This window comes from Daphnia pulex, chromosome 3 (genome assembly GCF_021134715.1).
Source record: "Daphnia pulex isolate KAP4 chromosome 3, ASM2113471v1".
NCBI classification, from domain to species: Eukaryota; Metazoa; Arthropoda; class Branchiopoda; order Diplostraca; family Daphniidae; genus Daphnia; species Daphnia pulex.
The window spans coordinates 4,975,335-5,046,398 of record NC_060019.1 but is presented as its reverse complement, the minus strand read 5'-3'; the positions used below and the strand labels follow the sequence as shown (position 1 = coordinate 5,046,398).

At 37.8% G+C, this 71,064-nt stretch overlaps 5 protein-coding genes across 12 annotated transcripts in view; 1 reads left to right on the top strand and 4 right to left on the bottom strand.

Annotated features, from left to right (window-relative positions):
- The window catches only part of LOC124190297 (secreted RxLR effector protein 161-like), a 732-nt gene extending 320 nt beyond the window's left edge, over window positions 1-412 (bottom strand). The window contains exon 1 of the mRNA XM_046582922.1: window positions 1-412. This exon is cut by the window's left edge and continues 320 nt beyond it. Within this exon, the coding sequence (XP_046438878.1) occupies window positions 1-412 (412 nt within the window).
- A 43,242-nt stretch (window positions 413-43,654) lies between these two features.
- LOC124191579 (ribosomal protein S6 kinase 2 beta-like) lies at window positions 43,655-49,434 on the bottom strand. 2 transcript variants are annotated; one of them, XM_046584879.1, is made up of 16 exons: window positions 49,283-49,434; window positions 48,806-48,909; window positions 48,392-48,427; window positions 48,007-48,138; window positions 47,079-47,160; window positions 46,783-46,943; window positions 46,594-46,700; window positions 46,334-46,511; window positions 46,089-46,254; window positions 45,854-46,003; window positions 45,642-45,796; window positions 45,394-45,522; window positions 45,241-45,330; window positions 44,909-45,183; window positions 44,617-44,825; window positions 43,655-44,488 (listed from the first exon to the last, which is right to left on the bottom strand). In XM_046584879.1, exons 2-16 carry the CDS (start codon window positions 48,863-48,865, stop codon window positions 44,190-44,192), a joined length of 2,229 nt encoding a protein of 742 aa, XP_046440835.1. In that variant the 5' UTR covers window positions 48,866-48,909; window positions 49,283-49,434; the 3' UTR covers window positions 43,655-44,189. The 2 variants fall into 2 exon arrangements, with proteins under 2 accessions (XP_046440835.1, XP_046440836.1); XM_046584880.1 differs by having other exon boundaries at window positions 48,806-48,927; window positions 49,283-49,420.
- Window positions 49,435-50,555: 1,121 nt separating this feature from the next.
- On the top strand, window positions 50,556-55,074 carry LOC124191580 (SH3 domain-containing kinase-binding protein 1-like). Of its 3 annotated transcripts, XM_046584881.1 has the most exons (9): window positions 50,556-50,705; window positions 50,779-50,891; window positions 51,030-51,196; window positions 51,734-51,785; window positions 52,241-52,377; window positions 52,457-52,729; window positions 52,852-53,128; window positions 53,204-53,319; window positions 53,397-55,074. In XM_046584881.1, the coding sequence occupies exons 2-9, from the start codon at window positions 50,888-50,890 to the stop codon at window positions 54,309-54,311; spliced, it is 1,941 nt and encodes a 646-aa protein (XP_046440837.1). In that variant the 5' UTR covers window positions 50,556-50,705; window positions 50,779-50,887; the 3' UTR covers window positions 54,312-55,074. The 3 variants fall into 3 exon arrangements, with proteins under 3 accessions (XP_046440837.1, XP_046440838.1, XP_046440839.1); XM_046584882.1 differs by having other exon boundaries at window positions 50,556-50,891; window positions 53,207-53,319; XM_046584883.1 differs by lacking the exon at window positions 50,779-50,891 and having other exon boundaries at window positions 50,558-50,705.
- A 244-nt stretch (window positions 55,075-55,318) lies between these two features.
- Window positions 55,319-69,499, bottom strand: LOC124191578 (nuclear factor NF-kappa-B p105 subunit-like). Of its 5 annotated transcripts, none has more exons than XM_046584875.1 (19): window positions 69,326-69,499; window positions 69,109-69,267; window positions 68,862-69,037; window positions 66,614-66,789; window positions 66,428-66,542; window positions 66,292-66,333; window positions 62,211-62,307; window positions 61,160-61,264; window positions 60,981-61,092; window positions 58,326-58,450; window positions 57,302-57,528; window positions 57,089-57,214; window positions 56,986-57,011; window positions 56,593-56,927; window positions 56,350-56,519; window positions 55,984-56,235; window positions 55,738-55,912; window positions 55,511-55,668; window positions 55,319-55,438 (listed from the first exon to the last, which is right to left on the bottom strand). In XM_046584875.1, the coding sequence occupies exons 2-19, from the start codon at window positions 69,236-69,238 to the stop codon at window positions 55,343-55,345; spliced, it is 2,643 nt and encodes an 880-aa protein (XP_046440831.1). In that variant the 5' UTR covers window positions 69,239-69,267; window positions 69,326-69,499; the 3' UTR covers window positions 55,319-55,342. The 5 variants fall into 5 exon arrangements, with proteins under 5 accessions (XP_046440831.1, XP_046440833.1, XP_046440830.1 ...); XM_046584877.1 differs by having other exon boundaries at window positions 69,113-69,267; XM_046584874.1 differs by having other exon boundaries at window positions 69,109-69,239.
- On the bottom strand, window positions 58,993-59,907 carry LOC124191582. Its single transcript, XM_046584884.1, has 3 exons — window positions 59,706-59,907; window positions 59,556-59,642; window positions 58,993-59,484 (listed from the first exon to the last, which is right to left on the bottom strand). The coding sequence occupies exons 1-3, from the start codon at window positions 59,767-59,769 to the stop codon at window positions 59,039-59,041; spliced, it is 597 nt and encodes a 198-aa protein (XP_046440840.1). The 5' UTR covers window positions 59,770-59,907; the 3' UTR covers window positions 58,993-59,038.
- Window positions 69,500-71,064: the final 1,565 nt, after the last annotated feature.

The following is a 71,064-nucleotide window of genomic DNA, read 5'->3' as shown; positions in this document are numbered from 1 at the left end:
CGTTGAGTGATACGTATTCAGCCTCTGTTGTTGATTGGGCAATGCAGGTCTGGCGTGTGCTCCCCCATGAGATTGGTCCGTTATTAGCCATGAAGACTAGTCCTGACGTTGAGCGTCTTGTGTCTACCTCCCCTGCGTAATCTGAGTCGCAAAATCCTAAGAGGGTGTTTCTTTCGCCATTTCCGTCGGAAAAACATATTCCGTGATTTTTGGTTCCCGCTAGATATGACAAGATGTGCTTGACTGCTGACCAGTGGGGTCTGCCTGGGATCTCACAGAATCTAGACACTCGTCCTACTGCGTATGATATGTCTGGGCGAACAGTGATGGCTGCATAAATTAGGCATCCAACAGCCTCTCGGTACGGCTTCTTCTTCATTTCTTCCTTCTCCTGGTCTTCGGTTGAACACATTTTAATCGATAGTTGTGTGTGAGGGTCAGCGGGTGTAACCTTGTGACTGCAGCTGGCCATGTTGAATTTTTGTGAGTTTGAGTTTTTTCGATGTAGTTTGGAATGGAGACAAAAGTTTAGATGCTGCCATTGTAAGATGAGACTCGTAAGATAGAACAAACTCGTATTTCAAAGTTGGACTGACTGACGTTCGCGGTAGACTAATAAAATGGAGTTGCCGGATTTCTCTTATTCTATATTTATTTTTTATAAATTTGGCAACATTGTTAGTTTACTTATATTTTTCCCATTTATTGTATTATTATTATTATTTTGGATGGTCAGGGTTTTTTTTATTTATTCCATTTATTTATTATTTATTCCATCACACATATTACATACATTCGCTGTATTTGTATTTTCAATCTGGACGTTCAGGCCCAGGGCCTGAAAGCCGGGGCCTGAACGCCGGGGCCTGAACGTCCTACATCCGGTTTCTTCTTCGATGTCTAGGTCGAGGACTGTTGCGATTGAAAGCATAGTTCTTAGAGTAGTGTGTTTCACTACGAGTGAGAAAGTTTCTTGGTAGTCAATGCCTTTCAGCTGCGTGAATCCTTTTGCACAGTATCTCGCCTTGTATCGATCTTTCTCTCCATCTATGCCGATTTTCTTTCTGAATGTCCATCGAGTGTCAATTACCGAACGGCCTTTCGGTAGCTGAGCTAATTCCCAAGTTTCATTTTCTATGAGTGATTGAATTTCGTCCTCGATCGCTTCTTTCCACATAGCTGCATCAGGAGATGACAGTGCGTCTTGATAATGATTGGGCTCTACGTACGAATTAAGACTGAGTGATTTCAAAGATACCGTAGTAGTAGCGCTGTCTTTTTCTTTACGTTTCTTTGTGTCGTAGGAGCCCTGTTCCATGGGGAACAATCTCTTGGGTTGAGGTTGCCTTGATGAGCTTCTTCTTGTGGTTTTGGGTTGTTCAATTTGATCTTTCTCTTTGTCGTTTATCGACGGAGTCGGTGGTTCGGATGGCTCTGTTTCCTCTAGGTGGGTGGAAGATACCGTGGTGTCCTCCTCGAATATAACATCTCGGCTGATGTGAATTTTTCTTGTGGTCTTGTCGCATAGACGATAGGCTTTTTGTGTCTCTGCGTAGCCCACCATGATGTATTCTTTACTTTTGGAGTCCAGTTTTTGTCTTTCGGCGTCTGGGATGTGGGCGTATGCTTTCACTCCGAATTCTCTGAGGTGAGCCACGTTTGGTTTTTGGTTGTGCCAGATTTGATATGGCGTTATTTTCTTGTTTTGTGGCAATGTTCGATTGAGTGTGTACATGGCGTACATGAGTGCTTTTCCCCATAGCCAGAGGGGTAAATTCCTTTCATGAATGAGACACCTTACGGACTCAATGATAGTTCTGTTGTCTCTCTTTGCAGCTCCGTTTTGCTGTGGGTTGTGAGGTACGCTGGTTTCGTGTCTGATGTGGTTTTCTTTTAGCCAGGATTCGAAGGCGTTGCTGGTGAATTCTCCGCCATTATCGGAGCGAAGTGTGGCTACCTTTTTTCCTGTTTCGAAGTTGAGGGTGTGCACATATTCTTGGAATCTGTCCGGTACTTCTGACTTGTGCTTTAGGAGATGTGCTACACGATAGCTGCTGTGTTCGTCTTTGAACAGCACGAAAAATTTGGCTCCTCCTACCGTGCGGGTTTGCATCGGGCCGCAAATGTCGGAATGCACGAGCTCTCCAATTTCGGTTACTTTTCTTGTTCCTGGTAAGAAAGGTAGTTTGTGCATTTTTCCTAAAGCGCATCCTTGACATATCTCTTTGGGGATTTCACTCTTTTCTTTGAGAGTAATTCCTTCTACAGCTTCATGTCTCATCATCCTTTGGATTGTTTGGTAGTTAACGTGTGCTAGCCTTTTGTGCCACGTATTGAATGATGCTGCTTTCAGGGCTACTGCATTGACGTTGGATGTCGTTGCTTTCTCTGCTGACTGGGACATCTTGGTTGGTGCTGTTTGAATTTCAAGTTCGTACAGCGACATTCCACTCCTTTCTCCAGTCATGACAATTTGATTGTTGAGTGTGACGTTTACTTTGTTGGCAGTGAAAGCCACTTATGCTCCTAGATTTGTCAAAGCGGCGATGGATACAAGATTTACACCTAGATGTGGTACGTGGAGCACGTTCTTTGTTGTTCCTGTGTGGATGATTCCTGGAATTCTGCTTTCGACCTGAATGTCTCCTTTTCCGACAACTTGGAGTTTCGTATTTCTTATTCCATCAACTGTCCATGTCCCTTCAGGAATCGCTTGATAGTTGATGAAGGCTGATCTGTCTTCGGACATGTGCTGCGTAGCTCCCGAGTCTGCATACCATTTGCCTTTCTGTCTGTGCTGTATTAGCTCTGTCGCCATGGCCTTGTCTCTCCGAGTTTCTCTCATCTCGTTTTTTGGTTCTGCATGCTTCAGCTTTATGGCCTGGGAGAGTACAGTAAGTACATCGAGGTCTGTCACCCTGCATTTGGCGAGGTCTGTTGTGCAATCTACCGCTATCTTTTCTGTTTAGTCTCCCTCTTTGAGCTTGGCTGCTGTTGCTGTAGAGGGCTTGTTATTTGATGTGGAGCCGGTTGCTCCCAATGATTGTTGTGCTTGTTGGTGACGTTGTATCGCCCTTTCTTCGTTGACCAATCTGGTTGTGAGCAAGGCTCTAGTCTGCTCAGCTGGGTTGGTGCTTGCCCATGTGGTTTGAAATGTTCTGTAGCTCAGTGGTAGATTGCATACAATCTTTGAGATTATGTCCTCATCACCCACTGGTACACCGACATCTATAAGCTTTCCAGCTAGTGTCTCTACTGCTGTTATGTTTGCCATTATAGTGTCACCTGGTCGATATCTGTAATGTGGTAACGACTTTAGTGAAAATTCATTATTTTTTGAAAATTCTAGTTGTTCCTGCTTACGTATATGAATAGAATTCATTTCGTAGAATGGGCATCAGCAACTTGACGCCCGGAGCGTGTTGCCGCACCGCCTCGATGAGCTTGTTCCAACAGATCAACACTGCTGTCGCCATAACACCACCACCAATTGACATGTCTGACGTAGCTGCCGTGAAACAAGAGCTCTTGATCGAATTTGCAAACGTCTTCGACAAGAAGGGTTCATTGAAAACGACGTCTGGTCCATTAATGTCGATCGAATTACTGCCGGACGCCGTTATTTTTGCAGTAAGCGGCACCAGACCAATTTCATACCCTCAGCGTGGAAAGGTGAAAGGGCCTTCTGGATGACATGCAGACCAACAACATCATTGCTCCCGTTACCCAGCCGACAGTGGACTCATGCGCTGGTGGTCGTCGTGAAGCCGAACGGAGAGTTGAGGATCTGTGTCGTCATGACCAAACTCAACCGTCACCTGAAACGGACTTACTACCCGTTAGTCTCTCCAAAAGATGCCGTAGCGAGTAACACGATTGGTGCCAAAATTTTCAGCACATTTGATGCCCAACACGGATATTGGGGAATTCCAATATTATATATTGGAATATATATTATATTTGATATTGTTATGCATGGCTTGTGGCCCAGCAGGACGTTGTTGCATGGCTTGTGGTCCAGCAGCTCGTTGTTGCATGGCTTGAGGTCCAGCAGGACGTTGTTGCATGGCTTGGGGTCCAGCAGGACGTTGTTGCATGGCTTGAGGTCCAGCAGGACGTTGTTGCATGGCTTGGGGTCCAACAGGACGTTGTTGCATGGCTTGAGGTCCAGAAGGACGCTGTAACATGGCTTGTGGTCCAGCAGAACGCTGTTGCATGGCTTGGGGGCCAGCAGGGGGCTGTGACATGGCTTGTGGCCCAGCAGGACGTTGTTGCATGTATTCCACCATATTGTTCGGGGAATATGGTGGAAGGGCTCCAATATAAAAAAGTTTCTTCGCCATTTTCATGAATGTTTTGATTTTCGCTTCGTTCTTGCTGTTTCCACTCTCCTCCTCCTCATATACTAAAAGAAAAAATGAAATGTATAAAGTTTTGAAATTGAATTATTAAATGAAATAATTAAATACTAAATTTCTTACCGATTCCATATGGACGGACTTGCAATAAACAAGTGTAACTTGTTGATTTGCCCTTTGGATTGACATCCCATTTAAGATCCTCGAACAATCGCTCCATCTCCCGGACTACCACCTGTGGGTGGTAGTTCCCAAATTGATATGAATTGATTAGATACGAAAGAAAGAGTGATACTATTGAGCTTCTGACTTCTACACTTGGTAACAAAAAAAGAAAGACAGGAAAGAACTAAAACGAGGGATAGTGGAAAAGAATCGATGCTAAGCAGCACCCTGTGTGCGCATGGGTTTCAGCAACTTGACGCCCGGAGCGTGTTGCCGCACCGCCTCGATGAGCTTCTTCCAACAGATCAACACTGCTGTCGCCATAACACCACCACCAATTGACATGTCTGACGTAGCTGCCGTGAAACAAGAGCTCTTGATCGAATTTGCAAACGTCTTCGACAAGAAGGGTTCATTGAAAACGACGTCTGGTCCATTAATGTCGATCGAATTACTGCCGGACGCCGTTATTTTTGCAGTAAGCGGCACCAGACCAATTTCATACCCTCAGCGTGGAAAGGTGAAAGGGCCTTCTGGATGACATGCAGACCAACAACATCATTGCTCCCGTTACCCAGCCGACAGTGGACTCATGCGCTGGTGGTCGTCGTGAAGCCGAACGGAGAGTTGAGGATCTGTGTCGTCATGACCAAACTCAACCGTCACCTGAAACGGACTTACTACCCGTTAGTCTCTCCAAAAGATGCCGTAGCGAGTAACACGATTGGTGCCAAAATTTTCAGCACATTTGATGCCCAACACGGATATTGGGGAATTCCAATATTATATATATTGGAATATATATTATATTTGATATTGTTATGCATGGCTTGCGGCCCATCAGCACGTTGCTGCATGGCTTGAGGTCCAGCAGGACGTTGTTGCATGGCTTGGGGTCCAGCAGGACGTTGTTGCATGGCTTGAGGTCCAGCAGGACGTTGTTGCATGGCTTGGGGTCCAGCAGGACGTTGTTGCATGGCTTGAGGTCCAGCAGGACGCTGTGGCATGGCTTGTGGTCCAGCAGGACGCTGTTGCATGGCTTGGGGGCCAGCAGGGGGCTGTGGCATGGCTTGTGGCCCAGCAGGACGTTGTTGCATGTATTCCACCATATTGTTCGGGGAATATGGTGGAAGGGCTCCAATATAAAAAAGTTTCTTCGCCATTTTCATGAATGTTTTGATTTTCGCTTCGTTCTTGCTGTTTCCACTCTCCTCCTCCTCATATACTAAAAGAAAAAATGAAATGTATAAAGTTTTGAAATTGAATTATTAAATGAAATAATTAAATACTAAATTTCTTACCGATTCCATATGGACGGACTTGCAATAAACAAGTGTAACTTGTTGATTTGCCCTTTGGATTGACATCCCATTTAAGATCCTCGAACAATCGCTCCATCTCCCGGACTACCACCTGTGGGTGGTAGTTCCCAAATTGTTCTAGTCCACTTGAAATCCGGTTTTTCATTTCCAAGAATTTATTTCCTGGTGCGAATTCCCTATAAATTTTTCAAATAATAATGAATTATTTGAATAATTAAAAAAATGAAATTGAAATTTACCATGTCTTGTAGCGGTTGACAACTTGGGCGTTGATGTATCTAATGCATGCTTGGATTTCAGCAGCGCCGCGATGACTTGCCACGCCTATAGTAGGCTCCTCTTCTCCGTAGACAGTTAGAGTAGCGTGGTACTGGCCATCTAATTTTTCACCCTTTATAGTACATGAAGTACTTGCGAAATGACTGAGGAAACCAAACAGTCTTTGCTTGTAGTATTTTTCATCATTTCTTCGGATAATTTCCATCTAAGCAAAGAAATAAACAATTAATGAAAAATTTTTAGAATTAAAAAAATATTTTGTAATTTCACTTACATTTTGTGACTGCAAAATTGCTGATTGTGTACCACAATCAACAATTTGTCCCATGAAACTCCTTATTTTATTGCGTGCCCAAATAAAGCCCAATTCTTCGAGTTTTCCAGTGATGCGATTCCCGTATAGCATGGTAATTGTCTTCGGACACTTTTCGAAAAATTTGATGACGGCGTAAGTCCCTTCCTCCTGTACACGTCCATTCACATCTTCCATTACCGCCAACAGTTTTGGGATGATTTGTTGGTGGTAGTTATGGTGCAGACTTGGGTAGAAGTCTTTCAACATTTTTATAACTCCAGAGCATGCGGCCAAACGGACTGCTGGTTCTTGGTCACGGAGAAAATGTAGGATGTGATCCAGGATTCCATTGAGCAACGGTTTCATTTCCTATAAAAAAAAAGAATCATGAACGTTAAAAAAAGGAAAAAATGCAATAGAATAATAATTTTTACTTTCTCGCAGCATTCTCCAACAGCACAAATTGCCGTAATCGCAGCATGCCGCAACCTCCAGTCCAGATTTGTAAACATAACCGGTAAACGTTGAATGAGATGTGAGAAAACAGATTCACTGCCAATTCCACGTGCTAAACGCACAAGTGCGGTTTCAGCTTTCTTTGAGTTAAGATTGACCACACTTTCATCGTCATCCAATTCAGTCATCATTGTAAGGGCGGTTGGAATTATTAGCGGGAAAAGAGTGATGCCCCTTTCACGAACATAATCTGGTGCTGTTTCTGCTATAGTGACGATGACTTCCAGGGCCAGCTGACGCCATGAATCCAGTAAATCTTCATTGTCTACGGCTTGCGTACACTTCTTCAGCAATATGTTGACCTTCTGTCTGAATAACGCAGGTGTTTCAAGCGCCATATCCAAGACGCACTTCAGCAATGAATCATCTTCTTGTTTCTGAATACTTTCAGCAACAATTTGGATCACACCCGCAGTTAATTCCTGGGAATATGGGAAACTTTAATGTCTGAACATGAACAAAAAAAATCAAAACAATGTACCTGGAAATGTTGATGCATAACAACATCATTTCTGTTATGTAGTACGTATGATGTGAAAGTTTTGGCTGCTTGAAAGCGCACCGAATAATTTGACGATGCAGCCATACAATCTTTCAAAATTTGTTTAACGATTTCTTGGTTTCGGGACTGTTGATTTCCGAGAATCCCAGGAAATGATCCAAACATATTCAAGGCACTTATTTTGAATGTTGGAGTGCCGTTGCTGGCAGACTCAAAGAGAAAATTAAGGAACTCTGGCCAGAGGTTAATGCCTTCCGCAGACATCAATTGTCTTGCAAATTGTATCGATACGTGTCCGATTTTTCTTCTAATACCTTCGTCGACTTCAAATTTTAGGCCATTCAAAAACGTATTCTTCAAAGAATGACGGTAGTCGGTTGGGTGCTGTAAAGAAAAAAATTCATAATTACAACACAGCCAAAATTAAAAAAGTACATGACCAAACTAATTTGACTGAAAAAGTAAATTAATGGCATACATACTTTGCTGTAAAAGTCCTCGAATTTATCGGAAATTATTTCGCTCAGAAGGTTAGTTGCCTTTTGTTGTAAAGGTTCTCCTATTTCAGTGTTGCGGATGGAGTCCCAAAGATAAACTGATCTTGATTCTACAGGAAAACCATCAATGTATATCTACAATCATATCAAAAATAAAACATTTAACAAATCTTAAAAAAAATGATTTGTGTAGACTAACCTTGGCCGCGCTACGGACAGAGTTGTCTTTATGAAAGAGTGCGCTAAGCAGACGCAAGAACTGCTTATATTTCTTCTCGTTTTCGGCCATCGTGTGAAACCTTAACAAACACAAAATCACAAGTCATCATTATCCAACAAAAACCTTTCAAGAATAAAAAAATAATAAATATAAAAAGAGAGCTCAATATAAAATGCTGGACCAAAGACACACACAAGCACGCAATAGTTGGCAGTATTACACCGAAGTACCACACTGCTACAGTACCTTACGAGATGGTGCAGAGTGCTGCCATAAAATAAAAATAAAAGCAAAAATAACAGATCTTTTCCTTTGCGCCTAAAACAAAAACATATGAAAATTCGCGCGACCTGTAAACAAGACAATCAAACTATTGTAGTACTTGTTGGTCAACTAGAGTGATTCTATTAATTAGTTTCAAAACTTTCTGCCGACACTCTAGGGAAAAACACAGCAAAGCATCAATATTTAGTAAATAGTGCAAGCCAACTTTATACGCCAGTGTCTATCTCTACTTCACCACCAAATCTATAGGATCGACTATTCTGCCCCCTGAATAGACACTGATTTACAGTGATTGGGTATCTTCAGAAAACAATCCAGACGATGAATAAATCACAAAATTTTCTCGCTTGGAATATTGTAAAATAATATAAATAAATAATATAATATTGATATTGATATGTTGATATTATATAATATATATATTATATAAGTGATCGAACTTGTTGTCTTTGTGATTTTTATCACGCAAGTCCTCCTTTCATTTGATTGCATTGTTATATGTATACTGAGGTTGTCTTTGTGCTTTGTATCAGCGAAATAGATATCCATTAAGATATGCACGAGAAGTGTCATAATTATTAGAGCTACGAAACAGATAATGAACTGGCCAATAATGGAGACAGCTAGGAGTATGCTGAATGGGAAGAAGGTATCCCTAGAACTCTCGGGAGAAGCGGCCATGAGTGCAACTCATGACCTGAATTGAAAGATTTCCAGCACCAATGAAGTGACTCCGTTTGAACCCTGGAAAGAATGTAAGCCGGACATTTCATATCTTAGAATCTTTGGCTCTCCAGCGTTTACGCATGTTCCAGATGAATTAAGACGGATGTTGGACCCAAAAGCTGTTAAGTGCATCTTTGTAGGATAGTGTGAGAACTCAAAGTCCTTCAGAATGTGGAATCCAGCAACACGTAAGATCATCATTAGTCGTGACGTCATTTTCAAGGAAGAGCCACTAAACAAGGAGGTATCATCAGGAGAAACCACTGACTGTTGGAAATGAAATGGGCTTCCAACAGATGGCTGTAAGATCCATCTGAATTACCAAATCTGCCACATTTAACTGTATATATTTGAAGGGCCCAACGCGTGGTCCCATTGCACAACCGCCTTTAACCCAAAATACCTTTGTGCTTCCCCCCTCTCTTACCCTACTTCATGTATCAAGAGACGTTGGGGCGGCAGAGTGTTAGAAAAACTCTTGTTGTGTGTCAATATCAGTGTCTAAAGTATCCTTTTCAAAGGTGATTACACCTTATGAAAAGTATACTTTTCAATTACGTTCTTTAACGTAATAGTGTGATTATAAATGTTTTATAATCACGCTTTGTCACTATTTCTCTTTTAGATAAATAGGTTCTAAGCGGGTGATTCGCGCATCGAACACCCTGAGTTAAAAGTGGCAAGCTATAGACATATTTCAAGAATTTATTGTCAGCAGTATTATTTCTGTAGCAGTTGTGACATTGAAATTCGGCTGTTAATGGATAGGTCGACATAGTTAGCAGCCATCGCATCAGACCCCCAACCACCAAGGTGTTTAAGTTGACTTTCGGTGGCTCCGTTGGCTGCAGCTGCAGTCGCTCCTCCTCCCTTTCCGCAGTGCTTGCCGTAAAATGTTGCGTCGTACCCCAACATAGACATAGGTTTTTTCATGTCGGTCAGAGCTCCACTGTATGACACAGCCTTGTTTGGATTTGATGTGTTCTTTGGGGTGGACGAGGGTACCATATAACCAGAGTATGTAGGCCCCAAGAACTGAAAATAATTGATGGTGAGTTTCACCGGGCATATCTTGTCTTCAGAATTCGAAGCAACAATCCTCTCGCTTCCTTCCGAATATTGATCGTTTTTTCCACCTTTGAATAAAATCTTGAGATGCGGAGACGGAGTTGGTTTGTAGACGACGTCTTTCTTCTGTAATTTTGCTATGTCGCTAAACCGCCCAAGAGTGTGGTACTCCAATGATAGTCTCCAGATCGTTCTCCAGAGGACGACAGACGCTTTTAAGCCATCTCTTCCATGTTCAGGTCGAAAGAGATGTGAGTACATTTTGGATAGGATCTCTCCAGTCATAGGCCGTTTTGCTACTCGTTCCTGGGAATGCTCGTTACGAAATCCACGAAAGAGCAATGATATACTCTCGTGATTCGTTGGTGATTGCAGCATACGGATGCGATATTCGTGTGCAATTGCTGGACTTAGTGTCACAACTTTGGAATACGATTCACTTCTGAGCACACCAAGAGAGAGACAGCCGACTAACTGTTTGTGATCAGCGCCAAACTCTGGTACACCGTTCTATTGACAGAAGTCTGTCCAAATGTCATATACACGAGTGTATTGTTGTTTAGTTGAGTCTTTTACAGATTTAGAAAGATAATAACGAGGTACATCTGTACCGGTGGACAGACTCGACTCGTAATTTACTTCAATAATGACAGATGATGAATCGCCTCCAGGGCTCTGGTTTGCCATAATTAGTCTATTATTTTTAAATACAATCACAGAACGAGAGAGAGACAAGCGGTTTTTCGGGACACAGATTCACGGTTAAATTAGTAGCAGACGAGAATTTGCTAGTTTGCCAGATTTTTATTTTTATTGAATTGAATTGAAAACGAGATACAAACTTAGTAGACACGCAAATGTTTTTCAATTTGAATCGAATTCAATAAAGAAAGCAAGAAAATTAAATTTCGTTCTTCCTGTGAGAGGAGATCGGTGGTCGAGTTTGTTTTGGATAATGAAAGGTCTGTGTGTTTCGACAAACTTGAAAGGCCACAACAGACATCCTTCTGTGTCGAAGATTTCGACCCAATAATCCGCGGTTCTCCATTCAGGCACAAAAAGTACCCCACTCGTCTTTGATGCCCTTAGTCTCTTGACGATTCGGAATACTTCTTTGATGGGTGGGCATATCCATGATACTTCACCCTCCCATGAATCCGAAAAGGCGTCAATGCCCGACGTGTTGTGACAATAGAAATTTGAACAGAATCTTTGGCATTTTTTGTTCCGATCCGATGCAAAGAGGTCAATCGTGAACTTGTGCTTGTTGTTAATTTTTTGGTAAGTTTCAATATCCACTTGTTAATCGTCCGTGTCCGTTGTTTTTGAACCATCGTCTGCTGTCTGGATACGAGGGTCGTCACGTAACACGAGAATAGTGATTATTTTGATGTTTAGTCTTTGGCAAAAAACCATGATGCGAAAGACATAGAGATGTTCGCCTTTTATAGAATAAGCGCAAGTGGCAAAGCCGGAAGCGTCGCTGGCCCAGATCTTCTCTTTCATTTGTAAGAGTATGATTTGCAACGAAGCTTTGTTTCATAGAGGAGCTTGGGGGGCCGATGCTGGACACGACTGATATTTCGGTGGCCGTCGAACGTATGGGGGAATTGTCGAACTTGTGGCAATTCTCAAGAAAGAATTTCATCCCATTGGTAGCTTCCTCACTTATAACCAGACGTGGACCTCATCCTCGTTGTCGGACGGCCTCGTCCAAGTCGATATACGCTGCTCTTGTTGTCATTAAGACGACTGGTCCTAGAGCCGGTTCAGTAGCTACTATTTTACCTAGTATTTTAGCGAGATCCCGGGCCAAAATACTCTTTGGTCCATAGTTGGTCGTTTCTTTCACCTGTTGTAAGATGAGCTGTTTTTTTATTTCCCTAAGTCGAACCGTCATGCTGCGGGTATCAATGATGAATCCTAAATACTCTTTGGATTGGCTCGCGTCACCTTTTTTATCAGATTTATTTGTCTCAATAATAAATCCGGACTTTTGTAGGACATCGTAGACAAAACTCGGTGCTCTTCTGCTTGACGCTTTGAAGTTGCCATGAATCTGCCATCGTCCATATAAATCGAATGACGTATTTCATTCTCATGTAAATAAGCGTTAACTGGCTTAACAATCTTCGTGATGCAGTGACGGCAGAAGAAAGTCGAAATGGAAGAGAGAGGAAGATTAGATATTGCTTCTCACCGTTAGGTTTTGGTATGGCTGCACCGAGAAACTTTGTATGAGATGGATGGATTTTTATATGGTGGTAGGCCGCCTTCAAGTCATTTGTTATCTGATAATCCTGATCATGCGTCAGTTCTAGGGCTCGCTGAAAGTGTGTCAGAGTAACCTTTTGCTCCTTAATGCACAGGTTTACACCCTTGACCCGTCCCAACAAAGTCTTGTCTTCTTCGAGCCGTCCTTTCCAATCTTTGTCGACACCATGAAGGGAGACACGCAGTGAGGTTTTAGTCGACGAATTGAATGATCCCAGTCTCTTTTAGGTCCGCAAAGGCTTTGTAAACGAAATCCAAGTCCTGATAAGCTTAATATATAAAAAGAGGAAACAGACTAAGCCTCCTGCCTCCTCGTCCTCTTGGAACATATCCTCCTCGATAACTTCCAGACGGTCCGGCTCCAAATTTGCCCTTGATCCTTTTTGGCTGAGCATTTGATCGTTCTTTGGCTGTCTCGCGGTCACGTTCGCGTCTGTATTCCAGTTTTTCCTTCTCCTCCAAGACTTTTGCTAGATCGTCGTCCAGATATTCGTCATTCTTCCTTTTGGCATATTTGTCAGCCGTCTCTCGTCCATGTTTTTTTCCAAATTTGAAGAAAGAAGAGTTGCTTGCGGGCATGCTCATCTGACTTCCTGAACTCTGCTAGTGCCGCTAGTGCTGCCCTCTTGTCAGTATCTTCTTCCATCTGGGCAACTATTCTTCTTGCTCCAAGCATAGCCTACTAAATGACCTAGTTCAAGCCTGTTCCATTGGGCTCTCAAAGTGACCGACACTATGGAAGGAGCTTATTTTAGAATGGACACTAGCGAATCCACCAAAGAGTTTTGGAACTTCATTGGGTTCTTGTTTTGTAAACAGTTTTGTTTGGTTTGTTAGACATTTACTCTTTTGGAAGTGTTGGACATTAAAGACGTTGACAATGATTGAATGGTTTGAAAAATTCTCTATTGCAAGCCTTCTGTTCAGTTTCATGGTAAGTAGCATAAGTAAACAAAAATCATTACGTTAAGAAATGTATAATTTGTCATGGTTTTCTTAAACTTTGCCTTATGAAAAGGCTCTGTATTTTTGGTTCAAAGGCTTTGATTTGAAATTTATCTTTGGCATTTCTTTATCTGTTTTCCCGTTGCCAAAATTAGTAAATGCTGGACGTAAAAACTTAGCCAGTATCCATCTAATCATCTTTTCATTCTGTTTAGGTGACTTATCCCCACAACTCATTGTGTCACATTTCATTAAAAAAGGAGTTAAGAAATTTGTGAAATCTTCCTGCATATGTGTTGTTTCTCGCATAAGGGGAATCACTTTCTCTAGGAATTTTGTAACTGTGGAAAGCCGAGACACAAATTCCCAGTGTGGATAATTTAAACTGGAACGATCTAAGGTGTAAAAGTAAACTGATATGTTACCAATATGTTTTTATAATTTTTATTACCCATTTCCACGATCAGGCCAAACACTCTAGATTTTTGCCTTGTATTCTCATTCAAGGTTTCCAGTTTGTCAGTACATTTAGAGCAAAATTCCTGCTCTGTGAGGCATCGCAGCACATAACCACATGTTGTAGCTAATGCAGCATTTTTCAAACCAGGAAAAGGATACACTGAAAAAAAAAACTTTAGAATTCTATTCACTGATTGGTATTTAAGTATATCTTACTTGGTTCTCTATGAAGCTCATCTAAAATTTCTAAACTAGAAGCCTCCAACTCTGACAAGAAATCTCTTGTTCGAACCAGTTTGGGAGAAGTTCCCATTGTTGTCAGGGCTATTAGTTTTGAGGCTGTTCTTTTTTCTTTTCTTAAAGGTACATTGTATTCGTTTGACGAATATACCAGTTGCGTTCGCGCAATCTTGTCCCAGGCAAAGGTAGCCGAAGGAACGTCAACCTTGTTGTTTCCGCCAGCCATGCCCCGAATGGAACCAAACATCATTCCAATATGGTCAGTAGAAAATTTTCTAGTCAAGACATATTTAAAATGTCTTTCTTGAAGTAAATACCGAATGCAGGCAGCTGTAGACCGACTCGTTAATAACAGCGCTTCATAGGTTTCTTTGCTCAGAAATCCTAATAGATTCTTACTTCCCAGACATTGCTTATACCACTTTGTGTAGTAAGCTGGGCATTTTTTTTCTAAGAAATCGAATCTCCAGTCGTCCACGTCAGTAAATGTTTTTTTTTCTGTTTGCAGAGCTGTTATGTGATGTGTTGTGTTGCACACGTCGTGTAAAGCAAACCAAAGATAGTTCATCTCCATAAGCTCAATTGTTGCGTCTATTCCACGAAATCCCTTGAGGTCATTGTTTTGACATAATCGAAGAGTTGCTATCATTTCTTTGCTGAATATTTCCTTGGCAAACCTTACTTTCATGCGGTCTAGACTGTTAGGTTGCGTGTGTTTGAACGTGAGGTGCCTCATAGGGCGAAAAAACAAGAATTCTTTTTGAATTTCACGCACTTTTTTAATGGGTTCGAAGGAGACTTTTTCGCCACACACATCGAAGACTCGTTCCATAAACAGATTCCGCATGTTTTTGATGAGGTGCGTATAGTCGTAGCTAAAAAACAACTTTCTTGTGGGATCCATTGGATGTGAAATAAATGGAACGACTTCACCATTTCCAAAGTATTTAAACATTTTCACATTAGTTGATGCGTTGTCAGTTACTACACGTTCGACAGAGAACCCTTCCAATTCAATCTCTCTTATTACGTAGCATGTTAATTTATACAGTTGTACTGCTGTTAGTTTTCTAACAAAAAAAAGGCAACGGGGATTTTGTACGATGTTGAAAGCCCTGTCATTAAGAATCCTAAGAGACGATTTGGGGTGTTGGTAATGTGCATGACAACTCTGCATGACTGCATGATAATAATCTGCATGAATTCGCCGCATGAACCGAGCTGTCATGCACGTTGCGATGGCATAGTAAACTGCATGACTATTTCTGCATGACACCAAAAGAAAGCTTTTTTTTTAATGGGGGGGGGGGAATGGCCATGCATACTTAAAGGAAGATGAAATGCTTCTGGCAAGCGCCCATTTGAAAAACAACCAATTGCTACATGATTGGTATGTTCATCACGCAACGTCCACTGGAACTTACCCTGTGCCGAAAGAAAAACGTTGGATACAAATAATTCATACCGGAAAATGCCATTGGGTCCTAGCTGTTTCCGGTTTCCCAGTGTGCAGAAACCATAATGTAGCCGTGTATGACAGCTTGGGATTTGAAAGGAGTTCCGAAGAGGAAACGGTGAAAGCAATTTCCAGCTTGTTGGGTTATACAGATTACAGCTTGTATGCCCCAAGTTGTCAAAAACAAGCTGACAAAAGCAGTTGTGGTGTGTTTGCACTTGCATTCGCCGTTGAAGTTGCTCTAGGAGCAGACCCTTCAACCATTGTCTTCGTAAAAGAATCTCAAATGAAGGATCACTTAAAGGGCTGTTTACGAGACTTAGAATTAAAACCTTTTCCAAAAACATCGACATCCAAAGTACAACCAACCAGACAAAAAGTATGGAAAATAACCAGTTAAAATTGAGTTCATTGTTGCTATGTTGTTGGTTTTTTGTAACCGGTTAAGCCCTTTAACTTTACTTTATTATGTAAATCCATTATTTTCCTTTCCTGTTTTTTTTCTTTCATGAAAAATTTTTCATTTTGTTTTGACTTCATTTTAACGACACGATACAATACAAGATACAACAAAATACAATACAGTGATTGAATTTCAATATAAAATATGGGGGTAATCTGCATGAATCCTTTTCGATTCATGCGGCGAATTCATGCAGATTATTATCATGCAGTCATGCAGAGTTGTCATGCACATTACTAATACCCGACGATTTGCCAAAAGGGCTTTTTTTTATTTTTTAATATTCCACCCGAGTGCTCTTCTCCAGCCATCCATTGCTTGACGAGTGTACTTTTAGGACCAATTGCCATTTCATCAACTTCGAGTGAGATTCTTCTTTCATTTTCAAACAAATTTTCTCTCTCCATTTTCAGTCTCTGCCGAACAGGTTCGGTTATTCCAACATCTCCGGTTGACTTGCCATTATATGTGCGCAAAGTTTTCCTTGAATGAAGCATCATTATTTTAGTTCGGCGAAAGTATGCGTAAACTCCAGGTGATCTTGCTTGAAGCATGATGCAATGTTTTATAACTTGCTGATGCCATTTATTTTTTTTTTCTTGTTCACTTTTTCATACTGCTCAATCAAATTTACAATGTACTAATGTTATTTTTATAGCTGTTATAGTGTTATTCATGTCTTACCTGATTGATTAGGAAAGTGGCACCAACCTCCCCGTCAGCAGCTCGATCTTCCAGTTTAATGTGATTGGCCAGTTTCTTTTGGAGGTTAATTTCTCTTTCCTTCGATAATTGTAATTCTTTTTTCAACTTTTTAATAGTTTCTTCTTTTTGTAATAGTTTCCTTCGGAGAACCGTTACTTTCGTGGCTTTTTCTCGTCGCATGGCTTCCTGCTGAGCAACATTGTGGGCCAAAAGAAGTGGATACCCCGCATTAACCTTCACGATCTTCTTGGTCTTCTTGGAAGGTACATGAGAGTCGGGTATATGCGCCTTTCTTTTATGAGAAGTACTGTGGCAATTTGTTTCCAAAATTTTTGCAGCAGAAACTTCATTAGAAATAAGAACACCTTTACTTTCCACACATTCATTTTCCAGGGAGAGCTTCCGGGCTTCCGACTTTCCCCTGTCCAATGGCTTTTCTTCTGTTGAATTTCTTTCTCTTACTTTCCCGTCCAAAAATTCATTGTGCATTAATTGTCTTAAATTTCTGGTGGTTTCGGTTAGATAATTGAATGATTTGCCGCTGGCAATGCAGTATGCATATTGGCATAAGAACACACCGCAATCAAACGTATTGGTTTGGATGGGTAACTCAGAACATATTTCTGTTCTCCATTCCTCTTTGTCAGTATTTAGGGAAATTGAAGTGAGGTGGTCTTGTACCAACTTCAATATTCCCCTATCATTCCATTTTAGACTGTCGTAGTACCTTAAAATTTTTTCTTTCATTGAAACAGAAATAAGCGCCCAGTGTGTGTTGCTGTGGTTTACCGGAGTGAAAATGTAATCCAGATTGGGAAAATCCAGCGTCAATGTTTTCTTACAAACTAGTTCAGTCCAAACGGCGCTTGATTGTGCCGCTTGTAACGCTGGAATGAAGCAACAACCGAGAGACGCAACTTGAGGGTAAGTCACGCTGGAGAGATTTCTTGAAATAATATGGGTTCAAATAGTCGTCGATGACCTGTGAGATAAATGAAATATATGTTTTTTCATGGCAGTTATTTGTTTGTTGAATTTTTTTTTACCAGGTCGTCTAGCCAGTTTTCGCCAAGGAGTGTTTGTATTCCTTGAGCCTTGGCTTGGTTTTCTTCGAGTAGGATTTCTTCTGCGGAAGATTTGTAACGGTTGCAGGTACTGATAGCCCATTCTTCAACTACTTCGGTGGAAATGAGACTTTTATCTGGAACTAAACAGTCATCAAATGCGTAGGTTGGTGTTGTTGGTGCGGTTCTCTAGGTCAAATGAAGAACGTCATGCCTATCTCTTTGTAATCATGCCATTAGGTTGTCTACCTTGGTAACCAAAGGTGGTTGTTGGAGTGGCGTATAAACATCCCTTTTCTGGTAACCGAGGGTCCCGAAGTCATTTGTTTCTAGAGAAAGCGGTTGTTCATTCATACATTTTCTTTTGTACATAATTTTATCGATTTTATCGATAATTCAATGCGAATCATTTTAAAAATTTGTAGCGTTCAATCAGAAAATAAAAACAATATCAAACGAAATATTCAAAACTAAACCTTTTTCAAGTGAAATTCTGTAGGAACATTGTTTCCATTTAAGATCTTCTTTCCGTTTCTTATTGAGTATGAAGCTTCAGTAAAATGGTCGCTGCAAATAGCAGCTGAATCACCAATACACCTCATACCCTTACGTAACCCGCAAATAGTTTCACTTACGGGTGTTATCCACATTTCTCTTAAAACTAAATTAGAAGGCATGCAAAATAATCTGCATTTCTTTTGCCTTCTTCCCTCTACAATTGTTGCACGAATCCACGATGCACTTAACCACCATTTTCCACCCAAATTTTTTGTTGTTACTGGAATCAGACGAATTATGCTTTTATAAAGAAGCACATGTTTCATCTGTTGAATCGATTATTGAATAAAAAAGCGCGTTAAGTCATAATGAAGCCCTTAGGTTATAAAATAATAATGAAGCCCTTCGGTTATAAAGCCTATAATTAGGCTAAACGGACTCAAAATCAAAAATCGCTGGTTTCTTTCTTCATAAATCTTAAAAGAAACAGAATCTGAATTATTTTTCTGTATTTTCATATATAATTTTGAAAGATTCACTATAATGGAACTAAGCGATCAAAGCAAGTAATATTTGGCGGAAATTTAAAAATATAGAAACATGTGTATATTTTTCAAAAAGTTGTTCTTTGTCTCCAGTAGAATGCGCCACAGTCCATTCGACGTAGAAAAAAAGGAGGCAGGACATCGGTCAAAACTTATGCACGGGCGAGATAGCCATGGAGCAGGCTTTGACAAGTCACATTTAGTAGGCTATGCTCAGAGTATCCCGTTTTGCAAAGGAACAATAATATTTTCCAGTGCCTCTAATTGCTGTAAAAACAAAGGAGAAGAAGGCCATGAGTTGTAGAATATGTTCGTTGGGCAAACGGGAATGTTTCAGTTTGATGTGTGTGTGTCAATTTGTCAAGGCTCGTACCGATTCATGACTAGCATATGCTATCGTAAAATCCACGACTGAATACGTGCGATTCACTCATGACCGTTTATGACTGCAGTTGTGATTGCAAGCGGTTCTCAAACATATGACTTAATTCATGACTGGAAGTTAAATGGAGAACATTACACGACTTGGTACGTGTGAATTAGCTCAGAGCTTGACCGTGCAGTCGAAGACTTGATACGTACGACTCAGAACATGTCTCAACATGTCATTGTAAATAAATTCACGACTTGATGCGTATAATCAACTCAGGACTTGACCGAATAGTCGTGGTTGTCTACAACCTAAACAACCATGTGACTCAGTTCATGAGTGGAAAGGGCAGCTGTTGTAGTTCACGAACGTGCAATCGTAAAAGTACCTGGTGAAGAGGCCCAAATTTAATCTATAATGGTATTCCGCTCATGACTGTTAACATGCAGCGGTTCGTTTGTGACTGAGTAATTAATGAAACTCACCAAGTGTGCGGTCTACTATTGTGTGTTGAATCTGACTTTGCATACACCAACTGACACACACACACGCACAACACACGTAACCACACACGTCTAATCAATTGTAAATGTTTTATCTTGTCAAACTTCTTTCAATTCTTTTTCCTTGTCTGGAACAGCCTCAATAAATCCAAGCAGTTGTGCTCGGCATGCTGCCAACTCTTCTTTTGAAATGGCTTCCCAGTCGTCATCGAAAAATGGTTTTGCCATTTTCGCACTTTTCTAAATCTTGATGTTGATTGTATGCGTTGACACTTGATGATACGATGTGACACTTGATTTTTTATAATTTGTAAGACAATAAGGTTTCACTATAAAGAGAATTTACGTGTTCTTTAAGCTAGGCTTTGCTTGTGAATGGTTCGTCTGCAGCAGCGTATAATCATATACTTTGTAATGATTATAGAATGGTTACGAACCATTCACTTCATAGAAAAGTGTTAATATTGATCTGTAGAATACTTCACGCTCAGTTTTAATACAAACTACCAGGTCTCATATATATCTTTCCGTGTCGTTCAGCTTATTTCTACTAAAAATAAATTCGGTACGTACCCTACTTGCACACTTACATAATTAGAATATAACATGTATGTACATGAATGGATGTGCGACATAGATTTCGTACGTTCTCTTAACAAAATAGAAACATCCAATTTACCCCTCTGTTCGATGTGGGCTTGCGTACGTTGTATGTATGTAGTAAGAAGAACTATGATTATAGGGATAAATTGGAAATAAACGTACGTCAATGTACATCGGATCCTATTATATTTGATACCCTTTGAATCCAAAGGGTATGTACCGTTTTTCATACCAGGTATGAAAAGGATTGGGATTCAAAACTAGTGCTACAATAATGGTGCACACGGTGCATTAAATGCGCATCTACTTTTCTACATAGAACATGCTTTAAAAATAACAAATACAAACGCTGAAAATAGGTTCAAAAACTATATTGTTGCACAGATACACGTTATATTTAAACCCGTTGACTAATCAAAAACAATAAAATAACAACACAACTAAAATTACAAACACAACACACAAGAAGTTGTGAAACAGATAAATCTTCATTTTCACTAGTTATGTCTTGATGGTTTGCAGGTACAGGAGAAAATGGTCTCGCCACCCTGCGAATCCGCTTACCCCCTTCCAAGATCTTCTTGTTCGGAAGCGAAATCAGTGTTTTCAGTGGCAGGAATATCTCTGGCTCTTGCTTCGTTGTAACTTTCTAAATAAAGAAAAGAAGGCATTACAAAATAATGAAAATTTTAATAGAAACAAGGAAATGTTTCACTTACCAAAAGTTTTTCGCAGATTTGCATAAAATGTACCCCACTGTTTCTTGGGTTGAGTCCGGTTCTTACTTTGCTTTGTTGGTTGAAACTGTGGCCACACACCGCATAATTTATCTTCTACTCCAGATATCTGGCACCACACATACTTTCAATCCAACAGGTGTGTAAGTCTACAATGTAGAACTCTCCTTTCTGAAAACAGAATGAATGGTTTTGAATAAAATAGCACAGAGAAATTTAAAATGAAAAGAAAATAATACATCTTTGAAGAACATGATGTCTTTTACACTGGCTGATCTGCTGATTGGCCAAAAGGACTTTTGGGTTACGACAAACCTACTGAAACAAACATTTAGAACACATTTCAAAAACTGAATCTGCACAAGGGTTTACCAGTAATGAAAAAGATGCTGTATCGCTTAGTTTACCACAATAATGTTATACAAGCTCAGAATAATTACCAAAAATATGAAGTTTATAGTCATTGCCACTAACAATGTTAAAAATAGGCTACATATAATCAAGACAACGTTACAATTCTTCACAACAAATCTTACATTTTAATTTGAAATTAACAATCGAAAATTGAGTACATAATTATGGATTTAACAGATGAATGTGCTGTGAAAATAAGATTTTCACTCTTCAGTCGACCAGAAAGATGGACAATGGCGACCGGTTCATGATTTGGAAATAATGACGCTTGGGTTTTTTTTACAGTGAAGGCATTTATGGTTGCAAGGTTTATAAAATTAATTTGATTGAAAAACTGGAAAAAACATTTTAATTTGTTTACGACAATAAAAGAGTTTCAACACAAAAATAAAAGGTTATAAGATTACAATGTTCCTAATATTTTTCCTAATATTTCTTTACAAGGAGTTAATTGTAAAATAAATCTAAATAAACCACACTTCACGTCATGCAACGCCGTTGAAACTTGAAATAGACTTAGAGATTTTTTTCAATTTTTTAATATACTGGCGTCATCCAACTATGAATTAGTCTAGTAGGAACCAGACTACATACTGTTGTGTATCTACACTAAATATTTGTTCCCTGTCCTAAACAGGATTACAAGAGCTATTTTCATATCGGAGTTGGTACGTAAAGTGAATACTACAAACCGCCCATAATCCAAACAGTATAATGAGGATATACAAAAATGGATCAATCAGGTCATCGAATCATAATCCGATTTCGTACATAACGAGAATGTACTATAGTAATACCATCGGATTCATTGTTTTATAATCCAGGTTTGTATGTATCCATCACGTGGATTGTTGGATGAAAAAAAAAGGTTAAAACTACATCCGCCCTTTTGCATTCATTGAACGTAATACGAATGTACAAAGTACAACGTCCATTTTTTTTTATTTCGGTAAATTTTCTACATTAATATTATATACCGTGGCCAACCCACACGGATGAGTATGGAAAACGGATGAAAGGACATTCATGCTATGTCATTTGGATCCTCTACATTAGTAGAGATTATTTGAGTCTTGGCTAATAGATAGCGAGCTACCATCATACCCATTTTTTCTTTCTAATAATGTAATAATGATGGTCTAATAGTCATCAACCCGGGCTGCCACTCGTATGGTTAGGGGTACGAATCTCGACATTTTTAAAATGTTCCTCAACTTCTTGGTTGATGACTAACTGTTAAAAAAGGAGGCATAAACATTTTACTAGGACAACCAAATTTATTAAAATCAAGATAAAAAACAGTAAACAAAAAGAAGTAATAATATAACAAAAGAGTTTAAAACACTAATAGTGGGAAAATACAAAGTAAAAATAAGAATAAAAACGAAATTGAACAAGAACATAAAAACCAAATCAAATCAAATAAGAAATGCTCTCCACTCCCATAGCAGAAAACTTGTCTTGCTAGGGAAGATCCAAACTTTTTTTTTCTTTTTGTTTACACTGCTGAGCACTCACTGCACTGACAGTTGGAAGGTTACGCAAAAAATCGAATTCACTGCCTAGGATTCGGCAACCAGCTAGGTAACAAGTACGCAAATTCATTTTTTAAAACGGTAATGAAAACAAATGAAAACCCCTCTACACCGTGTATCAAATTTTGACAGAATTATGTACAAAATTTGGTGACGATTGGTCATTCTTGGAAGAAACGTATATGCAAAAACATAATAGAAATTAAATCCTCTGAATTTCACTACTAGCTACTACTACCCTACCCCCTATACCCCACACCCTAATTGTTAAGGACCTTCGTATATAAACATACCTCAAGGATAAATGTGTGGCAATAAGGCAATAGTTTCGTCATTGTAACCGTGCTATTTCGGTATCATTCACCCGTGATGTTTCGTGAAAAATATTGATTTTCTTGTTTTTTTTAGTTATAAATTAAACGGTTGAAATAACTCTGTCGTGTTCTTATGGTAACGTTGATTTTCTACTAGCCCTGAGGTCCCGAGTTCGAATCTCGGCGTCAAGAAAAAATTGGTAATTGCCGAATAAACTTGTTTAATGGCCGGATATGTCCAGCAACATCACCAACACGGTCAGAGCGTGTGAAATATGCCAAGCGTTGTCCAGTCTTCAACGCGAGCCTCTCTTTTTTTATCCCAGTCCATAACGGGTGTTTGAGGACATTTCCATCGACATTTTTGGTTACGCCGGCAACCATTATCTGATCTATGCCGATCGTTTGTCTGGTTGGCCCGCAGTTTTTGAATTTTGGTTTAACAGCGAAGAATGAGTGCGAATGGGGGGAAAAGCATAGCAAAGAAACCACGTCCATTTCAATGTGAAGACGTTGAATGCCGTTGCTTTGGGTTGAGGTAGCTAACTCACAAAATAGGGAAGATGAGCGTTCATTGCCGACGCAAAAAAGTTGATTTGTACCGGCCAAATGTCCAACAGCTGTTTGATTTTCTCTTTAAGCAGCATCAAATCACTGGAGTCAAGCGCCATCCCCGATTCCTCGTCTGCAATTATGTTACAATTTCCTGGTGAATGAGAAGCCAAAATACTATATTGCGGGATTCAAACCATTAAATAGTTTGAATCGCAATGTCAAAAAGAGCTCGCGAATGAGTAGCCCCACACTTCAAAATATAGGCGACCTCCGTGGATTATCTAAGAATAAAAGAATAGAAGTTTCATCAGAATAAAGAGTTTGCAAAAGCTTGCAACGAAAAATATGCGGCTAAAAGCTCTAATTCGTTAATATTGTGAGGTTAGGTTTCCTGTTGTGTTTTGGGGTGTTGGTCGATTCGGCAAAAAAAAGATTGCCGAATTGGTTTTTGCCGAACCGACTAACATTTCGGCAACTCTTTTCATTCATTATCACTATCTATTCATTGGCTAGTTACTGAATCCGGTTGAACTTTTCCTGGAAATGCACCTAAAAAGTACAAAATTGCCGTGAGAAAATGTAACTTCAATATCAACTCGCCGTAATTGGATATGGTGGGCACGGAAGCAGAAATTTGGCCGTCAGAGCATGGTCAGAGATTGTAGGCCGGTATATGCAACAGTCTTTTCGCAGCCTTATGGACGGTGTCCGGTTGGTTGTACGTCATGACATTGTTACATATCATAACAAAGTCGCATCTTAAAAGAAAATGTTATGCGTTTATAATAATGAAGTTGTGAATTTGTGATCAAAAATAGATTTTAGGGTCTCTACTATAAATTCTTGTGGTGTTTCATATCGATTTCCCTCAATATTCTGTTCCATGATGCTAAAATCTATGGGTTTGGTGGGTTTCTTGATGATTGAAGAATAGTTGAGCTTACAATACTATCAGTAACTGGCAAAGCAAAGAATTTTCTGGGATCTTTTTTTTTCTAGATTTGACATTAGCAGTTTAAATAGCTAATTGGATGTTGCCGAATTTCCAGGTCGTTTCGGCAAACTTTTGCCGAATTCGTTTTTATTCCTTCACTCAATGCTGGTTTTCGTTCGATGATCAAGAAATCAAGAAATCAAAGATAAATCGAGAGAGATTTGAGGCATACACACGGCTCTTTACCGAGTAGCCAGCATAATAGTCTACAGAGACACAAATAAAACCAGTTTCAAACTGGGAACGAGCGAGCCAGCACCAGACCGAATAAGTGGTATTACCCTAGACCCTAGAGGTGGTGAACCAACTTTATACCGACTGAACAGCCTGGCGTTGATTGAAGAAGAACTGCATTAGGTGGGATTTTATAGAAGTCAAAACAGGGTCAAACGAGGTCATCGACAGTAGAGTCAATGTTAGCGTGGGTCATAAAAGGAAGGCCAGCGATAGGGCTTTAACCCAACGAGGGGAGCTATTTAGCCAAAAATGTGGCGCTGATAGCCAATCCTTACAATATGACAATGTCTGTCAGCAGCCGTCCAAGGTCACCGAGAACGAGAGCCATCGCAAAAAGCACCAACCATAAAGGGAAGCGTCCAAAAAATAACTAAATCAGGATTGTCGGGAAAAAAGGGTTCGCCATTAAACTTTTCAAGATGAAAGACCCACCAAATCAGATCGGCCTTGGAAGGATCAGAGAGAAAAACCATTTCGTTGAAATCCATGGTATTGCGACAGAAAGAAATTTTGCAATTTTCTGAAGTGTCCTTTTCTTCCCATGACCTTGGTCAGGTCTCGCGGGTGAGACTTCTGGCACCGAGAAAATTCCAATAGGTAGACGCAAAAATCAATAACGGCCAACAAACATTGTAACGTACCAGGATTCATCGCGTTTGGCTTCTCCATCTAGTCCAGTTTGTTCTTTATTGGATCCAGAAGTCTGAGGTGGGCACCCGACGTGGTGTGCAAACCACCGACACACAATTTCCTTTAAGTTTTATGTCGTGTTCAAAAGGCAGTTAGTCAATACCAGTAAACCATCGTGGTAGGCTTGAAATTCGGGCGATCGTGGCCGCTCTTTTTCTGATCGTCCTGGTCAGCTTCATCATGATTTCTCGCAACAAACGGGCCAATCAAAGGAAATGTTTAAGATCCGGACGTAGAAATGGGACAAGTCAGCATGAAACCTTCACCGGAAAAGCGACTCATTTAAATCAGATGAGATCCCCCACTTTATCTAATGGGCCTATAGGGAACGTGTGGTTGTGTGCCTATTAAACTTCCATAGAAACTATTTAAAAAATTTCTAAATGCAATTCAACGTGAAATTGTTGACACCGTCGATAAAAAAATAAACAAATAATACAAACGAAAATAATTTTAAATCGTCGGAAATGAAAAAAATAAAAAAATGATTGGAGTTCTATTGTCTCGTAGTGGTCTTCTTAAGTTCTACAGTCGTTAGTGTTCTACTGTCCGATACAAAAAATTGTTTTTTTTTTATTATTTAAAATATTGGGGTTCTATTGTAGTTGAAGTTCTTCTGTCTTTGTGGTTCTACGGTAGCCATACCATATTAATTATAGTATATAATGGTATATTATAAAACATATTGTTTTACATCCGTTTACTAATTTTTAATTATGAAAAGCATCTTAATATAAAAATGTGACTTAAGTAAATTATTCAAATGTAAAAGAACCAGCCATTTAGTGTAGTTTTATTGAAGAACGAGAAACATAAAGGAACTAGAAAAAATTTGAGATAATGTGGTTCAATTAATTTTTCACTTGTTTTACGTTTGATATAACCGGGAAAATTTTGATATTTAAAGATTTCTAATTTATAAATATGAATATTGAATTCATTTTTGTTCAATAAATTTTGACTAAAAAGAGAAATGATAACAATACTTGGGTGTAATGGTTAACGGTTCGAATTGTTAATTCAACAAGGTCGCGAAGCGACCGAAGTGGAATTTTAATTAGAGGACTAATTAAAATACGAGACTTTAACGGTGTGGAACACTTGTATTTAGCTCCTCCCAAGAATACTGAAGCGATAGCAGCGCCATCGCCAGCATACGGGATAATACCCCTCAATACCTCAGAAGCATAGACTACAAGACTGAACTCCCCATAATGTTATTCCAACCAAAAAGAGTAGACTGAAGACATGCCAAAAAAAGTCGAGCGCAGTTTACACCGATGCACACCACTGCGGACGATAGCAGAACCATAGCTAAAGAAGACTAGTTTTGCATGTGCTATTAGTGGAGTCAAGATATGAAAAAAGTGGGGTTACCGGGAACAAATTGCAACACGAAATTCCTGTTTTCCACAAAATTTTCATTTTTCATTAATTTTCAGCCATGGCCACCACGTTGTAATTAACCTTGACCATTTATGTGTAATTTTGTGGAAAAAAGGAATTAAAAAATGTGACTTTCCTAAAATGGCAACGCATGTGGCCTAGGTATAAGCAGCTGAGGGTGGGTGGGTGGCTCGAACAAAATTGACACCCAGGGTGAATCACAGCTCCGTGGCCGTAACTGAAGAAGGCTATGCCCTATCTCTACTAACCCCGAGTTCTTGGATTGTTTGTAGTGCCTCTAGCGGATAAAGTACTGTACTGCACCGAGGCTACGAAGGGGTTTGCAGACGAAGATTGTTTTCCTTCTGTCTTGGTAAAATTCTTTGCTGGCGTTTAAAAGTTTAATGTGATTTTGTCATTAAAATTTCTATAAAGAAGTCATATTGTATTTAATTTTGACGTTTGCTAATTTCAAAAGCAGAGAAATCAATTGAATCATTGCAATTGAATAGAATTAAGCAGAGTGCAGAGATGAAAACGTACACTAGAGGGCAGGGCAAGTAGTCTAAGATCGGAGAAATCGGAGGAAGGGTAGCAAGAATGTTGGCGACAGTTGGCCGTGTTAATTCTCTTATGGAGAGGATAAACCAGTGGTCTCCTCTTAGAATTTTCGTCTAGGGTTGCAGCGAATATCGTGACACTTTAGGGGAAATTGAGCTAATATAGGGGAGGGCGGGGTTATCTTGTACAAATTTAGTTTTTTTATCCATTATTCAGAAAATTGTTGCTGTATAGGGGAGAGCGGGGTTATGTTGGAGGTGTCCAAGGTTGAACAAATCAATTTATTATAAAACTAGTAGGAAATATTTATTTAAAAAAATATAGGTATGTGTAGAATTTCAATCCCCATTTCGGAATGTAATTTTGGTATTCTACGTTTTATATTTTACATGCTACTTTCTAATGGCTACACGATTTGCTAATTTTACTATGGTTTTGTCGGAATCTTTACTTCGCTCCCCAATTATTTCCATGTTGCAATGTTGCATCCCCTAATTTTCGCAACCCCCCTCCCCCCTAATTTCAAAACCCCCTTTCTTTGTTTTAGAAAATGGCATATCACATCTTGTCCTCACTACCACAAGTCTCTGGGGATGATTAGGGCTACCTTAAGGCCTACTCACCCAAAAAATATCTGAATTGGAAAGAGAAATGAAGTAGAAATGAAATGCGAGTGAAAATACCTATATAATCAATTGATAAATAATCAAATTCAGGACTTTTTCCTTGGGAAATCTAAACCCCAAAACCACATTACGAATAGGGTGAACTTTATGATAACAGCATAAAATTAAATTTCTTACATTAGACTCAGTGTCCAATTCATCCAGTAGTTCTGAAATAAACCACGATAAATAACTACTGAAATCCCACCTGACCTATTTTAAAAGTCAATCGAAACTGTTTGCGCAACGCTTACAAGCAATGTGTATGTCGAGTTCTGCAGCATGAATTTTGACAATCATAAATCTCACATACATATACGGCGTATTTTACACTTTTTATTCACTTTTCTAAAAATTTTATCGACAACATAATTTTGTGTTTTACTATAAAAGGCATACAACCGAAAACCTTCAAACAAATTGCTGGAAAATGTAAAATTAACGTAAGGCCAGGCTATAGCGACTGAAGAACGGTTTTGTACTCCCTTTAAAAATCCAGAGATTGGAATAAATAGTCTTGGAAAGTTAGTACGCTTCCACCGGTCTCAACCGAGTCTTCTTCGGCATCGGGTTGAAATAGAATTCCTATGGTGGGGACAATCCACATAAAAAGCAAATGTTATCTGGAAGAACTATAGAAACAAATTAAAAAAAAGAAGGTTATGTACAACACTTACATCGTCTTCTGTTTCACCCACGTCATCAATCCACTTATGGATGTCACTTGCAAATAGCAGCAATTCATCATATATAAAGCCAACTATAAAAAACATCAAAATGGGATTAATTATCTAATAAAAGCACAAATGAAGTGAAAATACTCCTCCCTGGTTGAAACTTGAATATTAAATCATTTTAATTGGCCTTGTTTTAGTACAGTCACCCGTGGCGTAACCGTCACTGATCTAAAATAAAAAAAAACTAAAATGATCCAAAAGATACAAGATCAATTACAGTAACTAAAAACGTTAATATGGGTTATTATGGGCGACAAAAACAATTTAATGTCGAGTGTTTTTCAACATGAGAACATTGTGATTAAACATTCCACTTACAGCCAAACAAAAAACTGTTAACAAATTTACACTACTAGACAAAGATAGTCGTGAAATTTTTTGAATTTCAGACCAATACTTAAATTTGAGTTTGTAGTGCAAAAGTGAAAACTTGCGAAGGGATAAAAAAAATGGTGAAAAAATTTAAATTTAATGTTAGGCTATGAAGACTCAGGAGCAGCTTCATATGCCTTCTAGAAATCTAATGTTCGGATACACATAATCCTCGACAGTGTTGTTACTGCCGAGTATCAAGAGACTCTCCAGTGCCTTCATTTTTAGGCTTGAAAAGGAAGTTGAATCTATCAAGTAGAAGACCTCTGATAGGGGTTTTTTACATTCAACCAGAACCAAATGTTCTTCAATTTTTGTTCACGGCTGGATAGATTGCATGGACAAAATCGAAATCAAGTTTATTGAAATTTTTACACCTAAACTTACGTCATGTACTGGGGTACCCATTTTGCCATAATCCAATTGTAGACGTTCGAAGCAAATAATTTGAGTTCTGAATCAGGGACCAACTATCCACATCATAATGGGATTAATTATACAATTAACGCAGAAATGAAGCGTAAGTTAAATTTCCTAAGTCAGAAATGAAAGCGTAAATGAAATGCCTACATCTGAATTGGAGTCCAACCATGTTTTGTTGCCATCGATTCAAAAAAAATCAGTGAATGGACTATCCACTGTCTGTGATGAAGCCTCGCCATTGTAAACAAACATAAAATCCAAGATCCATCGATTCCAACAAATCAGGGCACGGACTATTTTCAGTCTGTGAGACCACAGACTTAAAAACAAATAATGTCAGAATGAGATTAATTTATGCACAAAGCTATATGAAAAGAAAGTGTAAATTAAATTCCTACATATGACTTTCAGTCAAACCCATATTCTGTAGCCATCAACTCCAAAATACGATGGAATAAATGAATGTAAAACGCAAGCATTTGATACATACTTTTTTCGAGCTCTTTCTACACTCTATTCAGTAAGCAATGCACTACCGAAGTTCTTGTAAAGAACTGATGATAGCCACGAAGGACAAATTGGTACCTTACAACAAGGAACATGTTGTTGATCAAGTGTTCTTGCAGGGAGCTGCTGTAAAAATCTCTTTGAATAAATACAACACAATTTATAGATAGTCGTGACATTTTTTGATTTTCTAACAAAAACTTAAATTTTGTTTTTAGTACGAAAGTGAAAACGTGAGAATGAAAAAATTATGAAAACATTTAAATTTAACGAGGGGCAGATGCCAGGCTATATGCATGTTATCACGACTGGATGGATTGCATAGACAAAATGGAAATCAAGTTAAGTGAAATGTTCACGCCTAAACTTACGTCGTGTTCCGGGATACCCATTTCGTCAATTGCAGACGGAAGAGCAAAAAAACATTAGTTCTGAATCAGGGGCCAACTATCCACAAAAACATCAGAATGTTATTAATTATGCAATTAAAGCAGAAATGAAGCTTAAGTTCAATTTTCTAAGTCAGAAATGAAAGCTTAAATGAAATGCCTACTTCTGACTTAGAATCCAATCCATGTTTGTAGCTATCATCAATTCCTAAAAATCAGGGAACAGACTATCCACAGTCGGAGAAAAGCCTCGCCATTATATAACAAACCTATACCCGCAAAAAACAACAAAACAATATTAGAATGTGGTTAATTTATGCACAAAGCAGAAATGAAAGCATAAATGAAGTGCCTACACATTAGTATCCAGTGCATTGTGCAGGCCCGTGAGTGTACTCTCCCATTTAACATTTTTGCAGTAGCAGATTGCTATTCATCAAGTTCTGGTAGAAGAAATAAATACGATGAAATAAGATTTCATACATTAACTAGTATATTGCTATGCAAGAACTTCATGAAGTTCTTGTGAAGGACTGATGATAAACACAAAGGTCAAGTTCGTACCTACAACAAGGAACATTTTATTGATCAATTCATCTTGCACCTCGTTAGTCATTTTCGTTAGTTGAAAGTTTTCAAATGGCAGTTCAAACTTCAAATTTGGTTAATAAAAAAATATAAAGTTAAATGCTTTTATCATGTTCTCTGCCACCCACATCTGCATTCCACTCGTGAATGTCAATAGCAAAAAGCAGAAGTTCATTATCCATATTTATACAACATCAGTATGAGATTACTTATATAATAAAAGCACAAATGAAGAAATTTCCAAGCACAAAAGAACAAAAAGTTTCCTACCTAATAGGTATGTGTTTTATCTCTGTCATATTTCCAATTCATCGAGTAGTTCTGTGAGACTATAACATCACTAATACACTGAGGAGAATCAAGCACCCCTAATGGGCTTTCCTCAATCTCTCTGCTACCATAATTAAAAGCCAACCTATGAACGACAACAACAAAAGGTTATCAGAATGATGGATAAAGCAGAAATGCGTAATTGAAATTGCCTAAATTTGTCCCTTCATCTGATGCATTGCGCAAATCACCCAATCTATTCATCCATTCAGAATTTTACACTACAGCATACTGCTGTTCAAATATCTCTGGCAGATGAAATACATACAATATAATAAAAGAATGAATACACCAGCAATTTTGATACATACTTACTTCGAGGTCTTTGACTCTATTTAGCAACGATTGCACCAGTTTTTCTGAGGTATTGGGGAAAAACTGGGGACACCCTGAATATCCAGCTCGTATCTTAAATCAGGAAATGATTTACTGGAAAATTTTTTGTGTCATCTTGTTTCATCCTGATTTCTAGGGAAAGGAATAGCCTTGAGGGTGATGCTTCAAACCCCCTTAAGTTGTGTTGCAGATTCTTCCGTCACACAGTCACACTAAGTTGCGCTTTGCTTCGTAACGTTGCGTTTCTTCCGGTGTGAAACTTACCTTTAAACCTTTTTCTAATCAGAAGGCATCTTTTGGTCGCTGAGCTCCCAAATTACTATTATGGGCAACCCAAACAATTTTATGTCGATTGTTTTTCAACATGAGAACTTTGTGACCAAAATTTTCACTTACAGCCAAATATAAAACTGTTATCAAATATACACTACTAGACAATGATGGTCGTGACATTTTTTGATTTAACGAGGAATTTAACGAGTGGCAGATGCCAGGCTATGGGGACTCAAGAGTACCTTCATATGCATGTTATCACTACTGGATGGTTTTGCATGGACAAAATAGCGAAATCAAGTTGTAAAAAAAGAAATGTTTACACCTAACCTTACGTAATGTTTCGGGATACCCATTTCGTAATCTAATTGCTGTAGACGTCAGAGGCAAATAACATGAGTTTTGAATCAGGGACCAACTATCCACAACCACATTAGAATGCCTACATCTGACTTGGAATCCAATCCATTATGTTTTGGAGCCAGCATCGTCAATTCGAAAAAATCAGGGAAAGGATTAGGATTATTAATACCAACATATACAACCAACAATAATAAAATAATGTCAGAATGAGATAAATTTATGCACACAGCATAAATGAATGTTGAAATGAAATTCCTACATCTGACTTGGAGTCCAACCAAAGTTCTGAAGCCATCAATTCCTAAAAATCAGGGAACAGACAATCCACAGTCTGTGAAGCCTCATCACCATTATAACAAACCTACTTTGAGTCTGTCAAGTCCCTTATCACGTTCTATTGTTCTCATTGAATACATCCATTTATCAGCAAATTGTTAAAATAATCGGATTTTTGACAACTCCATACATGTGGAAACCTACCGAAAAAAAAACCAATTCAGAATAGCTAGGGTGAATTTACAGATACTGCAGTAATAAAGCGTAAATTAAATGTCCTATACGTCTGACTTAGTGTCCAATCTATCATTGTGTTCTGTGAAACTAACACACACATCCATTCAGAAGAATAGCGTATTGGACTTTTCTCGACCTCTGGGGCCATACGATCTGAATTGGATAGATCATATAAATCATCAATGCAAAAAAGCAAAATTCAGAAAAAAATTTTAAATCAGAATAAATTGAGCTAAACATTTTTATAGCATCAGAAAATTTAAAAAATGACGATAAAAAGAAAGCTTACGCTTATAAATATTGCTGTATTGAGATTTGTCAATTTGGCTTAAATACAGTTTTGCAGAGCGTGATAGTTGATGTCATAAATTGAAGGTTAGAAATGGACATAGGAAAAAGTCAATTCAACATCTTTGGCTTTGTGATTCGCAATCTTCCAGAACCTCCCTTACATCCATACTAGACTATATTTATATGCAATAGACCTTTAGGTGCTGCTTCAATGTCTGTCAGTCAAGGTATCACAGTATGCCGTTCTTAAGCAGTGTATGGTTGCATGGAACACAATTGTGAGCCTTATGCACACCATGGTGTGCATCAATATCATTTTACAATTCAATATCATATTGCAATCACTATCATATCGCATATTTTTTTCTGTGTATGTTTTATCTCCATCGTGGTTTTTTACGTGCCCGCGGAAACGAGAAAATGCTTGTTTCGAAGTTCAATTGGTCTCCTAAGGCATATTTTTTTCATTTGTCAATTTAGTTTCAATTGACAATGAAATTTTTACAACTATTAGTTCTCAAATTGACCGAACAAGTATATGTGATAAGAATTATTACTAAATGAGGGAACAAAACAACTCAGTCTTGACAGCTCTTGATCCCATAGTCATCTTTTCTTCAAAAATGTCACATTTCAAAAGGTTCGATCTCTGCAAAATTCTTCGCGATGATGTGGATATATTTTTCACTAAATATATTGCTTAACAGTTGTAATTCACAAAACATCACTCTTTGAGTGGATCATTGGAAAATTTTTCTTTAGTTGGGTTTTCTTGCGCTTGTTTAAGTTAAAACAAGCAAGTTAGACTATGTTTATTTCTTTAAAAAAATTTATTTACGTAAATTTTCCTGCAATATTCATGGCCAAATGCTCCTACAACATTATTAACACATTTCTTTATTACACATTTCGTTTTCACCGATACAATTTATCACATGTAAAGAGTAACATTTTATTTTTAGTGTAGAATGGGTTATTCCACATTGTTTCAAAGCGAGTACCCTTTATATGTAAAAAAATTTTCCATCCAGTATAATTTGAAAATGTTTTTGGCCAGTATTTCTCGTTTTTCTTCAAAGACAATGCGACCAATCACATATGAAGAGTAATTTCATTTTTTTATTGTAGAATACATTATTTTACATTTTTTTTTCAAAGCAAGTGACCTTGCGTGATAGGAAGGTCTCCAGCACGATTCGAAAATGTTTTTGTCTGCGATTCTGGGCAGTATTTCTGGTGTTTCTTCAACACCAATGATGCGACCTTTCACATCTAACAAGCAGACTTGTGTTTTTAATGCATAAAAGGTTATTCCTCTCTGATTTACATTTTTAAAAAACCTTTAAATGTGATAGGAAAATTTTTAAGGACGATTTCAAAAAATTTTAACCAAACCCATTTGCGCAGAATTTTTTGTTTTTCTTCAACGTTCTCAATGTAATCTTTCACATATAAAAAGTAATCTTATTGTGTTTTTATTGTAGAATAGGTTATAAGCATAGGTTTCAAAGCAAGGCTAGCCCAAAGCAATAGTGACATTTATTTGTGATTGGAAAGGTATCCAGCACATTTTGAAAATGTTTTTGTCTTAACACTTTTGGTAAAATTACGTAATATCTTCTAACTCAGTTAGGTCGTACTACAGCCAAATACATTCACGTAGTATTTGACCGCTGTGTTTCTCCATCGATAAAAGACCATGAGAGAGACCGGAGGAGTACTGGGGGACGGGACGCGTTTTATGAAATATCCGGTCCTCACCAAACCAAACCAACTAAACCAACTTCCTCGAACTTAGATGCGACAGATTCAAAAAAGCATTCATATTTTGTTAACGCATTAGAAGACGACTCCCTTGCATCAGTATTAGCAGAGAAGAAGTTGAACGTCACTGAAGAATTGCACTGTTTCCATTTTTATGTCGACGCTGAAACGGTTATGAAGATGGAAGAGCCTACACTACGAAGCAATCTCGAAGAAGCCGACACAAGAATGATGGCATATTGTGCTACTTTGGAGAGCCCTGCTACGGTTGTTTAAAGAACCACCAACTCGAATGTTTTAGCCATTGCCATTAGAAATTTGCACCAACTTAAAGATGGCATTCAACTGTACATGGAAGCAGGAGTTATCGCCAATAATTCTTTACGATACATCGACATCAATAAAACTGGAAAACACCATTTGCCCACAATTATCAAAAGCGATTCCAGCTAGGGTTTCACGCATTCACCGGATGTGGTCAAAATCCCACTTTTTCTAGAAGGGGAAAGAAGGGGCCGTTTGGCGTTTTACATAATTATGTGCAATATCAAAACGCATTTGCCTCCTTAGGTACTTCTGAAGAATTAAGTGACGAAACCATATTTATTTTGGGAAAAGTCACATATGTGAAATCTACCCCAAAAGAGGAAGACAGGTTGCAGCGTCAACAGTGAATGAAGCCCGCCTAATTGCTTTTCTTAAGGAGTTTAAACCAAGCAAAAAAAATCCTCTCTCAGAAATCAAAGGGATTGACGGCAGTAACATGCCCCCTTGCCAAACAGTTCTTCTTCAACAAATAAAGAGAACTAATTACATCTGTAGTTTCTGAAATAAAGCTACGGAATTGGAACTACGTCCGCCGAACTTGGAACCATAATGAACAACTATACTCCCAATATCAATATTCACTTTAACAGTGACTTCAAAGATCAATCACTCGGAACTTATTTGAGTTAACACTGCTTCTGTCACCGTGGTCCCAACTAACTCGCGATGATAAAATTTTTGGAACGTCGATTCTCTCGACCAGTTATCTGTTTTAAGGACGGTATCCACCGGGATACCTTGCTTTACAGCTTGAGACGCAGCCGCGCCGCGGGTAGAATGAGCAGAGAACGATGACAGGTCTAGACCAGCGTCAGATAAACACGTCTTGATGCAGTTACCCAAAGTAGACGAACCGACTGGTTTGTGAGGTCTTCTAATCGACAAGAAAAGAGCAGACGAGTCTGGATCTCTCCATTCGCCAGAGATAGCGACATAAGACTCAAGGAATCCACCAAGCAACATTTGCCTTTGAAACGAGGTAGCACGAATGATTTAAGCGGACCCGAGTGTTGCGCTTTCTTTGGCCGGGTGAGGGAGAAACTGACTGCTGTTGGGGAAAATTTTAGTGAATGAAAGGAAATTGCCATAATTTCAGATACTCTAGAGATAGTGGCCAAGGCCAATAGCGTGGCTAACTTTTTCGACAAGACAACGACACCGAGATCGGAATTATTAGGAAAGGAGTTTAAATAATTTAAGACAACATCTGGGTCCCAAAGGGAATTATATTATATCTGGCTTTAGGAGGCTTACGGTTGAAACAACCTTTTAGCAATTGTACAACAGTAGGGTGTTCCCCTATTTTGTATCCGTCAATGGGGTCGAGAGTGGAGCAGAGCATTGAACGAGATGTATTGACGGAACTGTACGAGGAACTTTAATTAGCCATATCCGTCAGAAATTGCAGTATGATTACCAAAGAAGAAGAGAAGGGATCCGAACCCTGTTTGTGGTTCCAATTAACCCAATTTTTCCAGGCGGACTCGTAACTAGCTGTTGTGGACTCACAGACACTTTCCATGAGAATGTCGACAGTCCCTTTTAAAAATCCTTTACTTTCAAAACGTCGCCTGACAACTTCCATGTGACTAGCAGGAATTTCTTTGACTGGATTAGTGGGTGTGGCTCTAGCATTGGCGAGTGTAACAAGAGATAATACGGAGTTAGAATCCAAGGGAAATCGATCTACATTTGCAATAGAAGGGGAAACCAAGGCTGAGAGGGCCAAAGAAGACCCACGAGAACGATGTCCGCTTTCTCTTTCTTTATCTTGGCCAAGCAGAGTGGGATAAGAGCGAATGGGGGAAAGGCTTAGCCGAGCAACCCCTGCCAATTCAACGCGAATGCGTTGATCGCTGAAGCCTTGGGCTGCGGTAGCCAACTCACGAAATTGGGAAGCTGAGCATTCCAGGCCGACGCAAAGAGGTCGATCTGAACTGGCGAAATTTTCGATAGTTGTCTGTAACTGTCCTGCAGCAGCATCCAATCGCTCGAGTTGGGCGCCGTCCTCGATTCTTCGTCTGCAATAACGTTAGAATTTCCCGGTAAATGAGACGCCAAAATGTGAACATTGCGAGCTTCACACCAATGAATAATCTGAGCCGCAAGGATGGAGAGAGCTCTTGAATGCGTACCCCCACACTTATTAATATAAGCGACCGCCGTTGATTTGTCTAAAATAACTGAATATAAATGTTTTCTGAGGAGTGTGATGAAGTCGAATAAAGAGAGAGAGAGATTGCGGCTCGATTCAGTATATTGGGACGACCAATGCTCTGTGAAGAGCAGACAGAGACTGAGTGGGAGTCAGAGTGAGACAGAGACATAGGGAGGGGGTCCTCTCCTATATATAGAGCCGATGGGTGCCGTGTTGCCAGATGGCATATCATCACACGCCCCTTTCAATGAGCAAAGATAACACAGCATAGTTAACTTTGCTCTTTAAGGTGTTAAAGAAACATGCACCAACTGGGCAACACACAATACACACATAACCATGAATAAGTAAACATGCGAATGAGATGGGTGTCAATGTGTCTTCTCGGCTGGGAAAAAAAATGATGTTCCGGTTGGCGGAGGTGGTTGACCGACGTGGGAAGGTTGGAGCTGCAATACCAGCGGCCAGTTTTGGCGTCGATGGGCGGCGTCGTCGTTGTGTCGGTTGTTACCGCGTCCACGGAGAAGAATGATGATGGTGTTGTTGTCATCAAGGTCGGGAAGGTCCATGGTGAGAAAACAGCCAGGCGATGTTAGGATCGTCGTTTGGTTCCAACTTCAAAATTCGACGCGAGATGGCGCCAAGTGCTGGATGAAATATGGAAGCGTCGGGAGGCTGCTCACGAAAAATTAACTTCCGCCACGTAGACTACAACGTGGTGGGGGTGCTGTACGCACAAACGGACCAAAAAAATAACTGTGATGGGGTGGGTGTGTCGATGAAAACACGAGTCACACTGTTGTGCTGTACGCACGAACATAAAACAAAAACAAACTGTTTGTCACGTGGGAGATGTGTCGAAAAAAAACGAGTCACACCAATCATGCTGTATGCACAATTAAATGTACGCCATGTGATGAGGGTGGGTGCGTCGAAGAGAACGAGTCGCACCGTTCGTGCTGTATGCACGATGAGAACCAAATCCGTCCGTCACGTGGGGGATGCGTCGCAAAAAACGAGTCACATCGATAGCGCTGTATGCACTATTAACTGTTCAACACGCGTTCGGGGATGTTCAGGGGTAGTAGATTTAAGTACGGCACACTTGAGCGTAGTGATTGGGCTTACCACATCGTTTACACTTTCTACCTTGGGCCGGGCAGGCCGTCAAGGGTTTACACCGCGATTTTGAGCCACAGTTCCAGCAGCCCGTAAACTTGTCGAAGTCCAATTCACTGTCACCTTCGGGCGGTTTGTCCGTTTCACGAGGTGGTGGTCGGTCCGACATCTGCTTAGATCGCCTGTAGTTTGAAGTAGTGCCTTGGATCGCTGCTGCGTCTCCGGTCTTCAAGTTTTTTGATTGCTTGTTGGAGGCTTCAGCTGTCCGAATAATAGTCAGCGCTTGATCCAGCGATAAAGTCGCACCTTGTTCAAGGAGTTTCACTCGCACTTCATCACTTTCAACGCCGAATATAAGTTGGCCTAAAATACGAGTTTTTTCACAATTCGCACAACAATCCGTCGCGAATTCACATTTCCGGGCTAAGTCCCGCAACTCACACAACCAATCGTCTGCTGATTGTTGCACGCCTTGTGTCTTTGCCGCGAACTGTTGGCGCCACACGTGGCGGTTGCGGCCGGCATTGCAACGAGTACGGAGGTGGTCGATGATGACCGTGTGGTTGTCAAGCTGCGTGTCGGTTAAGCCCATGGAGATAACCGCTTGGAGTGTGTCGGTTGACAGGCATGATAGCAGCGTGTGAGCCTTGTATACGGCCCGCTGACCTGCGTCCAGCGCCGAATCAATCGTCGACAGGCTGAGAAAAATCGTCCATTTCTTGTGCCATAGTTCGAAAGAATCCTTGTATTCGTCCAGGTCGAAAGGTGGAGGTTTGCCGTACGGTTTAAACGCCGCCATGTTGATGTACTTGTTCCAAAGCCAGCCAATGTCAAGCCCACTTTCGTCGCCCTCCAGCTTGGAGAGAGAGAGAAAAATGAAAACGGGATGATTGCTGCTGACCACTGACACTGTAACGTGGAGACAAGAACTCAAAATGCACCGCTTAGTGGCCCATCAATCACGATAGCTACCATGACAAGGACCGACTAAAGCATGACGACAAAAAAAATGTTCAAACGATTGCTCAATGGCTGATAAATCACGATCGCTATCATGAATAAAGCCAACATGAGCGAAAACTTCACCTCAAACCAAAAGTTAAAGTCGGATGCCTTGGATAAACGTGGATGCAGAAATGTCTTCTTCCGATCAAATCGAAACAATGGCGGACAAGAATGTTAGGCCACACAATAGTCACTAGTCAACTGGGTAGTGCCGTGCGCAGCCATGCGGTCGTGACGAAAACTGTCGCGACAACACAAAAACTGCAGTTCACACACACTCTGGTCGGGAAATTAACGCCACTAAATTGTCACAATAAATTGCACGATGAATGTACCTTAACTGAAACGACCCTACCAACTGCGCCATGTGATGAAGTCGAATAAAGAGAGAGAGAGATTGCGGCTCGATTCAGTATATTGGGACGACCAATGCTCTGTGAAGAGCAGACAGAGACTGAGTGGGAGTCAGAGTGAGACAGAGACATAGGGAGGGGGTCCTCTCCTATATATAGAGCCGATGGGTGCCGTGTTGCCAGATGGCATATCATCACAAGGAGTTCGCAAACGCTTGTAAAGAAAAATAAGCAGCTAAAAGCTCCAATTCGTTAATGTGCCGTTCTGCATCGGCAGTAGTCCATAAGGTCTCCTAGACCGAGAGCCATCACAAACTGCAACCCCAGCCAGGTAAGGGAGGCGTCAGAAAAAATAATCAAATCAGGATTGTCGGGGAAAAAGGATTTGCCATTACGAAGTTTGAGATGAGATGCTCACCAAACCAAATCGGCCTTGGCGGGTTCAGTGAGAGAAACCATTTTTTTTAATCTTCATGGGCGTGCGACAGATAGAAATTTTTAATTTCCTAAAATGGTCTTGTGCAAAGGGGACTGAGGGGATAGCCCAAGAAAAATTCCCCATGACCTTGGCCAGGTCCCGCAATTTTACTCGCCCAACCTTGTCCGACATAATTTCTTTGCAAAGTTTTACAATAGATTCGACCTTATTCTGGGGCAATGAGAAAAATAGGCAAAGAGAATTAACCAACATGCCCAGATACTCAAGGATTTGTTGAGGCTCAATAACCGATTTTTAAATTAATTATAAAACCTAGCGATTTTAATAGACTAATAATAATTTTTAGGTCAGCGAGAAGACCGTCCCGAGATGTGTTCAAGATAAGCATGTCATCGAGGTAAATGATTAACCGGATGCCACGCTCGCGTAAATAAGCCACAACAGGTTTTAAAAGTTTCGTAAAGACTCGCGGGGATGAACAGAGACCAAAAGCGAGGCATAAATACTTCTTATAGTGCTCTGGAGATAGGGGCACTAAGAAATAAGCGTCTTGTAAATCGAGTTTAACCATCCAATCACCATGTTGAAGAAGGTATTTGACGCATTCCAGACCTTCCATTTTAAAATGTTGGTAAGAGACGAATGCATTCAGACATTTTAAATTAATGATTGGCCACCAACCGCCCGATTTCTTAGGAATTGCAAACATGTTGGAAATGAAACCGTCGTCAGAGCTAGCATTAACGGGCCTAATTACACCTTTTTTTCAGCAAAGTTTTGACATCTTGGTCGCAGACAATTTCCATTTCTTTAGACATAATATACCTTGAAGGGACGGAATGTTGGATGGGGGGTTAAACAAAGTCAATGGCATAACCGTGAATGACTGTAGATAAGATCCATTGATCATCAGTAAGAGAGAGCCATGCGTCTGCGAATTTGCTCAATCGACCACCACTATGTGACTGAACGGGAGGCGTTTTAGGAAAAATAGGGGCGTGAAACAATAAGAAGGATTTACATACCTGTTGTTGGCGCCCTGGGCCGGCTGCTTGAAGTAGGGATTCCCTTTGTCGCTCTTCCCGCCTCTGTTGAAACCACTATTCTGGATATTAATGCTGCCGTACGAGCTTTGACTGCGGCCGCCATTGCGCCAGTGGGAAGGATAGAAAAATTTAATTTTCAGTCGTGAGCTTTATGTTTGTTATTGAAACCTATAAGAACATTGATTTTCATCCAATTATATTGCCAAATTTTGAAATAATATTAAAATAACAGGTTATTGGCAACACTGGTGATGGGGAATCGAGGGGAAGAAAAATGAAAACTTATAATTCGTGTTTTCATTTTCGATTTCATCACTATAAGTGAAACTTTAAAAATTTGATCTTATGACCACACATAGAGCTAATGCAGCTCTTTTTATTTCAAGAACTTTCCCACCCTATAATATTACGTAGTTACCGAATAACAGGCCTCCAAAGTAAGCCCATTCCCTACTGGGCCTCTAGGCCGTACGGATAATTAAGTAACGCGATAAAAACCACATATCGCGTTGATGAAAAATTCCCCCAAAAAATCACATGATACCCTAATATTAACCTTTGAAAAAAATGTTATTGAATTCCACAGAGAATTCTATTTTAGGGAGCGTTTTGAAAAACGCGTTTTCCCTACTGATCCTCTTAGCCGTACGGATACTTTCGGTACCCACTGTATATTAAATTTACATTCCATTTGCGTTTATTTTTTTCTAGAAACATAAAATGGGCCAGACAAAAATAACTATAAAATAACCGTTTTTTTAGTTTTGTTAATAACTCATACAGTTATTGACAAAACTCAACCAAATTTCATGCCAAAGTAGATTGTATGTATCCAAATAACATACTATTTTTTTTTTTTTTTTTTTAATCTACTATTTTTCCCCCTACTGTCCCTCTTGACCCGGTGTCCCGGCATACTCCAGTCTCCCCTACGGAGGGACTGTCCACCATAAGGTCCCTTTTAAACAGCTTTCCGTAACGCATGGAGTTGGAGCCCTGGATTCCTTGGCGCATGGAGCATGGAGTCCCTCACGATTATTTTTTTTTGCAAGAACATCGTTCATGCAATAACATCTAAACTTCAAACAAACTGATTTTCGGTTTTTCGTCCTTTTTTCAAACAAATTTTGGGTCCCCCTCTCCCTGGCCTTTGCCTTGGGGATGAGCCGGATTCATTTCGGTTCGGCATTTCGGTTTGTCTTTCAACAATTATTGTGGATAAACTAATATAATACTATACTTTTTTGAACATAATACCAATTAAAGATGAGAAGATGCTTAATTGGATAAAACAATCGGCATTAAAATGCAAGAGTCCCTTTATGCTATTTGCATTTAAAAATGACCAATATTTAAATGTTAAAGTGTACATATTTGTTTAGTTTTAATTGATTTTTAATCAAAAACTACAACGATTCGATAAGGAATAAAATTCTCTGTCGATTGGTTGTGATCTCGATCTCAAAAATATAAAACCAAGGACGCAAAAAATGAAAATGAATGTTTTTTATTTAACGGAGCAAAATGAAAAAAAAACTATTTTAAAACGGCTTTAACTAAAGAACCGCTCAAGATAATTTTTTTTTTACTCGGTAGTTATTTTTTTCGTGGTTTTAAATACATGGTCCAAATTGGAACCAAATCAGAATCTTCCGCGCGCCAACAATTTTAATTCGAAAGGGTGCGTTAGTAAATCAATATTGACCTTTTAAATACAAAAAAATTAAATTTTTAAGGTTTATGCGTTCAATTTTCGAGGTTTATGATATCGCTGTGCTAGGATGCTAGTCTTTGTATTATTTTGCATGTAGGTTAAATACATTTTACTGATATAAAATGGGAAAAAGCTTCAAATTGAAACATTTTTTGATAACATTTTCATCATTACTGTGTATTCTATTCTTTCATATACAAACCTGAGGCCATTGCAAAGGAAGAATTTCAAAATGAAAAAAAAAATGCTGAAGAGACATTAGGTGACCAACATTTCAAAGCACCATACTAACCGTATTGGACCTCATGAAGGAGAAACATCAGGATTTCAATCACGTAAAAGGGGAGGATGTGTGTAACGATATGAAGAAACGAGAAAAGCAAGAAACTCAAGCAAAATTTTACCATCAGAAAAAATACATTGTTTTAATGACAAAAGACATTCTTTTGGCACAGCCCATTGCTCACCTACTAATCCTCGCACCCTAAAATAAGTGTGTTAAACTAAATTAAATGTGATGCATTTGTAGATGGAACAATTGAACATTGAAACGAGAAAAAAACAACGCACATATAAAAACCTAAAACAGCGCAAAAAATCAGTTTGAAAGCATATCTTCTGTAATAACAAACACTGGAATGACAACGGTTAACCACTCAAAGTTTGATAGTTAGAAAAGAAACAATTCTTTCTAGCCTAAACATCTGTTGTCGTTTTAGGACGTGATTTACGTCGTCGCATGGCCAATTGTGAAGTTTGAACTGGTGCTAAATGTGGTGCTAAAGGCGACGAACTGATGGCACGGTATGTTGCGGCTACGGCTCCTTTAACTAGACGGGCATCTTGCATTGCCAACTGATTTTCTGGCAGAGTGTGGCGTTGCTGAATCCACGGATGAGCTACTACTTGAGCGGTTGTTAGACGCTTGGCAGGATCTAGATCGAGCATCTTACGAACGAGGTCTTTGGCAGGAGAAGAGACATGATTCCAATTTCCTATGTGTCAACAAAAGTTTCAAACAGATACGTAATATAAATTTTAATCACTTTACCCAAGAATTGAAAAAGAGAAAGACAGAAAATATTTTAATATACTTTAAAACTATTTAAGTTTTAAAGTTTACCTGAAATAAGATCGTAATTAGCTTCTCCAATTCGATGCAAAATGGCATCAGCAGAATCATGTGGGCCATTAGCGAAAGGGGTATGACCAGCAAGCATAGTATAAAGTAAAACGCCTAAACTCCAAACATCACACGCCTTATCGTAACCTTGTCTCTTCAATACTTCAGGTGCCACAAAGTTTGCTGTATAGCATGGTGTCATCAACAACCTTCATGATTTTTTGTTTAGAAAGCAACGGTCAGAAATTGTTCATACGGCATAACCAAAAAAAAAATAATAATAATAAAATACCCATTTTCTGCTCGCAGTTGCTTAGCAAAACCGAAGTCACAAATTCGCAACGAATCCGGCTGGGCTTCAGTGTTTGCATACAGGATATTAGAAGGTTTCAAATCACGGTGAACAACGCCATTTTTGTGAAGGTGCTGAACAGCTGAAGTAACGACAAACATTGTAATACTGGCCTCACGCTCACTAAAATTCTTCTGTCTGAGAATTCTGTCAAGCAATTCACCACCACGCATCAACTCCATTACAAGGTACACGTACCTCTCGTCTTCATAGATCTAATATAACAATCTTTATCACCATAGAATAATAACATTTAAATATAATATACATACATCACGAAGAGTAATTACATTTGGGTGACCTCCGTAACGAAAGAGGATTTCAACTTCTTCTTGGCAGTCACGCTTCGATTTGTCGATTATCTACATACAATGCATTTTATAATTATTTTGAATTACTGCTGACTATGTTTGACCAACACCGACCTTTACGGCAAACTCTACTCGAGTGGCTTTGTGCAGGCACTTCTTGCAGACAGAGTAACTACCGATTCCGATCTCCTCTAGAATTTCATAATCCTCGGCAATTGAATTCAGCTTGGCGGCATAAAAATTCTGAAAAAGGAAATAAATTTTTATCACTTAATAGTGTACATATCATATTTTTAAACGTTAAAAAAAATACATGTACATATGTGAAAGTACTCTGTCTATGCTGAAATGTTCAAACTTACTTTAGCCAAGAGAGCATCAACCATCCTTCCAGAAACGACATAATTAGAAGCACTAGTGTTACCATTGCCTTCATCTGGAATGAGGAGTGGATTGACAAAACTAAAACCACGAAAAAGTTCATGAGCCGTGGCACTGGGCGGAATTTCAGGAGAATCTATGGAACAAATGGACACTTAAGTTCACGAAGTATACGAAATATTTAGTTGTTAACCTTTCGGAGTTTTGGAGGTATACTCTGTATCAAAATAGAATGCATCATCGACTCGACTAACTGCTGGTTTGTAGGGTGGTTCAATTTCCTTCTTCAATAGTTTATCCCAGTTGATGGTTGAAAAAAATGGATGCTGCTTGATTTCGTCGACTTAAAAAAAAAGGGAAAATTTGTTAGAATCTCCTTAAGAATATATTGATTTAAATATTTTTTATTTAGCGCAAAGACTGCATACCCGAGCTCAATCGATTGTCTGGATTACGTTTGAAAAGAGCTCGCAATAAGCTCTGCGCTTCGCCAGATAGAAAACCTGGCATTCCCAATTTAGCTCGAAGGATCTGCGTCATTGTTTCCTTTCGATTGCTAGCTTGAAATGGGAGCGTTCCAGTCAGCATTTCGTACTGGAAAATTATACATCACTCGATTTAAAGAAAACTTGATAACAATGATAATATTGCGGCATCGACTGCTATTTCCTACCATAAGGACTCCATACGACCACCAATCAGCAGCAAACGAGTGTCCTTTGCGAGATACGACTTCAGGGGCCATATACTCAACCGTGCCACAAAAAGAATACGCTTTCTTGTCATCCAGTGCCTCTTTACTTAGGCCAAAATCCGTTAAAGAAATATGGCCATCGGCATCTAGTAAAATGCTGTTGAGGGATTAAAATTGAAGACAACGGTTATTTTAGATAAATTGAAGCCGAGTACAGAAAGAAAAAGCGCAAGACAAACTTTTCAGGTTTCAAGTCGCGATACATTATCCCTAAGGTGTGAAGATGTCCCAGAGCCAAAGCCAATTCAGCTAAATAGAATTTAACGTCCTCTTCTGTGAACATAACCTTGATTTATCCAAAAATAATTACCAAATGAGTAATCAATATCAGTAAACACACAAATTTATAAAGAAAGAATAATGAGCACCTCTTTAGACAGTCTATGGAAGAGATCGCCTCCACGGAGAAAATTAAGAATAAGATAGAGTTTTCCTTCCGTTTGGAAAGCATAATGTAGTTTAACAACAAAAGGATGACGAACATCAGCAAGGATATTGCGTTCCATTTTCGTTCGAACGCGATCTCGAACTGTAAAAAAGAAGAAAAAGTTTTAATTTACTGATTTTAAACTATATTTTAGGAAATTATTCTTTAATTGTTTGAAATATAATACACAAAACCGAGGCAACAAAAAGTGCCAAGGCTACATGCGAGAGAAAATACCTTTTAAAGTGGCCTTTTTTAATACTTTCATGGCATACAATGTATTTGCATCTCTTCCAACGATTTTACGGACGAGAAAAACCTAGAGAGAAAAATGAAACCGTTATATGTCAAAATGATATTCGTATTAAACGGCTGGGTTTATACTGCTGATTGGGCAATGGGTATAAAACTCATATCTTAAAATATTTTATAACCTCTTTCAGATGCGAAGAGAACATTTATTTATCATAGGGAATGGAGCATAAATCAAGCTTTTAACACGATACACTCAGGTCTATCAATTACTCATTGGTGCACAAGAAAGAAAGGGCTTTAAGACGCTGAGTTTGTCTCGAATTGTTTTTACCATCCCCGAATAATGATATGCAATTTTTCTTACTAAATTTCTGAAAACACAGATCGATTTTTATTTTATTTGGCAAAATTTGCGTTATCAATTATAATTATATTGTAAATCAGTTTTTTTTCTTCAATTATTTTTTTTTCTTCAATTATTTTTTTTGTTCTTCAATTATTTTTGTTTCTTCAATTATTTTTTTTTTTTCTTCAATTATTTTTTTTTTCTTTAATTTATTAATTACTTTTTTTCTTTATTGATTTCTTTTTTTTTTTGTTTTAATTATTACTGGTTCTATTGTAGGTCATCCCCCAAAATCTAATTTCGGCTACTCAAAACTTACATACTAGTTTCCTCACTTTAAGTTTTTCTTATCACCTCAATTAACAAAAATTTCTTAAGATTATATAAATAAGTGATGGTCATATACTGGAAAGGCGAGCTAAATAAAATCATTTTATGGTAAGAAACATTCGAAACGAACAAACAAGCTTTTCCCGGCTAGCTGAATCCTCGAATTTACTATTATTAGTTATATTAATATAGAAATATAGATATATAGATAGTATGAATATAAACATATCTCACTTTTCCAAAGGATCCTTGTCCCAGAACTTTGAGCAGTTCAAAATGCGAAGCTTCGGCTTTTTCGTATCCATCTCTGGTCACATCAGTCAATTCAATTTCTCGGTCTACTTCATTGCAGTATTGATGGCTTGACTACGATGAAACATTAAAAGTCAGTATAGTGTAGACAACACATAGCCCAAACAACCCATGGTGGTCATGAGCAGAATGTGACAGTAGTAAAACATTCCCTTTTAAATTAAATTCAAGACAATCAAATTATTCAGTTAATTCTAGGTTTTAGGTCCGCTACAAATTTCTCATTTCATTGACAACAAACTTGATTGAAAATTGGTCAATAAAAGGAGAGAACAATGAAGGACATTATACTAGTATAACTACTTACTTCGACATCATCCACAAGCATTTCTTCTGGGTTGTTCTAAAGAAAAATGAAAAGATAAATCAGTAATAAAAAGGAAAATGGAAAACTTAGTCAACAATCTTGTCTAATGCACCCTATTGATTTTTCAGAGAAGTACTTAAATTATATGTATGCAATGTAATGATGACTACTAATTGTAATATAAAAAAGAATTTGATAAGCAGAAAAATTATAAGTTATTGTTTTTTTTTAATGTGTCAATGTATAGGGCTTATATCTATTGAATTATTATTATTGAAGGTAATCACAACATAGGCCTACTTTAAAAACTATAAGAAAATTATTAAGGAAATACATGAGAAATGAGTTCAAATCAATACTTAGTAAACTATGGAATCAGTGATTTGAAATCAAAACAAACAAAAAATAACTTACCTCCGTCTCCTGTTTGATTTGAACCTTTCGCCAAGGGTCTGCAAACTGTGCCAAAGGCATGGCAGCATTGGGATTTGTCACACTATCAAAATCCTCTAAAGGCACTGGAAACCAGAAATTTTCTGGAATAAACACTTGTTCTTATTCACAGACAATCATTATGGAAATGAAATTAATTCTTAGGATATGTGAACAATAAATGCAAATTAGAAAATCAAAGTACTTCCAACAATTTACAAGCAACCAAAGATGTCAGTTAGGTTAGGTTTTCTACATTAACATGAAGAACTGTCTAATTTACTTATTAAATTTAGAGGAAAGGAAAAAAAACATCACAAGAAGTAGAAACTGTACAATTCTTGTCTCTGCCAATATTGATAAAAGGATTATTCAACTCTTGAGATAAATAAAGGAAATGGGACCTACTTACGTCCAACTTAAAAATTGTAACTCAAGCATAAATAGCAACATTTTTACCTTTATTTTCTCCTGTATCTAACAAATTTCCATTAACCAAAACTTCGATTGGATAAATTACACTACACTACAGCAGTCGGCAGTTTTTAGGTGTGGGCGAGTTTGTCAAAGCGTGCGAGGTTTTGCTTTATTACGTTAGATGGCGAACTCGGAGAACACCATCTAGTATTCATTTAATTAATCAATAGAATTTCCTAACAACGCTTTGGCAACGTTGGCAACGTTGCGTCCCACCGTTTTTAATTTCTCAAATTTACTTTCATTTATACTTTTTATAGTACAGTCAAACGAATTACTTTTGATTTTCGAAACTGGAATTAATTGTACACCACGTTATTTTCTTCGTGAGCTTTATTTTTAAGTATCTTAATCTAACTAAGCTATGGTAAACCCCCTCCCCCCCCCCCCCCAAAAAAAAAACCCCTGAGCGGATATAATTTTTTTTTACCCTTTTTCGACCGTCGGGACAAAAAAAAATGACGGCTTTTCACTTTTCAGTAGGGTTGGCGGCAGCAATGTGCCCTCACACGAGAGAAAATTAATCATAAGTTGTCACTCTTTTAGCTGTTTTCTCAATAACCTACCTACAAAATTCAATCGCCTTTTCACCATATGTAAATTGACCGATCCTTTGTCGAGGGTAGTCCATTCGTGCGCGTCATTATGGAGTTATAACCATTTATCGTTAAGGGCACTAGATGCCCGGGAGAAATGGCCGCCAGAGGGTACCATAAAATTTTTTATGCGCGCGCTTATCACGCTTATCTTGTGCCGCCGGGCAATCGGTGGTGTGAGGGTGAAAAGTGTTAAGAAAAAATGATATAAGAATGATTGATTTGGCGTTAAGAAAAAATGATATAGAGAAAATGCCATTTTACAAAAGTAACATTTTAAATTATTGTTTTCCGCAAAATTACACATAAATGGTCAAAATTAATTATAAGTGGTGGCCATGGCTGAAAATAAATGAAAAATGTCCACGGGAAAATTTTTCGAAAAAAAATGTGAATTTCGTAAAATGACAACGCATATGGCCTAGGTACAGGCAGCTGAGGGTGGGTGGGTGGCTCGATCAAAATTGACACCCAGAGTGAATCTATGCTCCGTGGCCGTTACTGAAGTAGGCTATGGTGTATCAACGCTTTAATGGCCATACTAAATACTAAGGCCAGCACCACCAATCAATCTACTATCATTTATTTAGCGGTAGATGGCACTAGCAACTCACCCTTTCCTATCTTCTCCTTTAATTAAATGAAAATATCTTATAAAGTTGTATATTCCATTGGGAACATTTTGCGTAGGCCTAGTCGAAGTCGCAATTTAAAATTATAATGATATTTTGTTTTGTTTGTTTTTTCCATTGAAATAACCCATTAAGACATTTTACCAAGACTGGATAGGGAAGGAGTCCCGTCCTCTAGTAAGAGTAGTCCTTGCGTATCCCTTGCTTCAAATAGTGAATTTATCCTATGTCAAATTGTCAATCCAACTAGGAAGAACGAGGAATTTCTTAAATCTAGCTTTCATATTTTCGCCCCATTTTACAATTACATTATACAATTTATTTGGAAAGTATTTTACTTGCGGGTTTTTTTCTGTTTCATGGGTATGTAACAAGAAATATTTAAAAGGAATTTGATTTTTTATAATGTTTTGCTATTATATATTTATAAAATTATAGCCCTACTAAATTATGAAATTAATGTTTTGCCTTTTTTATCCTGAAACTTATTCCCCTTTTTAGAAGTACTGGTTCTCTTTGATTATGATGGTCAAGCAGAAGATGAACTTACAATAAGAAAAGGAGATGTAATTGTTGATGTGAAGAAGCTTGATGGAGGTTGGTGGCATGGAAAACTTAAAACGCTTAAAGGGTCCATCCAAGGACTATTCCCAGATAATTTTGTTATGGTATTATTGATATATTTATGTTTACTTGAATAATTTTGTAAATAGTATGCTAAAGAAAAATAGTTTTTTCTTGGAATTCTAATGAAACGTCAACACCTATACAGTTACATTTTTGTTTGCTATCAATGAATTTCTTGTTATTTAGATTATTTCTTACAACAAAAAGTCCGTAACATGAATTAGCAAGTACTCTTTTCATTGAAGTAATATTTACCCTTAAAATTCTTTTAAAAATTTAAAAAAGTTTGTTATTAAAATTTGTGTGTGTTTGAATTCAATTCATTCAATTAAATATGTATTTTCTGTTTTTATTGTTAAACATGAACTTGATTTTTTTCATATTATTAGTTAGAAAACAATTTAAGTAAAGTTAGATTGTTGCAATTATATGTAATAACATTGCCCATAATTTAACCTGCTACATAGTAGTTATTGATAACAGAAGGAATATATGCTTATGATAAGAAAATATGTGAGATAGAGCTTTTCCCTTGTGCCTCACTGAGTAATGTACATTTTTCTGTTATTATTATCTAGGTGGTGACTGAAGCAGAAATGAATCATCCCTCTTCTGTTGTTGTTCGCTCAGGTAAAGTGTTAACTTTATATAATTTTTTTTTTCTTTTCTAAATTTTAACCCTAAATAGGGGAGACCGGGGCTATGTGGGACATGGGGCTACATGGGACATCGCAGTTTTGAGCATGTTCCCGTAATTTTTTTTAAATAATTTTTTTACCCAACATGGGGCATGGTTAATGCTCAAATATAGTAAAAAAATTATTTAAAAAAAATTACGGGAACATGCTCAAAACTGCGATGTCCCATGTAGCCCCATGTCCCACATAGCCCCGGTCTCCTACTATTAAATAGTGATTAACTTCTGAAAATTTTTCCCCCTTCTGGAAGTAATGTTCTGGTTCTTTTTGTGTTGAATGGGTTTGAACAAATATTGTTGTACATACACTATTTTATTATACTATACCTATATCCTTGAAACATGTATAACATGACCATTGATTGATGAAATCCACCTATTTTCCCAGAAAAAGGAAGAAAGTGTCGTGCTTTGTTTAGCTATGCCCCCTCACATGAAGATGAATTGGAGCTTACTGTTGGAGATGAAATTCATTTTCTTGGAGAGGTTGAAGAAGGTTGGTGGAGAGGAAAATTGGGAGGGAAGGTAAAAATATTTTAAATAACAGAAATGTGTGTTAGATGCTGTACCACATTTTGATTATTATTTTACTGTTACATTATAGATTGGAGTTTTTCCTTCTAATTTTGTGATCATTGAAGATCCTGCTCCAAGTGCTGTCACCCAAGTGAAAGGATTGCCCACCAATCCACCATCTGTTTCATCTGATGTTGCTCCAGAACTACCCCCTAAACCTCTCAAAGAAACTGCACGAGTTCTTTTCCCATATTCTGCTCTGCAGCCTGATGAGCTTGAACTTAGAGAAGGGGATTTGGTTATTATCCATAGCAAAGATTGTGAGGACAAAGGATGGTGGAAAGGAGAAGTTAACAACAAAGTACAGCTCATCTTTCATTTATAATATTGCATTCCTTTTACCTTATATTTTATATGGTAGTTTGTATGTACTTGTATAGAAATACTTCACGCACATTTTTTTTTTTTGTTGTTGTTGTTTAGATTGGCGTCTTTCCTGATAATTTTGTTGAAGTAATTCCGCATAATTCTACCAGTAGTGCATTTGCCAAGTCCTTGCACCCAGCATCAAACATTTCACCTTCCTCTTGCACAAATAAAGCACCACAACTAAGAAGTGGTGTTCTGAAGAATGAATCTGGTAGTCTTTCTTTGGCCAACACTCTTGCTTCAGATCCCTTTGGTATGTATGCAGGAGTGACTGGAAATATTGTGGAGAATCCCAATTCTCTGAGTGATGAACAAAAGTTGAAACAAGTTGGTAAGTTATTTAAGAAATAGTGTAATTTTAGAAAAGAAGGATTCAAATAGTTTAATCTTTTTTGTTTATGTGAAGAAGCTGATATTTTGAATGTAATAACCCCAACGGAATCACTCTCTCATATCACAACATCTAGAGCACGTCCAACCAAGAGCCGTAGGCCGCCATCAGCTTTATTTCTAAAGGATTCTGTGAGTTAAAAGATACGCAGTGTGCTCTAAATTTGTTATAAATGTCTCCTCGTTTTTTTTGTTGTTTTTTTCTGAAGGAAAATTGTGATTCAAATGGAGGCTTTCCTGTACCTTCAACTGCGGTTGGTGGTTTGAGTGTACACCCAGAAGAATTGGGGCAAAACAGGCTGTTGTCACCTGTTGAGCTGCAGCAACAGCGCCCGAAAACAACGATACGGAATTCATCTATAAAACCACCTTGGATGGAAGAACTAAAACGGAATCAGGAGAAGAAAGAGAAAGGTTCATTTACTACGACCAGTAGTAACACCCTCGAAAAACCTGCTGTTCCTCCAGTTAAACCCATCATAATTGCAAAATCTGTTAACACTTCTACAGATGTTCCACAGTCTGAAGGGCATTCGTTTACCCGTGCTGGTAACGAGCCAGTCTCCCACAAAGTGGGGCAAAAGAATGCTATAGCAAAGATTGAGCCGTCTTCGTCCTCAATAATAGCTTCAGTAAGTCCCGAAATTCCACCTCCAAAATCATTAGTGAATACTTCCGGGGCACCAACTTTGGCAAACGTACCACTTATTGAAAAACCTCCTTTTGCTGTTCCAACCGTTGTTGATGAAAAAAGTGCGATGCTGGGAACAGGAACGTCGATGTCATTGAAAGGATCGCCAGAAGCTGGCTTAAATAGCCTTAATATCGAGGAATTCACAAAACAAAAATTATTGTCAACTTTTCCTTCCAATGACACAAAACAATCTGTTGGTTTGCCAAATCACCTTCCAGTCAGCCTCAATGAAGAAGCACAATTAAGCAATTCAGAAGATACAGTTCAGCATGAATTACAAACCCTTCGTCTTCGTGTAGCTTCCTTGGAGACCACCGTTCAAAATCTTCAAATGGAGCTTATGCAGTTAAAGAATTCATCTGCTGACGAACATAGGTGTAGGTGCTTGAAAAAAAAGAACAGCAATGAAGCTTCTTTGGTTCACATTTAAAGTGAAATGGCTAATTTAATTTTAATCATTACTTCTTTTATATAAATTCGAAATGTGTATCGTGATGTAGTGTTTAGCATTATAATAATTAATCGACTCTAATTTTATCACTATTATACTCTACTTTAGTAGACATTCCAACCCTCAGTCAGCATTAGTCAGGTAAGTTAAATGAACTTTCGGCATTGAGATACCTCTTCTTGAAGTGTAACTTAGTTTTTCTAAAGAGTATCGGTAGCCTACGCACACACAACTGATCAAAAGCTACAATAAGCGCCTTTTTTTTTCTTGGCGAACAACTATCGAGCCAATAGATCTCCGTTCTTCCGAAAGAAAACTAATTTGCACTTTGTATTCATTTCACCGCCGAGAAGCTGGAATGAAATCTTAACATTTGCAAGAAGCCGTATATCTCGTAATTTCAAGTCGCAATTTTTTAAATCCTTACAAGTACTAAGATTTCATAAATTAAATTGTAGTGGTGCTATCATGGTTGAGCGTACTTAATTCTTGAAATTGCGCAAATGTAAGCTTTCCAGTGTATTACATGAACTCCTGATCTTGCCCATTTTCATATTTTAATAACAAAATATTTAAGTACTTTCCGTGCCTTAAAAATTTTGTAATTCTATTCATCGAAATGTGTAACATACTCGTTATTATCTTCATTTTGAAAACTACAACACGATTAAAATAACGATTACCAGTTTACCACAATTTAATATAATCATGAAGAAGCCAACAATACACAGTCGACAAGTTATTTATTTACGATTTATTTTCCAACACCTTATCTATAAAATATTTGAAAAATTTAACTAATTTGGTCTCACCGACGATATTTCATGTTATATATCATCTCAAAACAAAACAAACAAATTACGCAGTTTCCCAAAACAATAACAGATTAAACGCATATTATATAATCTTAATTGTTACCCGATGGATATAAGAAATACAGCTACAGCGCTGTTTCAAAGAAGTGAACAATTTAGTCCATTTTTTTAAACTAGCCAATACTTAATTGGTTTTTAAGTTGCCAAATAATTTTCAAGCAGCGTCGCAGCATCTGTGAATTTGAGGAAATGCAGTTTTTCCAATACGACCTGAGTCGACACTTCCCAAAGCTATAAATTCAAGAAAGAAAAATCATATGAGTTACAAATAGATAACTAGGAATTTTAAGCTCTATCATTTACATCCATATTTGATAGCAAATACGTGGTTGGACTTTGCTGCTTGTCCAAAACGGTTCGCATGCTCAATAAGAGATCCAGACTATCGGCCAACTGTTCCCATTCTTTGTTGGGAGAATCTAATATGTTAGCCAAGTCACTGATGATACGTTTGTCCAGCTCTGAAAAATGTGTGTTATTCATATTATAAAATGATGATGTGTATATATTGTAGTGAATTGGTAAATTACCTTTCGGCAACTCTTTGCTAGTCATCAAATCGATGCCCGAGTCCAAAACTCTACTATTTGAAGTAGCGTCTGATGCGGTACTTTTCCGCTCATCTTCATCCATCACCAAAAAATTAGTTTCGCAGGGAGCCAAGCTCGTTGACGAGTGCGTACCATCACGTAACACTTTAGCTATCTAAAAATCAAGTTATTAAGTTTAAAGTCAATAAATTAATCTTGATATTTTTTCCTCATTGATTGTTATACCGTTAAATTGCACTGTGCCAAATCTAAGGAACTTTGTCCTTTTTCAACACTACCATCTCCCAACAAGTGTTCGGGGTCATTTTCGTCACATTCTTCATTTTCCGACGATGCGGAAGAATTCACGTAGTTAAGAATTGAGGGATCCGCCCCGCTCTTTATTAATAAACTACAGATTTGATCAAGTTCGTCCAACACAGCCAGATGTAAAGCAGTCATTCCATCATAGCTTTGCATATTCACATTCAAAGATGTCTAAATTTAAATAAAAAACAAGGCCATAAAATTATTGCTTGAATATAAACTAATTAAGGTATAAAACAATAAGCCATGTAATTTAAGTACATGGCAGAGTACGGTAATACATACACAGCTCAGCAATAACGCCACCATCTCTTCCGATTGCTTTTTAACGGCAATGTGTAAAACTGATCTCCCGCGCTTTGTTTCATGACAGTTGACATCAGCTCCTTTGGCAAGTAGCAATTCTACGCTTTTCACGTTCATTGCGTTAACCGCAATGTGTAAAGGAGTAAGACCTAAATAATTCAACGATAATTTGGTAGCCTACTTCACCAAAGCCGCAATCAATTATTTTTAATTTATGCTTACCAGCGTAATTTATCGTATTCAACTTCAGAGCATGGGCTGGCTTCCAATTGGAAGTATTTAAAAGTAGTTGAAGACAGTCAATGAGATGTTTGTCCATTGCAGCAAGATGAATTGGGGTATTTCCGTTAGCATCCACCAATCCAGGGTTTGCTCCGCTTTGCAAAAGCAAAGCTGTAGCCTCGGTTTGGTTTTTAAGAACAGAAATGTGTAATGGTGTCAGATTTGCATTATTTTGAGCGTTGATGAAATTCAGTTCTGTGTTATGAAAGGAAGCCGCATGCAGTATAGCGCGCACAACATCGGTTTGATTGTGAATAAGAGCGTCGTGGAGTGCACTACAAAAATTGTCCAGTTAAACTCACTTATAAGTAATTTTAGCGAAAATTGGCTTACTTGTCTCCATCTTCACTTTGCATTGCCTGAAGAAGAAGAAAAAAAAAGAAACAATACAAATAAATACAAAGTTGATTTTAAAAAGGAATTCTAATGGGCATACCATAAGATGTCGCATACGAGTCAAAATATGACTCAAATCACCCGTCGTGGCGTACCAGCGAATCGCCCGGGCCATGTTCATTGAATAAGCAGACATTAATTTGGATGTTGTAACTGGTGATGAAACCTGCAATGCATAATAGATTGATGATATGTAACAAATGCACCACTTTTCAAAAAATAACACAAAATAAGTGTTCAGAAAAACTCTTACTAATTGGTTAATCTTATGGGGCTTCAAATCACTGAAAGGAGACTTCTTTGGTGATATCTTCATATGTTTTAGTTGTGGAGTAAGTGCATCGATAGTTGATCCAGAAGCATCTGAGCCATAAGTGTCAAAATTAAAAAATTCTTCAAAAATGTTCCAATCAGCCTGTCCAATATCTTTGACTATATTCGGTGATGTCGACGGCCTATCTGGGTATGGTCGCTTTGCACCTAAAGAAGTAGGAACAATTGAGTGAGGCTGAAAAGAAATGACGCAAACAGCAAATTTATGGTATGTTTCAAAGTCCTTTTAGTGGGCTAACTGCTAACCCAATGTAAGCAAACCCCAATAAACAAATATTGAAAAAGAATTGGCACATTTCTTGAAATCAAAGAAGATTTCAGCAGATTTCAGTGCTATTGTGCTTGGCAGGAACGTTCAAATAGTCAATTTCTATTTGAAACCCTTAATATAACATCTGTTATGCCGGAAAATGGACAAGGAGAGTGAGAGTGACGGGAGTGTCCTTAATGAACGGAATCAGGGTCAGGAAGCACAGCGTAACTGAAGCGTTTGGGAGAAAAAAGCGTCGAGAAGACAAATGGAGCAGGAGCAGGGAGCAGCGAAGGGATTTAAGGGGCAGAGGGACAAGTATTAAAGGAAGAAGAGTATATTAGTCGCGGCGGATGTTGGGGAAGAAGGGGAACCCAACCGAGGAATCTAATCTTTGGATACGTGAAAAGGTATTTTCTATTTTGTCGCCGTTTGCTGCAGAGGTGTGCCTGGTGACGTTGATGTTTGGGGTGAAATCGGGATGCAGATGAGGATTGGTAGTTTGACGCTTGTGTCGTGTAACACATCGTTGGGACATGTCACAAAATTTTAATATTGATTGCAAACTTACTTTATTACTCCTTTTTTTAGAGTACAGGAGAGTAAAGGAATGAGAGACAGGTTATCAGGTATTTTCGGCATGGTATTTTGATTGAATGATTGAGCTAAAAATACAAAATATAGCCGTGTTTACCAACTCTCTCTCTTGGAGTATAGGTGAAAGATTTGGCTTCACTGGTAGATTGATTGCTGGGCCGATATAACTGGAACTGAACAGTCACATCTGATTGAATATTCGGATCTTGATAAGCGGGAGTCCTTAAAGTAGAAAAATATTTACAATCAAAATATAAGTAAACCATTATAGGGCTGTTCGACATCTTTTTTAACATTTGTTGCCATCGTGGCAACGCAGCAACTCATGTATTTTTTGTCTGCTACGAGTGAATTGTGTAGTTCTGCGAAATATGAATTTTTTGAAAAATAGTGATAGAAAAGGGGGTTGTTTTGAAGTTGTGATGTGTTTTCTTTATATATTAGTTCGTTATAGTGTTAGTGTTTAACTATGTCACTGTCTAATTATGCCAGTTGACTTAGTATTGAGGCCAAAACACGTTATTTGGGAAAGTTACAAATCGTTTTACCGTACTTACCGGTCGTTCCTAGTAACAGTCAAGTTCAGAGAACAGCACTTTCCAATATAACCAATCAGTAGTGAGTGAAAAAATACAATTTGTGTACCTTCCTTTGTAAAAAAGAAAATCTCCATTTGTGAAAATGTTGTGTTTGTTTAAATTATTACGAAGAAAATGGTAAGCTGTTTGTGCCCCTGTTAACCAAGGTTAATACATCAAGTATTGTTTTGAAAATTTGTGGTTTATTATGACAATTATTCACCTAAACACACTACAGTAAGGGTACAACAGATGAACACGAATTGTAAAGAGCGCAACAGACCATAACAATTTTATCAATTATTGCTGAATCTTCACCCTTCGAAACAGAAAGTGTTGCACGATGAAGAGGACCTTCTAAAATAGTGAATCTTTGTTTTGTGGCTCCTATAACTCTCTCAACATGTATACGAATCCTTGCTAGGCCTCTAAAGTACTCAACTTCAACATTTGACAACTGTGTTTGCTTTCCAAGGAACGAAGGCACAGCAAGATTTGCATTCCGTAAAGTAACAGCCTCATGAACTGTAAATCCCCTATCAGCCATAACTAAATCACCTTGTATCAAATTGTTCAAAAAACCGGAATCCTCAACTTCAGTTGCAGTTTCAACATCTATCAATGGAGGTGTATCAGCCTTGTCAAAAGCAACATTGTTACGTACTTGATGATCACCATCTGTAATGAGTTCATTCATTAAAACAACATATAGGAATGTTTTTTTACACATGAAATGAATAATGCAATACCTAGAAATTGTTTCGTCTTATTTGATCCAACATTTATAGAGGGTGCCCAATCAACATGTTTTTTGTGGAATTCTCCACTCGGCTTTCCTGTAAGCATTTCACAAATTGTAAGATAATAATCAATAATTGTTAATATTAACCTACAAATACCTGTAACAAAGTGATCCGAACACACATAGAGATTTTTCAAGTTGGTGTCGATGATGTAATTCATTCTCCACAACCACAATTTTGTGATTGTTTTAATCTGAATACCAAACTTTCATATTTCACAGAATAAACAAGTCACTCGTAGCAGACAAAAAATACATGAGTTGCTGCGTTGCCACGATGGCAACAAATGTTAAAAAAGATGTCGAACAGCCCTATATAGGAATCTTAACTGGTTAAATATATCATTTGTCATGAAATGCTGTAGTACAAACTACGACCTGTTGGACTATAAATCTATAATGCGCTATAATTCAAATTTATGACATTCATGACTATATATGTATTCGTGGCTATTGCCAGCGTATCCTGGCAAATTTTAGAAGTCTACCATGCCAGCGTAGCCTGGCAAATTTTAGAAGTCTACCATTTTTTTTCATATACAACTTTTTGCATGGATATGTAAAGGAATGAAAAAAAATTTCCAAACAACGTACAATGAAAGTTTTTAACATCACAAATATGTTGATTTATTACATAGGCCTACGTATATGCAAATTAGTTAGTTAAACGTCGAAGTCGGATAACTTATAAAGATATTTTAATCTTATTTCAACGAAAGATTTTCCTATCCATCTTTTTTCATTTTGGTTTTGAAACAATTTTTTTTTCTTGGCTAGGGGGCCGTTCACATATGACGTCACGGACTTTTTGACGATTTTACACCCCCCCTCCCCCCTTCGTCACAATTCATCACAGTAGGTATACCCCCCCTCTAATATGACGTCACAAAGTCAGATACCCCCCTCCCTTTTTAAAAATTGTTTAAGCCGCTAAAAATTCTTTATTTTCTGTATTTTCTGTAGTTTTTAATATAGAACACAATGTTGTTCATTATTTTCTTAATTGGTCAAGCAAACGAGGTGCTGACAATCACTTTGCTCTAGCGATCCAGAAAAACTAAAAGAAATTTATGTAGTTGCCAACATATCCCACTTGGTGGCGCTTGTGTAGTGCCTTGTGACGTCCCACTGTGAATACCCCCCCTACCCCCCCTCGTCACAATTCGTCATACAAGGTGCACCCCCCTCCCCCCCCTCGGCCCGTGACGTCATATGTGAACGGCCCCTAGAATGTGGGACAATTTTTTTACATGCTAATCGCATTTTGCTAATGAAAACATTATCAACATAGCTGGTAGTTTGACTAAAAAAAAAGTTAAAGGCCTACCATAAAAAAAAAAGATGGCTAGCCTACACAATTTCCTTAACTTACTTGAATGCGATAGCAAATTGATGATGCACATCCAATTCAGAAAAGTCGGCAAATGCATGCCAGATTTCTTGCTCATTTTCATCTGTCTCGAAGAAACGAATTTTTATGTCCTCTGTAATAAAATTTTGAATTGGATGGTGGATGGAAAATGTTTCATGAAATTAATCTAATTATCTTACTTTTATTGACTTTCTCGACGAAGATGAAAATCTCTTCCTGTCCCGTACAACAACCACAGACCTTATCTATTCGAACAATGCGTAAGTCTCCAGCATGAGTGCTTTCTAGATTGATTGAAAAATACGGTAAGATTAGGTTAGCAGAGTATTGCTGCGTTTGTAAAGTAGTTTTTCGAAATTTTAAATTCAGTTTAACTTAAATTGACAAAATCTGAATTCGCGGGTCACTCGAATTAAATTTTAGAAGGTGAATATTCATTGCGGCTATTGCGGATGATATTTGTTTTATGTATTATATGTTAATGCTGATTTCTGTAAAATTTTTGTATAAAATCACATACTCACAATTCACATCACAAGTATTCAATTAAAAAAATTGCCATTTAAAATACTTTTAAATCGTTTAAAGAAGCCGCACAAACAAACTAACAATTTTATGGGAGCCTTATATTAAATTTCGGTTTTTTGTGCTTTTATTCTTTAAATTATGATTAATTAGTAATTTATTTTTCTGTACTATTTAACAATAAAAATTTTTGTGGATTGCGTTAAGATCCTCATCTTAACATATAAATTGATTCAAATCGATCAAAATTTAATTATTTTTTGGCCTTGAATGAAATAAATTTTTTTCAAAAAAATTTCCATTCCAAAATGCGGTTTCACACGTTGATTGTCGATTGATTTGAGTCGATTCCTACGTTAAATTATTTAAAATGAATTGAATATTTTGTATTTTGAAGGTGACATTTTGTTTTCGCTGATTCTGATAATCGAAATAGTAAACAAAAAGTTTAATGAAGTCACCGATAATTAAAAGTAAAATTGAATAAAAATGAATAACGCTCAACCTACTCGGTTAATTTTGATTTTGCATTTGTATAGGGCTACCTACTTACCTAGTATTAAAAAACTACGTGCATCTAATAAAATACGAAATTTAGGACAACGAATTAGATTTCCCGTTGTCCTTTCACGCTTTGTTAACGCGGTAGTTTTAATTATCAACATTTTCCACTATAGCCTAATAAAGCTATCTTTTAGAACTTACTTAAATTGTGGATAGCTTGGGAATATTGAGGTGGGCAGATCTGTTCACGAAAACCGTTTTGTTCCACAAAGGCTTCAAACTTTAGTTTAACTGAGTGCCCGTACGAAAATGTCTCAGGCCTTCTCATATGAGTCTCCTATATGAGAACCGTATGAGTCCCAAAACATGGCTGATTTCTCATATGAGATGAGTCACTCAGTGAGTTATCATTAGATGAGAAATCATATGAGGATATGCAAATTAATTCATTCATCCTCCTCACATGAGTTATGTTTGATGAGAAATCATATGAGGATAGGAGTTTTCCTTATTTCATGAAATGCATGTGAGTTTTCATGTCATGAGAAATCATATGAGGATATGCGAATTTATTCATTCAACAACCTCACATGAGTTTTAGTTGATGAGATATCATATGAGAATAGGAGTTTTCCCTATTTCATGAAAAGCATGTGAGTTTTCATATCACGAGAAATCATATGAGGATATGCGAATTTATTCATTCATCCTTCTCATATGAGTTTTAGTTGATGAGATATCATATGAGGATAGGAGTTTTCCTTATTTCATGAAACGCATGTGAGTTTTCATATCATGAGAAATCATATGAGAATATGCGAATTTATTCATTCATCCTCCTCATATGAGTTATGTTTGATGAGAAATCATATGAGGATACGAGTTTTCCCTATTTCATGAAACGCATGTGAGTTTTCATATCACGAGAAATCATATGAGGATATGCGAATTTATTCATTCATCCTCCTCACATGAGTTTTAGTTGATGAGAAATCATGTGAGAGTAAGAGAACTTTGAAACTTCCTTATCTCATGGGAGTGCTTGTGGGTTCTCATTACATGAGAAATCATATGAGGATATGCGAATTTATTCATTCATCCTCCTCACATGAGTTATGGTTATGAGAAATCATATGAGGATAAGAGATTTTGACATCCTCGCTCTCCCATGAGAAAGCATAATATTTTATTTGCGTGTATGAAAAATTAGTGAGTCATCAGTACACATGAGATATCAGCGAGTTTTCAGTAATCCTGAGAAATCAACGTTTTTTCAGCTTACACGAGGATTTAGTGAGTTATCATTCCATTTGAAATTCAGTGAGTTTTTAGTAAACGTGAAAAACTAGTGCTGAGTTCTCAGTAAACAGGAGAAATCAGTGAGTTCACAGTAAATGGGAGAAATAAGTGAGTTCTCAGTAAATGTGAGAAATTAGTGGGTTTTCAGTAAAATAGAGAAATCAGTGAGTTGTCGGTACATCCAAAAATCATGCCATGGGATTATTTGTTCTCTAATTTGTTGTAGCATTTTTAACCGTTTAATAAATTAAATTATTCGCACTATTTTTACATATGATGATCCTAATATATGACTGAGTTAGTCGTGTGGGTTAAGCCACCAATTCTGGTTGTGAAAGACGAAGGTTCAAATCCGGGATAAGTTTATTATTTTCAGCATGCCGTACCAATGGTACGGCACAATATATATGGAAAATTTAACTGATGCAATAGTCGATGCATGGCTGCACCGAAACTTTCATGATTGAATTGAAGCTGCATCAGTATCGAACCTTAATACCCTCAACATTAACGTGATTGTCTAAATCGTTAACCATTATACAATGATGAGGTTATTAAAATTGTGAGTAGGAGACAATGGAACTTGAAGAGCGACAAAAGAGTCGTTAGTTCTCTGAATTCCTTAAAAGGCAATTTTAATTTTCTTGTTATCCTAATAATCATTCTTACAACAATTCATAACATATCTGTATCGCCTTGGTATGGCACGACGGCCACCTGGGTTCAAATCCAGATAAAAAAATTTCATTTTGCCAAAAAGCAACTTTTCCCAAGAGCCTATAACAAGAAAGCCATTTATGACGTCTGTGAGATGTCCAAATTATCTTCCCACGTGATAGATGAGGACGACAAGGACTTTAAATTTTCATCATTTTAACTGCTAATATTAATTTAGACAGTTTGAACCAAATACTGTTGAACAGTAAGAGCATATGGTGAAGTTGGTAGACCACTGAGATACCACTCTAAAGAACGTGGTATCGTGCCCACCGAGGAACGTGTTTTTTTTCTTTTTGCCGTCTTAAATTTTCCGAGAAATATTTTTTTCTAACCCAATGTGTATTAAATGTCATTTGAACCCGATTATTCATTTGAATCCGAATTTCCAGGATGCTCAGTGAATGCTATAAAGATATGCCAACCATATTGGGATAAGAGCAATATATTTCAAAAGAGTACTATTTTTCACGACAATAAACTGAAGTCCGATTAAGAAACTGCAGGAATTGGGAATTGAACCTTATCCTTCCGCATACAAATGCAACGCTCTACATGCACGCCACAACTTAAGTTCGATTCTTAATAAGGTCACATATTTTAATGTTTAAAATTTTATTTTTACAAAAAAATTTATGAGGGGGGTGGTATTTTTTTTCTAAATTTTTAAAAGTGAATCTTCTTTCTTGGCAACCATGCTTATGTCAGATGTCATATAAAAAGGGTAGATTTTTGTTCAGGAGGTTCACTTGTCGTTCAGGTGTTTGCAGTAAGCGGAGTGATCTCGATCCAGGTTTATTTTAAAATTTGTTATTTCATTGTTTAGTCTGTTGGTTTTCTTGTACTTTTAATGTAATTCCTGTATTTGAATGTTTTAAAACTTTATATTTTAAAAATTAAGAGGGGGCGTTATTTATGTTTCTATATTTTTAAAAGCAAATCTTCTTTCTTGGCAACTATGCTTATGTCAGATGGCATATAAACAGGGTCTAATTGTGTCAAGACGTTCTCTTTTGGTTAAGGTGTTTATTGCAGTTCGCTGTGTAATCTCGATCCAAGTTCTTTTCGTTTTTTTTTAGTCCGTTAGTTTTCTTTACGTTGTAGCCTGCATCGTTGTTTTGCAAGGGTATGTGGTTAATTTTTTAAAGTCTTTAAGTTAAATTTCGTATTGCTGCTAAAGTAATTTTGTTTTGTGATGACAGTACCCATTTATTTTTTACATGGTGTTTTCAAACATTTAGTGTCTTCTCTCTCTCTAGTGCCTTCGGTCGTTTTGTGTGTCTTGGCAATATTTTGTGAAATTTCATTTCATTTTGAATGCTCTAATGTAACTTTCGACACTTGTATTTTTTTGTATGGTAATTTAGATCAAATAAAGATATTGTTACATAACTTCTCAAATTCACGTTTTTTATTTTAAGAATCTGGTTTTCAATCATGTGGGATTGGAGAACCGAACCTTCAGACTTAAATATAGTATCCGCTCTGAAATCCGATGTGATACGCTTAAGCTATACTCGGATGTATAATTGTTTGCATTCTCTGACGACAGATTCTGAGTTGGATTACTCCAGTTTTTACGTAACACTAGTTTCGTACGATTCTTATTCTCAAATAATTCGCATGTGAGAAGCATGGTTTTGGAATTAATTTTCGCATGAATATAGCATAATTTCTCACATGGTATTCTCACAATTTCACGAGATTTAATAATTTTTTGCATATGAGTTTCTCACAATTTCATATGAGTTTAAATAATTTTTCTCATATGAGTTTCGCACAATTTCGTATGAAATTATACAATTTTTCGCATATGAGTTTCGCATTATTTCATATGAGTTTTCACAATTTTTTGCATATGAGTTTCTCATTATTTCACATGAGTTTTCACAATTTTTCGCATATTATGAGTTTCTCATTACTTCACATGAGTTTTCATGATTTTTCGCATATTATGAGTTTCTCATTACTTCACATGAGTTTTCATGATTTTTCGCATATTATGAGTTTCTCATTACTTCACATGAGTTTTCATGATTTTTCGCATATGCGAATCTTAAGTATTTTGCATACGATTCTCACACATAACTCACACAAATACTAGGGATGATTTCTCTATGATTTACGGCGTCCCAAAATCTCATACATTTCTCATATGAGTCCCGCATGAGTCTCATATCATTCTCAGTGCAAACTCATACGAGACTCATATGAGTCTCATATGATTTCGTATGCAATCTCATCATGAGAAATTTTCGTACGGGTGAAGATCCATTGTATTGGCTATCTTATCTGCTTCATCCTTCAACTATAAAAAATGACCAATGTTAAATAACTTTACTAATGCAACAACAAATAAGACTACTTAAAATAGACTATAATAATAATTGAAAATTCCATACCTGTTGCCGTTGGTTACGATTTATGGGTGCATTCCCCATTTCATTTATCAAACGCCTTAAAATTACCTCAGGGACTTGTTTTTTCAATGTGTGGATGATTATTAAACCGGAGAAACTTTAAAACAAAAATATTTAGAAATATTTATTATTACTATTCTTAACATTTTTATAGAGAATACATCATACGTTGCAGTCCATTCGTTTTTAGCAGAGACTACGATTTCTTGGTATTCTCCTTCGTTACCATTATCCTTATTGGAGTTTTCTTTCCCTCCAAGACGATGAGCATGTGGAACAGGTATTGAAGTGTTTGTAACAAATGTACAACGAATAATAGCTTCTCGATCTGGACAGCCTTCCAACTAAGGACAGTCATGTAGTGGTACTGACATTGATTTTTTTTTTTTACGAACACACACTTTAGCATGGAAACAAATGGCGGAAGCGCCAATGTTTCCATACTTTAAATCTACACTTTAAATCCATTGAATTTTATTGCATATTATAACGATAAACTAAATACGCCTTAATTATTACGTAATTAATACAGAAATACCACGCAGTTAAGTACACACTAAAATGGCAGATGCTAACTAGATATACGGTAACTAGAAAATAAGGATAATAATCATATTAATAATCACATCGCAGTTTTACCTATACCCGGGGCCATGGTCTATGAGGAGGTGGTACCGTCACCTTGTAGGATTTGGCCGTAAGGCCTCGTCACAGCTTTTTGAGGGGGTGTTTCAAAGTGAGATCCCCCGGGTGGGTGGAAGAGGGGGAGAAGGAAAGTTCGGACCGTCCAGTAAACGACATCAGTACAGCTACTGCCACCACGCGTAGTGTTACTGGACTAGTGTTCTGCACCCCAGAAAGGGTTTAAGCTTAGCTATTTTGAAGAAAAAAATTTTATCGATTGACGGCCAAACTGGAAGAGCGGACGGTTCCCAAGTTCGTAATATCAGGTTCGAATCTGGGGCTAGAAAGTTTTAATTTTTTATTTTCCGTTTTTTATTATTTTTTATACAGAATTGATAGAAGACCCAATTTTGTAAAAATGCGAGTTTAATCACATGTTATTGAACAAAATTCGAATGTTTTTCCTTTGCCCAGGACTTAGAAAAAAACTGTTCTTTTGCTTAGTCAAGTAACACTACGCATGGTGGCAGCAGCTGTACTGATGTCGTTTTCTGGACGGTCCGCACTTTCCTTCTCCCCCTCTTCCACCCACCCGGGGGATCTCACTTTGAAACACCCCCTCAAAAAGCTGTGACGAGGCCTTACGGCCAAATCCTACAAGGTGACGGTACCACCTCCTCATAGACATGCTAGGGCTCTTTCGGATCTGTTTCTTTTGCCGTTTTATCTGGCAACGCAGCATGGCGCCGTTCCTTTTTAGTGCGAGAACGGGGAGAAGAGGGAGAATGGGAGGGAGGAGGACGAATGAGGGGGAGGAGGGCGTACGAAAAAAAAGAGACCCACGTTTTCTCTTCTTCCCCATTCGTCCCATTCTCCCTCTTCTCGCGCTGAAAAGGAACGGCGCCATGCTGCGTTGCCAGATAAAACGGCCAAAGAAAACAGATCCGAAAAAGCCCTATAGGACAGCAGTTACATTAAACGCAATAGCGGGAATAGGGTCTTTGCATGAAATTTCGATTTGTTTAAAACATACCTGGTTAGAACCAGTTTTTTACGCTGATTCTCATGGTACTTTTTTAATATTTTTTAAATGAACCTAACTATGTGTATTTCTAATTCAAAGTTCAAATAAGCGCCTCCCATTTCAAAACGGGGTCACAGCCATTTTTTAGGGGCGGAGTTTTATGTCTGATGAATTTGTAGACGACGCTTACCAAAATCCCCCTTTTCGTATTTCGCCTTAAGGCCCTAAGGGCGAAAGAGGGTTGTAATCAGCCGTAGGCAGTACGAAAAGGGTGATTTTGGTGAATTTGGTGAGCGTCGTCTACAAATTCATCGGAAATTAGGCTCCACCCATGAAAATGGCTGAAAGCCCGTTTTGAAATGAGAGTTGCTTATTTGAACTTTGAATTAGAAATACAAATAGTTAGGTTCATTTTAAAATATTTAAAAAATACCATGAGAATCAGCGTAAAAAACTGATTCTAACCAGGTAAGTTTTAAACAAATCGAAATTTCATGCAAAGACCCTATTGCTTGGAAAGGATAAACTCTCCCTCTCTCTTTAAATAGCTATCTGAGTTACAAAGTGGAAAGTTGAAGAGCAACAGTTTTGAACGAGGTTTGGATTAATTTGATAATATAAATAATAATTTTATTATCTACCCATATATAAACCTACTTGAATGAAACCAAATAATTAAAATACAAACTCCCGTACAAACTTAAAATTTACAGGTTCCAAATTATGAATCATAGTCAATAGATATTTACATTAGCAAGTGAAACATACTTGAACGCGAATATTTTGTTTTTTGTTCCATTCCTTGCTTTCAGCCATAAGACATCCATGTGTTCCAGTCATTTCAGAGGCATAACGAAAACGAAACTTTCCCTGTGGTTGATTAAGTATAAATAAACATGGAGATGGTCTGCCTGGTCTGATAACAGTTGAACTGAGAGAATATTCTGTGTTAAAAAAAACAGGTTTTATACGACACCAATGCAAATTTCACATAAAAAAAAAAAATAATGATTACCCACGTAGGTACTGTTCGATGAGGTACACATCATAGGAAAGTTTCCTCTGAAGAAGCTTTGGCATATCTGAGGACTTGAGGAATGTGTTGATTCAGGTGAGTAAGGGCTGCTACCAATTGGGTGATGCATTCTTCATGATTTCAATTTTAATAATCATGCTTATTAAATAAGATTTGAATTTATGTTAAGGGGATATAAATGCACAATGAGACTAACCTTGAATACACGAAAGAATTCTCAAATGAAGTCAACGCAAACGAATTAGTAAAAATCTGAAAGTTATTTCGATTTGCGTGTAATATTAAAAACAGACAGTTTCAAACTGGAACCTTTCACTAAGTTACAAAGTTTTATAGGCAAATTGAGCACTGCTAGCGCAATCTTAAGCCTAAAACTTAATTTATAAGGGAAGGGGGATTCCCCTTATCACTCCCCTTATCCTTTTTCCTTATCGTCATTCCCCTTCCCCCCATTGAGTAAAGGAAAAGGGAAATTCCGCAACATGCGCTTACACTGCCTCTAGCGGATAAGGAAGTTTTCCGTCAAATATTGATCCCATTTATCCCTGAGGGTATATATATAGGGCTGTTTGACATCTTTTTTGACATTTGTTGCCATCGCGGCAACGCAGCATTTTAGTCAAGATGATGTCTGCTACAATAGATCGCCCTTGTTAACAGTGCTGATATTTTTCTACCACATTATATTTTTCTATTATACCTTTCGTTACGGCTTTTGGGTCCTTTCCCGCTACATGCATCTTGAGACAACGCTTTGTCTCAATTTTATTAGTGCTTTTTTAGATCCATCAAATGTTGTTAGATAAATTAATGTAAAGCTATAGTTTTAAATAATTTCCTAATAATACGGGAGCTAAAATCCGCCAATTTTTTAAATAAAATTGTTTTCAAAATATTTAGGGGAGCATGGGGTGATCTGGCGTTCGGGTTGGTTGGCTCAATTGTTTCTTGGTGGGTTAGAATTGCAATAAAATATTGACAAAAATAAGAAGACGTAGATGTTAGTAATGCACATATTAAATCAAAATTTCATTGTATTAAGACAATTAGTTTATGAATGAAAAGTAAAATACATTTTTTGTCTTGAAATTGGGTCGTCCTACCTTGACTTTCGAATCAAATATCGGCTTTCCCGATTATTTTAAAATCATGAAAAATTTGGAAAATATTCTATGTTATCTCCTCTTCAAGTCAGTTTAGTTTGTTTTATATTTACAAAAGTTTAAATAAGAGATATTCAATAATACACTAAGACCCCTTTGTTGAGGGCGCATTGGCCACACAACGTCAGGGCTATTTGGCTTACATAAAGTTGCATATGACTACAGTAAAATTATTTGTGTTCGACTTTTTTCGTGTTTTAGTGAACTTCTATACTTATTTACCCCTTCTTATTGATTTTCTGTTGGTGGGTTGCATTATTGTTTTTTTTTATTACTATAGGCCCACTCAGACTTGAGTGTTGCCTGCACTCATAAACTATACATGGATGTTATTACGACTAAAAGACAAATTTGAAGACATAAGTTTTGTAAATATAATAAATTTTTATATGTATAGGAGCAGGGGTTTACTTTTGCATTAATTTTCATCTTTTAATTTTACGAAGACGGATTTGAAAGATAGTTTGAGGGTATGACTGAATTTCAAGGCGGATAAGTAGGAAAGTGATAGTATGGTGGATATATTAAAACAATTTTTAAGACGGATAAATATTAAAAGATATGCGCTATTGCTAAGGGTTTCACTCTTCTCTTTTGTGATCTAATCACCGAGTTTCCTTGATGAAATTTAGAAGTGCTCTCCAGATGGCTAATGACGTTGCTACTGTTGTTAGTGGGGGTTGATAGTCCCTTATTTTTTTTCAAGCAAGCTTCTTTGAATGTTTTCCTTTGCGCTGTGAACAGGCAGCACGTGAAAAGGAAGTGCTCGATG

Bases quoted from the DNA above. Each gene is read 5' to 3' on its own strand.
- LOC124191579 (XM_046584879.1), bottom strand. From the start codon at position 48,865: ATGCCTTTGGCACAGTTTGCAGACCCTTGGCGAAAGGTTCAAATCAAA. The intron at 48,139-48,391 runs GTAAGTAGTTAT...GTTTCATCGTAG, and splicing joins TGCTTGTGGATGATGTCGAA to TCAAGCCATCAATACTGCAA. The intron at 45,331-45,393 runs GTCGGTGTTGGT...CATTGTATGTAG, and splicing joins GAGTAGAGTTTGCCGTAAAG to ATAATCGACAAATCGAAGCG.
- LOC124191580 (XM_046584881.1), top strand. The intron at 51,786-52,240 runs GTAAAGTGTTAA...CTATTTTCCCAG, and splicing joins TTCTGTTGTTGTTCGCTCAG to AAAAAGGAAGAAAGTGTCGT. The intron at 52,378-52,456 runs GTAAAAATATTT...GTTACATTATAG, and splicing joins GAGGAAAATTGGGAGGGAAG to ATTGGAGTTTTTCCTTCTAA.
- LOC124191582 (XM_046584884.1), bottom strand. From the start codon at position 59,769: ATGAATTACATCATCGACACCAACTTGAAAAATCTCTATGTGTGTTCG. The intron at 59,643-59,705 runs GTATTTGTAGGT...AAATGCTTACAG, and splicing joins TTCGGATCACTTTGTTACAG to GAAAGCCGAGTGGAGAATTC. The intron at 59,485-59,555 runs GTATTGCATTAT...AACTCATTACAG, and splicing joins TAAGACGAAACAATTTCTAG to ATGGTGATCATCAAGTACGT.
- LOC124191578 (XM_046584875.1), bottom strand. From the start codon at position 69,238: ATGCATCACCCAATTGGTAGCAGCCCTTACTCACCTGAATCAACACAT. The intron at 55,913-55,983 runs GTATAACAATCA...CTTGATTTTTAG, and splicing joins TGGCACAGTGCAATTTAACG to ATAGCTAAAGTGTTACGTGA. The intron at 55,439-55,510 runs GTAAATGATAGA...TTGAATTTATAG, and splicing joins ATTTGCTATCAAATATGGAT to CTTTGGGAAGTGTCGACTCA.